At 37.3% G+C, this 72,089-nt stretch overlaps 1 protein-coding gene across 1 annotated transcript; it reads right to left on the bottom strand.

The window, feature by feature from the left end:
- Positions 1-43,826: 43,826 nt before the first annotated feature.
- On the bottom strand, positions 43,827-48,080 carry LOC308435015 (cathepsin Q-like; the record flags this gene model as incomplete). The annotated part of the gene is made up of 7 exons (XM_080935552.1): positions 43,827-43,926; positions 44,723-44,837; positions 45,529-45,691; positions 46,141-46,365; positions 47,289-47,456; positions 47,550-47,672; positions 47,955-48,080. 7 exons carry the CDS (start codon positions 48,078-48,080, stop codon positions 43,827-43,829), a joined length of 1,020 nt encoding a protein of 339 aa, XP_080791678.1.
- Positions 48,081-72,089: the final 24,009 nt, after the last annotated feature.

Below are 72,089 nucleotides of genomic sequence, written 5' to 3'. Positions count from 1 at the left end.
ACCAGACATAGTATCCCTCTTGTCAAGCATATTTGATATCCAATTAAAGAGCCATAAGTTACCACCAAGGTAAAGAATTATTACTGAAGACACTATGCACAAGAGCCCCAAAGACCCATGATCTGGAACTGATATGAATGCCTCCTCCCTGAGCAATAGTTCTTGGTTTTATGTTTGAAATATATTTTGATATTTATTTATTTAATATTTCTTCATGAAATCATATGGAGGTTTAAAAATAGGTCCTTATGATTATCGTAGATTTTATTCATATGTGCTGTAATGTCTCCTTTCTCTTTCTAATTTTATTAATTTAGGGTGTTTCTTATTCTTATTTAATTTGGCTAAAGGCTTACAATTTTGTTTATTTATTAAAAGAGCAAACTTTGGTTTCACTGATTTTTTTTTATAATTCACAGCTTTCTTTTCTTTTTTTTTTTGAAAAACAACTTTATTTTACAAAACAAAGATAAATGTACAGATTTTAAAAAATTTTTGCTTAAAATTATAGATTTTTGTCAGTACTTATTTTTCAGATTTTAACATAATTTTTACATAAAATTATATGAATATATATTTTTAGTCAGTACTTGATTTTTTAAAGGTTTGATATTATGCCTTGAAAATTAATAGTTACAATGAGCATAAAGTAAAACAAAATGTAACATGGAAATAGTTAAAGTTTTCTTGTTTTCTAAATATCTTTTTTTGTTTTGTTTTGTTATCTTTATTTCTTGTCCATCATACGGTCTGTGAGTTGTTTCTGGGGGAGTGCAAGCCTCTGGGGTTAGCATCCCACTATCAGTGACTGCATATTATGTCGGTTCTTTTGTGACTGGGTTATCTCACTCAGGATGATATTCTCTAGATGCAGCCATTTTCTTAAGAATTTGGTTAAGTCATTGTTTGTGGTGGCTGAGTAGTATTCCATTGTGTATATGTACCACAATTTTTGTATCCATTCAACTTCTGAAGGACATCTGGGTTCCTTCCAGCTTCTGGCTATTATAAACAGAGCCGCTATGAACATTGTGGTGCATATATCTTTGTTGTGTATTAAAGTGTCTCTGGGATATATGCCCAGAAGTGGAATAGCTGGGTCTTCAGGTAGTACTATGTCCAATTTTCTGAGGTATCGCCAGACTGATTTCCAGAGTGGTTGTATTAGCTTGCAACCCAACCAACAGCGGAGAATTGTTCCTCTTTCTCCGCAGCCTCGCCAGCATCTGCTGTCATCTGAGTTTTGGATCTTGGCCAATCTGACTGGTGTGAGGTGGAATCTCAGGGTTGTTTTGATTTGCATTTCCCTGATGGCTAAGGATGTTGAGCACTTCCTCAGATGTTTCTTGGCCATTCGGTGTTCCTCAACTGAAAACGTTTTGTTTAGCTCTGTACCCCATTTTTTAATAGGGTTATTTGATTCTCTGGTGTCTAGGTTTTTGAGTTATTTGTATACCTTGGATATTAGGCTGCTATCTGATGTGGTGTTGGTAAAGATCTTCTCCCACTCTGTTGGCTGAAGTTTTGTATTCATGATAGTGTTTTTAGCCTTACAGAAACTTTGCAATCTCATTAAGTCCTATTTGTTAATCTTTGACCTTAGAGCTTGAGACATTGGTGTTTTGTTCAGGAAATTTTCTCCTGTGCCTATGTGCCCTAAGGTTTTCCCTACTTTCTCAACTAATAGTTTCAGTGTATCTGGTTTACTGTGGAGATCTTTGATCCACTTATACTTGAGCTTAGTACTAGGAGATAAGAAAGGGTCTATTTTCATTCCTTTGCATGCTGAGTGCCAGTTGGACCAGCACCATTTGTTGAATTGCCTGTCCTTTTTCCATTGAATGTTTACTGCACCTTTGTCAAAAATCAGGTGACCATATACATGAGGGCTCATTTCTGGATCTTTTATTCTATTCCATTGATCCACATGCCTATTTCTGTACCAGTACCATGCAGTTTTCAACACAATTGCCTTGTAATATAGCGTGAAGTCAGGGATAGTGATTCCCGCAGATGTTTTCTTGTTGTTGAGGATGGATTTCGCTATTCTAGGTGTTTGTTATTCCATATGAAATTGCACATTGATCTTTCCAATTTCATGAAGAACTGGGTTGGAATTTTGATGGGGATTGCATTGAATCTGTAGATTGCTTTTGGTAGGATGGCCATTTTTAAGATGTTGATTTTTCCAATTCATGAGCATAAGAGGTCTTTCCATTTTCTGAGATCCTACTCAATTTCTTTCTTTAGAGGTTTGAAGTTCTTGTTGTACAGGTCCTTCACTTGCTTAGTTACAGTCACATCAAGGTATTTCATAGTTTTTGTGACGATTGTGAAGGGCACCTTTTCCCTAATTTCTTTCTCCACATGTTTGTCCTTTGAGTATAGGAAGGCTACTGATTTGTTTGAGTTAAGTTTGTATCCAGCCACTTTTCTTAACTTGTTTATCAGCTGTAAGTGTTCTCTGGTGGAATTTTTGGGGTCACTTATGTACACTATCATGTCATCGGCAAAGAGTGATGTTTTTATCTCTTCCTTTCCGATTTGTATCCTCTTGATCTCCTTTTGCTGTCTAATTGCTCCAGCCAGGACTTCCAGTACTATGTTGAATAGGTAGGGGGAGAGTGGGCAGCCTTGTCGAGTCCCTGATTTTAGTGGGTTGCTTCAAGATTCCAGCCATTAAGTTTAATGTTGGCTGTTTGTTTGCTGTATATTTCTTTTATTATGTTTAAGTATGGACCTTGGATTCCTGTTCTTTCCAGGACTTCTAACATGATGGGGTATTGGATTTTGTCAAATGCTTTCTCAGCATCTAGTGAGATGACCATTTGATTTTGATCTTTGAGTTAGTTTATATGGTGAATTACGTTGATGGATTTCCTTATGTTAAACCATCCCTGCATCCCAGGGATGAAGCCTCCTTGGTCATGATGAATGATCATTTCGATGTGTTCTTGGATTCGGTTTGCAAGGATTTTGTTGAGTATTTTTGCATCAATGTTCATAAGTGAGATGGTCTGAAGTTCTCTTTCCTTGTAGGGTCTTTGTGTGGTTTAGGTACGAGGGTTACTGTAGCCTCAAAAAATGAGTTAGGTAATATTCCATCTGATTCTATCTTTTGAAATAGTTAGGAGAGTATTGTTGTTATATCCCCAATAAAGGTCTGATAAATTTCTGCACTGAACCCGTCTGGAACTGGGCTTTTTTTGGTTGGGAGGCTTTTGGTGACTTCTATTTCTTTAGGTGTTGTAGGGTTATTTAGATGGTTTACTTGGTCCTGGTTTAACTTTGGGATCTTGTGTCTGTCTAGGAATTCGTCCATTTCCTCCAGATTTTCCAATTTTGTGGAGTATAATTTTTTGTAGTAGGATCTGATGATTTCTTGAATTTCCTCATTTTCAGTAGTTATGTAGCCACTTTCCTTTTTGATTTTGTTAATTTGGATACTCACTCATTGGCCTCTAGTTAGTCTGGCTAGGGGTTTATCAAACTTGTTGATTTTTTCAAAGAACCAACTCATGGTTTTGTTGATTTTTTCAATGGTTCTTTTTGTTTCTATTTGGTCCATTTCTGCCCTAATTTTGATTATTTCTTGCTGTCTAATCTTCTTCGGTATATCTGCTTCCTTTTGTTCTAGGGCTTTTAGCTGTGCTGTCAGGTTGCTGATGTAAGCTCTCTCCAGTTTCTTTATGGAAGCACTTAGGGCTATGTGTTTTCCTCTCAATACTGCTTTCATTGCATTCCATAGGTTTGGGTATGTTGTGTTTTTGTTTTCGTTGAATTCTAGAAAATCCTTAATTTCTTTCTTTATTTCTTCTTTGACCCTGCTATCGTTTAACAGAGCATTGTTTTATTTCCATGTGTATGTGGGATTTTTGTTGTCTTTGTTGTTGTTAAAGACCAGCCGTAGACCATGGTGATCTGAGAGGATGCATGGGAGTATTTCAATCTTCTTATATAGATTGAGGCTCGTTCTGTGTCCAATTATGTGGTCAATTTTCTAGAAGGTGCCATGGGGTGGTGAGAAGAATGTGTATTCTTTTACTTCAGGATAATATGTTTTGTATATATCTATTAATTCTAGTTTGTTCAAAGTCTCTGCTAGTTTTGCAGTGTCCTTGTTCAGTTTCTGTTTCCATGATCTGTCCATTGGTGAGAGTAAGGTATTAAAGTATCCCACTATTATTGTTTGGGGTGAAATGTATTTTTTGAACTTTAGTAGGGTTTCTTTTATGAATGTGTGTGCTTTTTTATTTGGAGCATATATGTTAAGGATTGAGAGTTCCTCCTGACAGATTTCCCCAGTAATGAGTAAAAAGTGTCCTTCCTTATCTTTTTTGATAACTTTTAGTTGGAAATTTACTTTATTTGATATTAGAATAGCCACACCATCTTGCTTTTTGTAGCTTTTTCTTGGAAGTTTTTTTCCCACCCTTTTTCTCTGAGATAGTGTCTGTCTCTGTCTCTGTGATGAGTTTCATGTATGCAGAAAAGGCTGGATTTTGTTTATGTATCCAGTCTGATAGTCTATGTCTCTTTATTGGGGAGTTGAGTCCATTTATATTAATAGATATCAAGGAATACTTGTTTCTCTTTCCTGCCATTATTTCTTTTTTGGGTTGAGTTATGTCTGTATTTTTTTCTTCTTTTAGTTTTCTTGTTAGGAGTTTTCTTGTTTTTACTAGGCTGTATTTTCCCTCATTGTATTGGGTTTTCCACGTATAATTCATTGTAGTGCTGGGTTTGTGTTCAGATATTGTGTAAATTTTGATTTGTCTTGAAATATCTTCATCTCTCCATCGATGGTGATTGAGAGTTTTGCTGGGTATAGCAGCTTGGGCTGGCACTTGTGCTCTCTTAGGGTGTGCATGATGTCTGTCCAGGCTCTTCTAGATTTCATAGTCTCTGTTGAGACATCGGGTGTGAGTCTGATTGGCCTGCCTTTATATGTTACCTGACCTTTTTCCCCTCCTTGATGCTTTTAGTATTCTTTCTTTGCTTTGGGCACTTGATGTTTTTACTATTATTTGTCAGGAGGTATTTCTTTTCTGGTCCAACCTATTTGGAGTTCTGAAGGCTTTTTTTATGCTCGTGGTCATCTCACTCTTGAGGGTAGGGAAGTTTTCTTCTACGATTTTGTTGAAGATATTTACTGTGCCTCTTAATTGATACTCTTCTCCCTCTTCTATTCCTATTATTCTTAGGTTCGGTCTTCTCATTGTGTCTTGGATTTCCTGGACATTTTGGGTTAGGAGCTTTTTGTTTTTTGTATCTTCTCTGGCTGTTTTGTCTATGTTTGCAATGGTTTCTTCTGCCCCCGAGATTCTCTCTTCGATCTTTTGTAATCTATTGGAAATGCTTGCTTCTGTGACTCCTGATTTCTTTTTTTGGTGTTCTGCCTCTAGGGTTATCTCTTTTAGCGTTTTCTTTCTTGTGTGAATTTCCGTTTTAATTTCCCTCTTTTATTCCTTGATTTCTTTGGTACTTTTTTTCTCTAGTTCTTTGAGTTCTTTGAGTGTTATTTTTTTTGTTTCCTCTTTAAAAGCTTCTGAATCTTTTTCTTTTCCTCCCTTTCTTGTTTAAGTATCTCTATTAGCATCTTAAAGTATGATTTCAGGTCTGTGTCTTCTTTTTTGGAGTGTTTGGAATTCTGATGTTTGCTTTTATGGGAGAGCTGTGTTCTTGTGTTGCTAGATTGTCTTGGTTTCCTTGGGATATACTCTTTTGCTTTTCTCTTGCCATTTGTTGTCAGTGATATGTTCCTGCCTTTCCATTGTATATGGTTTGTGTCCCTGGATCTCCACTGGTCCAGGTGTCAGATGGGCCGAGCCCTATCTATTTTTCAGAGTCGTCGGGTGGGAACAGAAGTTCAAACTTTCTGTTTCTGGTCGCTGGCTCAGGCAGGGCAGGGCAGGGCAAGGCAGGGGGTGCACTTTCCGTGTGCACTCCACAGAGATCTCTCTGCTCCCCGGCAGCCCAGGTCTCCCACCCACCAGTTGCTCAGCCTCTATAAGCCACCGTTCTGGGTGGCAGATGGGCCAGGCTCCTCTCTGCATCCTGAAGTCGCAGATGGGTGGAAACAAAAGTTCTAAATTTCTGTTCCTGGTGGCTGGATCAAGCAATGCAGGGCAGGGCAAGTCAGGGGGTGCACTTTCCGTGTGCACTCGTCAGAGATCTCTCTGCTCCCCGGCAGTCCAGGTCCTCCACTCACTAATTGCTCAGCCTCTACAAGCCGCCGTTCCGGGTGGCAGATGTGCCAGGCTCTGCTCTGTGTCCTCTTCACTGATTTTTTTATATTTTAGAAAAGAGTCTCTTTAATAGTCATTCATTCTTTCATTCATGTAGTATGCTTTGATCAAATTCACTCACTATACTTTCTTCTTAACTTCCTCCTTACCACCGTATTCTCCTTTTCCTCCAAACTACATATGTTATTCATTTATTCTTTTCTTTTTTATTGGATATTCTCCATATTTACATTCTGGGAAAGGGACCACCTTCATGGAAACAAGTGGAGGGGAAGATGGTTGGAAGCATAGGGAAAAGAGATAACATTTGAAATGCATCGGTTATCCTTAATGTTAAAATGTTTCTATTGCCAACTGTGTCCCCACATTGCATTTTGATTGTGGGTATACTACCAGAGTTCAGTTTTCTGAACAAATGTGATTTTCTTGTCCCCAGTAAACCATCAGTGTTCAATAGCTTCTCAGATAGGTTGAAGCTTCCTTTATGCCTCTCATATATATGATGGGAAATTTACTGGCTTGATTTTCTGTAAAATTTCTTTATACCATCCCAGACACTATGAAGACTCACTGAACGTAAAAACACCAAATGTATAAAAGCAGAGAATTAAAAAACAGCAGAATAATATTCACTGAAAAAATTGGAAAGGAAAAAAAGAAAAGATAAAGATAATGTAGACAATGTTTGGTCAATCCAATTGAGGGGAAATTACTCTATCCCCTGGACTGCTAAAGTCTAACACGAGAACAAGAAACTTCCAGATGTCTACAGAGGATCCATAGAAATTCTAATATTTGCACATATTTCACTGACTCTGTTTGTGCAAATGTGTGTGTGTGTGTGTGTTTGTGTGTGCATTTTTGCACATGTAAACTGGGTTAAAAATTTCTACATAAAGGAAAACAATTATGCCACAGTTAAATAAAGGCTTAAATAAAATTCACAGGCAAAGAAATGGATATTCCATGTATTCCATGTTCCCTTACACCTTTTAGTCAAGTTTTATTCCAATAAAGAAGTATGAAAGATACAAACAATGAGAAGTTGGAGTCAAATCTGTATAGGCCAATTGCACTACCCAGTTGGGATATAGGCTAAGAATAGCACTAAATGTTCAATCCAACATATATAAAGCTGTATATGAATATATGTGAATACATACATATGCATGTGCATACATACATACACACATACATACATACTATTTTTCATGACAGTGGCCTAATTTAGTTCATTAGGTAATATGTTCAAGGTTTCACAACAGTAACCAGTAATACCATAGGATATTGCCTACAAATAATTATATCAAAATGCTTCTTTTGTCTTTCATGTATGTTGAGGACATGAAGCTTCTGGAAGTCTCACCTGAACCACAGTACACATCCTACAAATATAGATAAAGACATACCTGGAAGAAGCTGGCTAGCTAGTCTAGACAATAAAATCCTAGACCAGCGAGACACACTGCCTCAATATTGAAGGCAGACAATGACTGAAAGGCAACTGATGTTAACATAATTTCTCAAATGTACATAGATGTTCATAGACATGCAAGAATGCATGTGTGTACACATGTACACATACCTCACTCACATAAGAAAAAAAGAACAGACTTTGTTCAGTTTAAGTAGAACATTGATTCCTAGACTGTATACTCTAACACTGATTTTAAGAAATAATCCATTTGTGAACCCTCTGAAAGAGCACTCAGTGCTCTTAATGAACCAACTCTTCAGCCCCTGGGATTTCTGGAACTGAGATTCAATTGTCATGTCTTTAATGGCACCTCACAGGCTTTCCTGCCCATAAGAAGATTTTATAGGGGGAAATCTTCATTAAATGTGGAAAGGTTTGTACATTCCCCATGTGAATGGAAATGGGGACAGCTATGTGGAAACTGTCACCTCAGAATTGTTCAGTGACTGATATGGCACACATTGTAATGAGAGCAACTGGCTATATATAAAGAATCTACCTTATAATGGGAGTTCAAAGGACAACAGATTATTTCTGGAAGTTTTTTCATGCTTAAGGGTAAGATATAACAACAAAATAGGAAGTCCACTTACTTTTTCTTTATATGGATAAGTTGCCTCAGCCTCAAGACCTTTATTTTTCAAAACATATTGGAATGCTTGGCTTGCAGTACCCCAAAGGCAGCCAGCCATTATTTCCTTCAGATTTAGAACAGTCCAGTAGATTCTGCACACTTAGAGGGGTGAGGTTACCAGTTTTTGAGAACATCTGACCTTTTATGGCACCGACTGCAGCAAAAGCCCAACAAGAGCCACATTGACCCTGAGTCAGGAAGAAATTATCATCATACATAAATTCCAATGCCAACAACAACATAGACATCACAATAAATTATAGAAATGAAACATTGGCAGTCACTAGATGCTGAGGAGAAGATGGTATTCCCATAGAGGTCATCACTGCTGATAGGTTGGTCGCACCCCAGTCTGTGGTCACACACAGGAACAGTTGAGCTGGACCAACTGGTTTTATTGGTGGTTAATAACAACAGAACCAATGAGAGAAATAAATTCCAGAGACAGATATGGTAGTCTATGATAGCTAGAGAGAGGGTGTGTGTGTGTCGGATTGCTAGGACAAATATCTATAGTACATATGTATGAAACTTTTACAGAGTAAAATAAAATTAGCTGCACAACTCTCCACACCTAACACCCACACAAAGACATCAAGTCATTTATTTTCAAAGTGGTTTAAGAAGAGGGGCTATGTGCCACTGTCTTACCTGATTCTGTACAGGAGTCACATAGCCTCCTTTCTGCAGTCTTTAATACTGGGTAAGCCAATAGACACGTGTCTGGGCACATGGGTCTGTCACGGCAGCCAGAATTAGAGTATTTCTAAATGATTTGCTGAATTCTTCACCGCTCTTCAAGGAAAATAACAATAAAGAAGCAAAGCAACCCCCCCCACACACACATACACACACACACACACACACACACACACACACACACACACACACACCCCACCACCACATACCAGATTCCATGTAAAGTGCTTAAGAGAACACAATGTGAGGCAATCCATGTCCCACTCACCATGTCAGCAAAGGCATTCATTTTCATGGTGAAGCTGTTCCTCCCCAGGCTGTTCTCCCTGTTGTGCAGTTGGATGATTTTCCGGGTTTTTTCCCATATGATCTCTTCAGTTCTTCTTCCTCCTGGAAATGAGCACAATGCATGGCATTTCTCTCTAAACTCCTGGAGAAGCTGACTATGTGTAGTTGCATCAGCAGGTGAAGAGACCAGGTAGTCTCAGAATACTCTAGCCATACATCTCACATACCTCGGAAAAGAGAATATGGTCACCCCTTGCTCACATGGTTGTGATTAGATAATCTTAATGTGAAGGTTGTGTGTGTTCTGTGGTCTCTAATGTACTTAGACACTTAAAACAGTAATGACAATTCACTCATACCTCTTTCTGCACACTTTACAGTTTACCAACCAGGCCGTATAATTTCGTATGCTTAAGCTTCCAGTCTTTCCATTCAGCATCCAAATTGGGATCATGTGCTGGGGCACCCGAGGCAACTCCAAAGCACAGGATCACCAGAGAGACAGCAGGAGTCATGTCTCAGGAGCCTGGAGGGGATGAGAGATGAAGACATGACTATACTGATATTGTTTAAATGAATTCTTATTCTTTCCTAAGAAAATAAGCAATCCAAGGTCAATAAACTCCCTTGAAATACTTTTCCAAAAACAGGCTTGGGATAAGTTTAAAATAAACTGACTACTGTAGTTATTAGATCTAAAGCAAAGTGAATATTGCACGTCCAGAATTCTATCAATGAAAACTTCAGGTGATTTCTATTTTATTATTTGAGAAAGATCTCTCTAAACACTGAAGACCATAAGTAAAAACAGAATAAAACCAATTATGAAACAAAAAACAAAAACAACACCCCCAAACAAAACAGAACCTCAAACCACAACACACAAAATTAAAAAAATTAAAACAAAACAAAACAATAAACAAAACCATCCAAACAAAAAACACATGACTTAGGATATCACCGACTCTTGGTTTATACCAAGTAAAAATCTTTGCTATATATGGTATTAGATCCAAATTTTATTGTGAGAGCAGAGTCTCACAATATGGCACAATAAATATCCTTTTCTAATATATCAGGTGGCGAGCTTATCTGGAAACCTTCCTTTGTGAATGAAAACTTTGTGAAATGTCTTCTATAATAAATGCTGTAAGAACCATGGGTACTATTCCTTCTGTATGCAGTTGAGACCATGTAACCAAACTCTCCATGGTGTCACATGGATAAGCCATAGAAAGCCTGATTCACAAGCAGAGGTAGCATACAAATGTAGACCTGGGGGTACAAGACACTCGAATCCTTCTTTTCCTTTTTTCACTCTCTCTCTCGCAAACAGAAGAGCTGCTGACCCTTAGAATATATTCTCCTTCATGGATATCTGCCCAGGTCTCCATGGAGTATCTCAAGTCTTCCCACCAAGACAGCTTCCCATTTTGCCTTGGCACAGGCAGGTCCTCACCTATGGTGGCTGATGTCACCTTCATCCACTCCACAGAATCAACTCTTCAGAGGATGCTGTGGTCTGGAAATCTGGCCAGGAACACCTCACTCAGACTTTAAATCCCACATATGTGAACAGATAAGACCACCACTTAGTCCTGCCTTTCTTTTGATTGGCTGTGTTGGTGACTGGATTAGTCCTCAAGGCACTGGGACTTCAGGCTCTTTCTGAGATATGATTTTATCCTGACGTGAGAAGGTTGAGCTTGACACTGGAAGGCTGACCCTGTTGACAGTGGGAAGCTAAATTTGTTTACCTTGTCAGAGAAATTTAGATAGCAATACTGTAAGCCTTGGATCACATTCTATCTGGCACTCTTCTAGCTGATTGTATTTACTGGAATAGCTGTGTGGTGTTGTATACTTGCAGTTTAGAATGGGAAATTTTAGTTACCATCTCTGATGTAGAGTAATATATTCTATTTTGTGTTTAGTCCTCAGCTATAGTTAGATCCTGTGAGAACACTGACCGTGGGATGTTCTTTTCTCCTGTGACAGTGAGTAACAGAGCTGATTCTCATGAGATTCTTTAGGAGACATTGACTCTCAAAGTGGAAATTGGTGTTTAAGGCTGAATTGTAATAGATAATTATGTAATTTTTATTGTTTTTTCTTTCTCCTCACCTCTTATAGATCCCTTTTCTCTACCTACCAATGTAATTTTATGGTCTTTTTTCTCACCTTGCATAAGGGGGATAAACTCACTAAAACATAGTGACTTATTTATGTTAGTCAACTATTTTTGAACATGCAGACTGCCTTTGACTGTCTGTGATATGCCTAGTGTCATACTATTGGAGAAATCTGATAGTCTTCCTCCAAGCAGCTATTATTTGTGAATTACTTCTAGACTAATGGTAGGGCTTTCTGCATATTTCCTTTCCTTCATCTTGGAATTTTCCTGATTTGGTGCTGCACCTCTCTGGCAATGCTGTGACAGTCATTGAGTACACCCTAGATACTAGGACTACCCTGAGTCCCAGTGAAGTCTGAAAATTGCAGTCACGGAGTTATTGTAAGATGACAGGAGTGTAAACTGACTAGAAAAAGAGAGGGAATCTCAGTGTTGCTAATTTTCTCTTCCCTTAAACACAAAGCAAGAGAGAAGGGACAATTTTCACAAATTCTTTGATTTTTATAACTGCTAGGTCCTCTTAAATGGAAATGACTTCCTCTTGATGCAACCCCATGACTGTACATATATACCCAGATCTCTTATTACAAATAACTTCATCTTGTTCTCCACTGACCATAATAACACTCCAAGAGTGATGTTCTTTAAGCATGATTTCAGGAAATAACAATCAATAAAGTAAGATACAGATTATGGAAATGGGCAAAGCACAACTGTGGGGAATAAATATGAGGTATATTTAGAATTAATGGAATACTGTACAACTAGGTATCATCAATGTATATCAAACATGTACTGGTTTTAAATGAAGGCCAGTTCTCTTTTCTGCATAGAGGGAAGACTTTGCCATTTTCATGGGTCTGAGGCATTGAGTTTCTTGACATGGCCATGTTCGTTTCAACAGCACATTTTCAATGAGAATTTTGTTCATTCTCTACAGAGTTTATTCTAGTAAATATGATTTGAATAGGCTTAGACCCACAGGTATTACTCCTATGTTTCATACAAATGTATTTAAAAGTCTACCTTATTTAGGGAGGTCTATGAGTCACTTATTTCTGATGAAGCATCAAGTACCGTGTCATCTTCATTGGGTTGTTCTGACAGCATTTATAAGGTGTAACTAACTCTAAAGATGATACTAATCACAAAGTTCAGTAAAGTAATTTTGTTGAGAGGACCAAAACACAAAAGTAGCGTAGTGTCTTTCTCAGTGAGATAATGGTTCCCCCTCATTGGGCACTTTCTCAGCAGGGCTTATCAAAATTTTACATTACAGTGCTAAGTGTATCACTGAACACAGACAGAGAGAAACCATTAATGCTCTACATTTATTATTTATGTAATAGACAGATCTTTTTTTTGGTACAAGTCCAAATATCACAGGTTCTGGGAATCAAAATGGGAAAAAATGGAGACCTCAGTGTGAGAAATTAAACACATAATTCCTTAAAAAATTATTCAACCTTTTTTATTACATTCTAGATTTTATTCCCATACCACACCACCCTCTGACTATTCCACATCACATACCTCTTCTTCAAATCCTTGTCTTCATAAAGATGTCCCCAACTTCCCAACTCCCTATTCCAGCAGATATCTCTACTCACTGGTACCTTTAGTCTATTGAGGGTTAGGTGCATCTTCTATGACTGGACCTAAATCTTGCAGTCCTCTCTTTGTATGTATTTGGAGCCTCATATAAGTTGGAATACACGGCCTTGTTGGTTACCCAGTGTCTGAGAAATCTCAGGGGTTCAGGTTAATTGAAGCTACTGGTCCTCCTACAGATTTGCCCTCCTCCTTACATTCCTCCAGCTTTTCCCTAATTAAACCACAGATTTCATAAGTTTCTGTTGTTTGGTTGGGTGCAAATATCTGCATCTGACTCTTTCAGCTGCTTGTTGGGTGCTGTGGAGAGCAGTCATGATATGTCCCCTTTTTGTGAGTACTCCATAGCCTCAGTAATAGTGTCAGGTCTTGGGAACTTCCTTTGAGCTGCATCCCACTTTGGGCTTGTCACTGGACCTTCTTTCCCTCAGAGCTATTCTTCATTTTTGTCCCAGTAGTTCTTTCATATGGGAACAATTATGGGTCAGAGTTTTGACTGTGCAAACCCATCCATCACTTTATGCCCTGCTTTTTTGCCAGAGGTGAGCTCTACAAGTGTCCTCTTCCCACTGTAGGGCATTTTATTTAAGATCCTTCCCTTTGAGTCCTTAGGGTCTCTTACTTTCCAGGTCTATGGTACATTCTGGAGGGTTCTCCTACCTCCTACCTCCCAATATTGCTGTACCCATCTTTTTTGCTGGCCTTCTTGGCTTCAGTCCTTTTCCACCATTCAATTCCATATATCATAATTTCTTAATATTAGAGTCTACAGCTCATTGATATTAGTTTTCTAACAAGATCAAAAGAGGATCATCTTAGAGAAATAAGAACACAAAATAGAAAAAAAGAAGGAAGTTGAATATGTAACCTTGCGTCTTAGAAGAAAAAACACAGTGATCTGACAGGATGCATGAGAGTATAGTCACAAACAATATAAAATACCTTGGTGTGACTCTAACTAAGCAAGTGAAGGACCTGTATGACAAGAACTTCAAACCTCTAAAGAAGAAAATCGAGGAAGATCTCAGAAAATGGAAAGATCTTCCAAGCTCATGGATTGGAATGATCAACATTGTAAAAATGGTCATCCTACCAAAAGCAATCTACAGATTCAATACAATCCCCATCAAAATACCAAAACATTTCTTCATAGAGTTGGAAAGAACAATCTGAAATTTCATCTGGAATAACAAAAGACCTAGAATAGGGAAATTCATCCTCAACAACAAGAAAACATTTGCGCGAATCACTATCCCTAACCTCAAGCTATATTATAAGGGAATTGTGCTGAAAACTACATGGTACTGTACAGAGATAGGTACATGGAACAATGGAATATACTTGAAGATCCAGAAATGAGCTCTCACATATATGATCACTTGATTTTTGACAAAGAAATTGTAAACATTAAATGGAAACAGGACAGCCTCTTAAACAAATGGTGTTGTTCCAACTGTCACTCAGTATACAGAATAATGAAAATAGACCCTTTTTTATCTCCTTGTTCAAAGCTCAAGTGCAAGTGGATAAAAGATCTCCACATTAAACCAGGTACACTAAAATTATTAGAAGAGAAAGTAGGGAAAACCTTAGAACACATAGGCATAGGAGAAAATTTCCTAAACAGAACACAAATGGCCCATGCTCTAAGGTCAAATATTGACAAATGTGACTTAATGAGATTGCAAATTTTCTGTAAGGCTAAGGACACTGTCCAAAAAAAAAAAAAAAAAAAAAGGCAGCCAACAGAGTGGGAAAAGGTCTTTACCAACTTTTTAATTAACCTTTGCACAGCAAGAAAACTTTGACTATTTCCAGGTTACATCCTGTTTTACATGTACTTTATGCTCATTGTAACTAGTAAGATTTTAATATATACTATCAAACCTTTAAAAAAATCAAGTCCTAACAAAACTGTTTTCACCTGCTTCTATACAAAAATACTTAAAATCTGTACATTTATCTTTGTTTTTTGAAATAAAGTTGTTAACTTAAAAATGTTATATAATGAAAATTAAGTCAAATAAAAGAAAATTAAAAAATATATATAAGAAAATTTCACTGCAATGGTTATCGTCATTAAAAATATTGTTACAGTATAAAGTACTTATTTAAATTCTTAATGTCAATATTTAATAACTTAATAATATAACAATTATTAATTACTAAGAAAGTAGATAAATATGTCTTCTCCAAGAGTGGGATACAGGTTCTGGACTTAAATTCAGGTTTCCCTGACCTTCAATTTTCCCCCTAGACATATTAGCAAAATAAGTATTGCCAGAAAACACTATTCAAAATATAACATATGTTTCCTCTTCTTCTTTTCTGGAAATTGGTGCAAAGGCCACGAAATAATCTTTGTCATGTGGCTGTCTCTTAATTATTCCTTAATTATACCTTGATAATATACTTGGATTTGCATCACATCTTTCTATAAGTTGTTTAATTCTTTTCAATCTTTTAATGTGATATTTTTCCTCATATGTTACCTAGAACCTAGAAACCCTGGATAGAAAGAATGCTCACCCTATTTTCTCAGGCTCTAAGACACCTCCAGTCTGTACCACCTTGAACAACATTGAGGGATTGGACCAAGGAGTTCCTCAGATATGGGTAAGACTCACATGTATATATCCTTTCTGTGGCCAAAGCAGCTTGTCACAACTCTGTAATATCAGATAGGCTAGTTAAATTCTATTATGACACCCAACATTTAAAAACACTTATGTAGAAATGAATTCACTGAGAAGGAGGAAATGACAGTAAATTCTTACTGCTCTTTACCTGTAGAAACTTTTCATGGTAAAGCACACAAGTCTCCAGTTAATCACAGAAGACCAAGGTTACACACTGTAGTGTTAACTAGCTTGAGGACCTCTAAAGACATCTGCTCTTCATTTCTCCCTTCTAAATGTATTGATCCATTCTTCAGTCTCTAACATATACCTCTAACATCCTCCTTTGGCACAATATATGATCTGTGAGAGAAAAATGGCCAGAATGCATAGAGATGCCTGATGATCTTGCATTAGACAATTACAGCCTTTATCTTGAGTGAACTTTAGCTTAAAAGATTTACAGGGAATCATCTATCACTCTGTGTCCCACTGACAAATGCCTCTGGAATTTGGGTCAGGTGCTCTCTGAGCAAAAAGAGGAAGACATAATCAACAGGAAAGAGCTAGTCAACAGGAATAGAAGCCTTGGGCCAAAACATTTCCCCTTTCCTACTTCACATCTACCTATGTAACCTCTGACAGACATAAGGCCCCATATCCTCTTTTTCTCACATATCTCTACCTCCCTCAGACTTCCAATTCTATATATTTCTTATTAAATTGGTATTTAGCTCTTTAAAACCAAGGAGAGAATAATAATTTAGTAGAGATATGCCCACCATATAATATTTGTTCATAATAAGGCATAAGGAACATGCCTTCTAAAACCTTGATAAGGCTTTGTGGATACCTCAAGGCCTTAGATGCCTCATTGTTGCTATGAATCCCTGCACACAAGAAGATGCTTCACCTGTAAGAGCCAATAAGTTGTTCATTGGCATCGGGAATGATCCTCAGGCATGAAAATTACACTATCCTTATTATGAAGTAATTTTCATGAAGTCTTATTATTCATAAGATTAAAGGTTGTGAGATACTAGAAAATTATCATGCCCACAAAAGATTTGTCTTTGGAATACATTCAGTACATTCACATAAACATTCCTTACAATATCATGCCAATAAAGTAGTGAAAAGACAAAAATATAGAGTTAAAAGTCATATCAGGAGGCGGAAAACAGCACTTGTGCAGAAAATGTTGCTGATGAGTTCTACTGGGCAATCTTCTCCAAGCAGAATGCCTTGGAAGTTTACAGGTTCTACCCACATCTACTCTGAAGTTCTTCATCTGTGACAGGCTGGATGGAGGCACTGATTGAGATTCATGAGGTCCTTGTGAGCTTAGCCTACATTTACGGCTGACAAGAAAGCCTGTGTGAGCCTAACTTCAATTCTGAAGGTCAGTGGTCACTGAGACAACAAACAGTCTTAATTCTCTTTCAAATACATATTAATACACAGACTAGTGGACTAGTGTCTTAGAAGGACAGAAATGTATAGACCATTATCATGGTTCTATTTTCTAATCCTTTCATTGAGTAGTATTTTTGCATTATGAGAACTTATTGCATGGGGCTGATTTCTTAGCACATTAATACCAGGTTGGGTTTATCTTATTATTATATGATAGGTATATCTTGGTCTAGGGTCATATATGAAGTGCCTGGTGGCATGTCTGGAGTTTGATTTGGATTCTTCATTCTTACCATAGTTCCTGGTGGCAAACTTTTGTCTCACATGTCATGTATTACATTCCAAATACACAGCACAGTTTATAAAGTAACTCAAGTGATTTTAAGTCACCATTCTTACATTTATGGAATGAGACTTGGCAGATGTGTGTAAGAAGATAATGTCTTTCTTTCTAGCCATGGCATTCACACTACTTCATCATCTTTTCCCTCATGGCTTCACACAGATAAAACCTAGAATTACAGTGGACAACATCTGTTCTTTTCTCTTGATTTCCCTATAATGTACAGAACATTCTGAGTAGCACATTAAGCTCTGAGCACACAAGAGCTTTTACATGACAAGCTTCTGAATGCCATCACAGTTCTTTTACACTACATAGTCAGGTCTATCATAGCAACGTCCCATTTATTGTAGAGCCTAGGCCAACCAGTTTAGTGATGATCTCACACTCAAGGGACTGAGCCCTCTATATCAAATAGCAGTCAAGAAAATGCCCTAAAACATGCCCAGGTCAATATTCTCTTTCTCAAATGAGTTTCCCTTTCTATTGTATGTTCAAGTAACAACCAAGATTGGCAATCATAGTTGGTTTCGCAGACATAACTCCATTAGCATGTTTCACAGAAAAAAATTTCTTGTTCCCTTTTCTTTCAGCTCTTTCAAATAATTCATCACCTCATATGAAGCACCAGTCCTAATGGGTCAAGGACCTCATCAAAAACCAGATATACTGAATGTAATAGATGAGAATATCAGAAATAGGCTTCAATGCATTGACACGAGAAGATTTTCTGAACAGAACATCAATTGCTCAGGCTCCAAGATCAATAAAGGATAAATAAGACCTTCTGAAACTGAAAACTTTCTGTAAGATGAAGGGCACTTTTTATAGGACAAAATGACAGTCTAGTGATGGAGAAAGGTTCTTCAATAACAATATTTCCCAAAGAGGTTTAATATCCAAAATATATAAGAAGTTAGATTCCAACAATCCAAATAACTCAATTAAAAACAAAAGAACAGAGTTAAACAAAGAATTCTCAACAGAGGAATCTTGAATAGCCAAGAAGCATTTAAAGAAGGACCTGTAGGACAAGAACTTCAAATCACTGAAGTAGGAAATTGAAGAAGATCTCAGAAGATGAAAAGATCTCCCATGCTCATGGATCAGAAGGATCAACATTGTAAAAATGGCCATCTCACCAAAAGCAATCTATAGATTCAATGCAATTCTCATTAAAATTTCAACTCAACTCTTCATAGTGTTGGAAAGAGAAATTGGTAGATTCATTTGGAATAACAAAAAAATCTATAATAGTAAAATCTATTCTCAAAAACAAGAAATCTTCTGTGCGACTCCCCATCCCTGATCTCAAGCCATATTACAAAACAGTTGTGTTAAAAACCACATGGTACTGGTACAGAGATAAGCAGGTAGATAAATGAAACAGAATAGGAGATAAAACACAAACACTCGAAGGCGCGGAGCAGAGACCAGTCCATCTGCCACGCAGACTGCCAGCTCCTAAGGTTGAGAAACTGGTGAGTGGGAGATCTGGGCAGAAGGGGAGCAGAGAGATCTCTGCTGAGGGCGCACGCGGGGCGCACCCTCCGACCTGCCTGATCCGGGGACCAGGAAAAGAACTTTGGAACCTCTGTTCCCACTTGGCGACCCTGAGGCATAGAACAGGGCTGGGCGCATCTGCCACCTGGACCAGTGGATATCCAGGGACACAGACCAGATACAAGGGAAAGGCGAGAACATATCACTGACAACAAAATGGCAAGAGGAAAGCGAAAGAGTATATCCTAAGGAAACCAAGACAACCTGGTAACACCAGAACCCAGCTCTCCCATAACAGCAAACATTGGAATTCCAAACAGAAAAGGAAGACGCAGACCTGAAATCATACCTCAAGATACTGATAGAGATACTTAAACAAGAACGGGAGGAAAAGCAAAAATATTCAGAAGCTTTTAAAGACGAAAGAAGAAAAACACTCAAAGAACTCAAAGAACTAGAGGAAAACAGAACCAAAGAAATTAAGGAATGGAAGAGGGAAATTAAAACGGAAATTGCCACAATAAAGAAAACAGTAAAAGAGATAACCCTAAAGGCAGAACACCAAAAAAAGAAATCAGGAGTCACAGAAGCAAACATTTCTAATAGTTTACAAGAGATCGAAGAGAGAATCTCAGGGGCAGAAGACAACATTGCAAACATAGACAAAACAGCCAGAGAAAATGCAAAAAACAAAAAGCTCCTAACCCAAAATGTCCAGGAAAGCCAAGAAACAATGAGAAGACTGAACTTAAGGATAATAGGAATAGAAGAGAGAGAAGAGTATCAACTAAGAGGCACAGTAAATATCTTCAACAAAATTGTAGAAATAAACTTCCCTATCCTGAAGAATGAGATGACCACAAAAATAAAAGAAGCCTTCAGAACTCCAAATAGGTTGTACCAGAAAAGAAATACGCCCCCCGACACAAAATAGTCAAAACACCAAGTGCACAAAGCAAAGAAAGAATACTAAAAGCAGTAAGGGAAAAAGGTCAGGTAACATATAAAGGCAGGCCAATCAGAATCGCACCTGATTTTTCAACAGAGACTATGAAAGCTAGAAGAGCCTGGACAGACATCATGCACACCCTAAGAGAGCACAAGTGCCAGCTCAAGCTTCTATACCCAGCAAAACTATCAATCACCATAGATGGAGAGATGAAGATATATCAAGACAAATCAAAATATACACAATATCTGACCACAAACCCAACACTACAATGAATTATAGGTAGAAAACCCAATAAAATAAGGGAAAATACAGCCTCATAAAAACAAGAAAACTCTGAAACAAGAAAATTAAAAGAAGAAAAAGAAACAGACAAAACTCAACCCTCAAAAGCAATAATGGCGGGAAACAGAAAGAACTATTCCTTGATATCTATTAATATAAATGGACTCAACTCCCCAATAAAGAGACATAGGCTATCAGACTGGATACATAAACAAAATCCAGCCTTTTGCTGCATACAAAAAACTCATCTCAGAGACAAAGACAGACACTATCTCAGAATAAAAGGGTGGGAAAAAAACTTCCAAGCAAACAGCCCCAAGAAGCAAGCTAGAGTCGCTATTCTTATATCGAATAAAGTAAATTTCCAACCAAAAGTTATCAAAAAATATAAGGAAGTACACTTTTTACTCATTACCGGGGAAATCTGTCAGGAGGAACTCTCAATTCTTAACATATATGCTACAAATAAAAAAGCACCCACATTCATAAAAGAAACCCTACTAAAGCTCAAAAAATACATTTCACCCCACACAATAATAGTGGGAGACTTTAATACACCACTCTCACCAATGGACAGGTCATGGAAACAGAAACTGAACAAGGACACTGCAAAACTAGCAGCGACCTTGAACCAACTAGATTTAATAGATATATACAGAACGTATCATCATAAAGTAAAAAAATACACCTCCTTCTCATCACCCCATTGCACCTTCTCGAAAATTGACCACATAATTGGACACAGAACAAGCCTCAATCGATATAAAAAGATTGAAATACTCCCATTCATCCTCTCAGATCACCATGGTCTACGGCTGGTCTTTAACAACAACAAAGACAACAAAAAGCCTACGTACACATGGAAACTAAACAACTCTCTGTTAAACGATAGCAGGATCAAAGAAGAAATAGAAAAAGGTATTACGGACTTTCTAGAATTCAACGAAAACGAAAACACAACATACCCAAACCTATGGGATGCAATGAAAGCAGTACTGAGAGGAAAACTCATAGCCCTAAGTGCCTCCAAAAAGAAACTGGAGAGAGCTTATATCATCAACGTGACAGCACAGCTAAAATTTCTAGAACAAAAGAAAGCAGATATACCGAAGAATATTAGACAGCAAGAAATAATCAAAATTAGGGCAGAAATAGACCAAATAGAAGCAAAAAGAACCATTGAAAAAATCAACAAAACCAGGAGTTGGTTCTTTGGGAAAATCAACAAGATTGATAAACCCCTAGCCACACTAACTAGAGGGCAAAGAGCGAGTATACTAATTAACAAAATTAGAAAGGAAAGTGGAGATAGAAAAACGGAAACTGAGGAAATTCAAGAAATCATCAGATCCAACTACAAAAACTTATATTCCACAAAATTGGAAAATCTGGAGGAAAGGATGAATTCCTAGACAGATACAAGATCCCAAAGTTAAACCAGGACGAAATGAACCATCTAAATAACCGTATAACACCTAAAGAAATAGAAGAAGTCATCAAAAGCCTCCCAACCAAAAAAAGCCCAGGTCCAGACGGGTTCAGTGCAGAATTTTATTAGATATTTATTGCGGATATAACACCAATACTCTCCATACTATTCCAAAAGATAGCATGAGATGGAATGCTATTTAACTCATTTTTTGAGGCTACAATAACCCTCGTACCTAAACTACACAGAAACCCTACAAGGAAAGAGAACTTAAGACCAATCTCACTTATGAGCATTGATGAAAAATACTCAACAAAATCCTTTCAAACCGAATCCAAGAACACATCAAAACGATCATTCACCATGATCAATTAGGATTCATCCCTGGGATGCAGGGATGGTTTAATATAAGGAAATACATCAATGTAATCCACCATATAAACAAACTCAAAGAACAAAATCACATGGTCATCTCACTAGATGCTGAGAAAGCATTTGACAAAATTCAACACCACTTCATGTTAAAAGTCCTTCAAAGAACAGAAATCCAAGGTCCATACCTAAACATAATAAAAGCAATATACAGCAAACCAAAAGCCAACATCAAACTTAACCCTGGAAAACTTGAAGCAATCCCACTAAAATCAGGGACTTGACAAGGCTGCCCAATCTCCCCCTACCTATTCAACATAGTACTGGAAGTCCTGGCTGGAGCAGTTAGACAGCAAAAGGAGATCAAGGGGATACAAATCAGAAAGGAAGAGATAAATACATCACTCTTTGCTGATGACATGATAGTGTACTTAAGTGACCCCAAAAACTCCACCAGAGAACTCCTACAGCTGATAAACATGTTCAGCAAAGTGGCTGGTTACAACATCAACTGAAACAAATTAGTAGCCTTCCTATACTCAAAGGACAAACATGTGAAGAAAGAAATTAGGGAAAAGGTACCCTTTACAATTGTCACAAAAACTATGACATACTTTGGTGTGACTCTAACTAAGCAAGTGAAGGACCTGTACAACAAGAACTTCAAACCTCTAAAGAAGGAAATTGAGAAGGATCTCAGCAAATGGAAAGATCTCCCAAGCTCATGGATTGGAAAGATCAACATTTTAAAAATGGCCATCCTACCAAAAGCAATCTACAGATTCAACGCAATCCCCATCAAAATTCCGAAACAGTTCTTCATGGAATTGGAAAGATCAATGTGCAATTTCATATGGAACAACAAAAGACCTAGAATAGCAAAATCCATCTTCAACAACAAGAAAACATCTGCGGGAATCACTATCCCTGACCTCAAGCTGTACTACAAGGCAATTGTACTGAAAACTGCATGGTACTGGTACAGAAATAGGTATGTGGATAAATGGAATAAAATAGAAGATCCAGAAATGAGTCCTCACATATATGCCCACCTGATTTTTGACAAGGAGCCGTAAACATTCAATGGAAAAAAGGACAGTCTATTCAACAAATGGTGCTGGTCCAACTGGCACTCAACATGCAAAAGAATGAAAATAGACCCTTTCTTATCTCTTTGTACAAAGCTCAAGTGTAAGTGGATCAAAGATCTCCACATTAAACCAGATACACTGAAACTATTAGATGAGAAAGTAGGGAAAACTTTAGAACATATTGGCACAGGTGAAAATTTTCTGAACAATACACCAATGGCTAATGCTCTAAGGTCAAAGATTAACAAATGGGACTTAATAAGATTGCAAAGCTTCTGTAAGGCTAAGGACATTGTCAAGAAAACAAAACGGCAGCCAACAGAATGGAAAAAGATTTTTCCCAACTCCACATAAGATAGAGGCCTAGTATCTATGGTACTCAAAGAACCCAAAAAGCTAGATACCAGAGAATCAAATAACCCTATTAAAAAATGGGGTCCAGAGCTAAACAAAATGTTCTCAGTTGAGGAATATCGAATGGCTAAGAAATATCTGAGGAAGTGCTCAATATCTTTAGCCATGAGGGAAATGCAAATCAAAACAACCCTGAGATTCCACCTCACACCAGTCAGATTGGCCAAGATCCAAATCTCAGATGACAACAGATGCTGGAGAGGTTGTGGAGAAAGAGGAACAGTTCTCCACTGTTGGTGGGGTTGCAAACTAATACAACCACTCTGGAAATCTGTCTGGCGATACCTCTGAAAATTGGACATAATACTACCTGAAGACCCAGCTATTCCACTTCTGGGCATATACCCCAGAGACACCTTAGCCCACAACAAAGTTATATGCACCACAATGTTCATAGCAGCTCTATTTATAATAGCAATAAGCTGGAACGAACCCAGATGTCCTTTAGAAGATGAATGGATACAAAAATTGTGGCATATTTACACAATGGAATACTACTCAGCCACCAGAAACAATGACTTGACCAAATTCTTAAAAAAATGGCTGCATCTAGAGAATATCATTCTGAGTGAGATAACCCAGTCACAAGAGAACAGACATAATATGCAGTCACTGATAATGGGATGCTAATCCCAGAGGCTTGGACTGCTCCAGAAACAACTCACAGACTGTATGAAGTCCAAGAAATAAAGAAAGCAAAACAAAACAAAACAAAAAAATGTCTATACAACAAGAAAACTTTGACTATTTCCATGTTACATTTTGTTTTACATGTACTTTATGTTCATTGTAACTATTAAGTTTTCAATGCATTCTATCAAACCTTTAAAAAAATCAAGCACTGACTAAAAAATATATTCATACAGGTTTATGTAAAAATTATTTTTAAATCTGAAAAAAAGTACTGACAAAAATGTATTGTATAATTTTATTCAAAAAATGCTTAAAATCTGTACATTTATCTTTGTTTTGTAAAATAAATTTGTTAAAAAAAACAAACTCTCACACAGATAGTCACTTGATTTTTGAAAAAGGAGCTAAAACATTCAATGGAAAAAGGACAGTCTCTTCAAGAACTGGTGTTGGCTCAACTGGCAGTCACCATGCAGAAGATAAAAATAGATCCATTATTATCTCCTTGTACAAAGCTCAAGTCCAAGTTGATCAAAGATCTCTGAATAAAACTAAGTACACTAAAACCATTACAAGAGAAAGTGGGGGAAAACCTTAGAACACATCGGCACAGGGAAAATTTTCTTTTACAGAACATCAATAGCTTGTGCTCTAAGATCAATAATCAATAAATGGGACATGAGATTGCAAAGTTTCTGTAAGTCGAAGGACACTGTTAAGAAAATGAAATGACAACCAACAAGTTGAAGAAAGATCTCTACCAATTCCACATCTGATACAGGTCTAAAATCCTATCAATATACAAAGAACTAAAGAAGTTAGACTCCAAAAAAATCAAACAATCCTATTCAAAGTTGTACTACAGTACTGAACAAAAAATTTACAATTGAGGAATATTGAATGGCTGAGAAGCACCTAAGGAAATAAATGTTCGACATCCCTAGTGATCAGGGAAATGCAAATCAAAACAACTCTGAGATTCCACCTCACACCAGTTAGAATGGCTAAGATCAAAATTCAGATGACAGCAGATGATGGCAAGGATGTGGAGAAAGAGAAACACTTCTCCACTGCTGGTAGGGGTGTAAGCTGGTACAAAAACTCTGGAAATCAGTCTGGCAGTTCCTTAGAAAATTGGACATAGTACTACTTGAAGATCTAGCTATTCCACTTCTGGGCATATACCCCAAAGTTGCTCCAACATACAATAAGGACACATGCTCCACCATGTTTATAGCAGCCTTATTTATAATAGACAAAAGCTGGAAAAAAATCCAGATGTCCTTCAATATATGAACGGATACAGAAATTTGGTATATTTACACAGTGGAATACTACACAGCTTTTAGAATCCATGACTTTATTAAAATCCTATGAAAATAGATATATCTAAAGAATATCATCCTGAGTGAGGTAATCTAGTCACAAAAGAACAGACACAATATGCAATCACTGATAACTGGATACTAGCGTCAGAAAGCTCTGAATACCCAAGAAAACAACTCACAGAGTATATGAAGCTCAAAAACGAATACTAAAATTCAAAACCTCAGTCCTTTAAAAAATAAGTGTATAGCATCTTCTCAGAGTGGGGTATACCTAGACCTTATTAACTCAAGAGCTAAGAAGATAGCCTTGTGTCAATTTTGGTAGTTTAAAATCTTTATGTTTAATCTTGACATACCAAAACTTTGACTATTTACATGTTACAATTTGTTTTACATATACTTTATAATCTCTGTAAGGAGTATGATTTTCATGCATATTATCAAACCTTTAAAAGATCAAGTACTGTGAAAAATATATCTACATATATTTATGCTAAAATGCTTTTAATAATATATATATGTATCTCTGCTTTTTAAAAATACAGTTAAAAAATATTCAACATACTCAATCAGCAGAGAAATGAAAATCAAAATGACACTGAGATTCTACCTTACACCAATCAGAATGGCTATGCTAAGGAACTCAACAGACAGTCCATATAAGTGAGGATGTGGAGAAAGTGGAACACTCCTCTATTGCTGGTGTAATTGCAAACTTGTACAACCAGTTTGAATATCTATATTTTTAAAATATATTGTGTAGTGGTTTAAATATAGGGTGTCTCTCCAGTTTCTCCCTCATTTACTGACACCCTGATGCACCTCCTTTCTATTTTTCGATTGAAAATAAACTGGCATCTAAAAGATAATAACAAAATAAAACAAAACAATATAGGATAAAACAAAAGTAAAAACAAATCAGAGAAAGACAAAGGAAACAGATAGAAGGAAATGAGGCTAAGAAATGGCACAAGAAATATATCTGGATACAGAGACACAATCCTTCATTCTACCTGTTGCTTGGTGATTTCATAATGATGTTTAGCATATATAATTTTTTCCTGAAGTTTCATTAGTATGAGGTTCCCACAGTACATTTTAAATGGCTCAGAAATTTAACTGTCTTTTCTTTTATTCTCTCTCTTGTCCCATCAGGTCTCCTCCTCCCCACTTAATAGTCCTGTTTTATAATGTTATTTTCTCTTGTTATCTATCACATTTTTCTCTCCTGGGAAGACTGATCACCACTTCCTCAAGTACATTACTTACACCTAACCTCCATGGTTTATGCACAGTAGCTTGCTTATCATTTACTTCACAGCTAAAACCCACAGAGAAGAGAAAACATACCATATTTGTCTTTTTGGGACTCGGATACCTCACTCAAGATCATTTGTTTCTATTTCCATGAATTTACCTTCAAAATTTTTTTTTAATTGAAAAACTTTATTTTTAAAAACAAAGTTAAATGTACAAAATTTAAGCATTTTTGCATAAAAGTATATGAATACATTTTTAAGGTTGTAATTAAGTATTTGTGCATTCATATACATACACATATGTATATATGTAACAATAATATAGGAAAAGAGACAATTAATTTGAGGGGATAGAAGAGAAACTGGGATGGGCATGAGGGATGGAAGGTGGATGTGATACTGTTCCATTTTAATTAAAATATATTCTTTTTTTCTTTCTTTCTTTTTTTCCCTTGAACTTCACACAGTCTCTGACTTGTTTCAGGGGTGTTCAGAGCTATCTGGGGTTAGTATCCTATTATCAGTGACTGCATATTATGTTTGTTCTTTTGTGACTGGGTTATCTCACTCAGAATGATATTGTCTAGATGCATCGATTTTCTTAAGAAGATTGTTAAGTCATTGTTTTTGATAGCTGAGTAGTAGGCCATTGTGGAAATGTACCAAAATTTTTGTATCCATTCATTTACTGAAGGACATCTGGGTTCTTTTCATCTTCTGGCTATTATAAAAAGAGTTGCAGTGAACATTGTGGTGCATGTATCCTTGTTGTATGTTGGAGAGTCTCTAGGGAAAATGCCCAGAGTGGCATAACTGGGTCTTCAGGTAGTACTATGTTCATTTTTCTGAAGAACCACCAGACTGATTTCCAGAGTGGTTGTATCTTATTAAAACCCCAACAACAATAGAGAAGAATTCTTCTTTCTCTACATCCTTGCCAGTATTCATTGTTATCTGAGTTTTGGATCTTGGACAATCTGACTGGTGTGAGGTGGAATCTCAGGGTTGTTTTGATTAGTTTTTTCCTGATGGCTAAAAATGTTAAGTACTTCCTTAGAAGTTTCTCAGCCATTCAATATTCCTCCATTGAGAACTTTTTATTTAACTCTGTACCCCATTGTTTAATAGGGATGTTATATTCTCTGGTGTATAGCTTTTGAGTTCTTTGTATACCTTGGATAGTAGGCCTCTATCTGATGTGGGGTTGGTAAAGATCTTTTCCCACTCTGTTGACTGCCATTTTGTTTTCTTGACAGTGTCCTTAGTCTTACAGAAACTTTGCAATCTCATTAAGTCTCATTTGTCAATCTATGACATTAGAGCTCGAGCCATTGTTGTTCTGTTCAGGAAAATTTCTCCTGTGCCTATGAATTCTAAGGTTTTCTCTATTTTCTCATCTAATAGTTTCAGGGTACCTGGTTTAATGTGGAGATCTTTGATCCACTTACACTTGAGCTTTGTTCAAGGAGATAAGAAAGGGTCTATTTTCATTCTTTTGCATGTTGAGTGCCAGTTGGACCAACACCATTTGTTGAAGAGGCTGTTCTTTTTCCATTGAATGTTTACAGCTTTTTTGTCAAAAATCAGGTGACCATATACGTGAGAGCTCAATTCTGGATCTTCTATTCTGTTTCATTGATCCACATGCTTATTTATGTACTAGCACCATGCAGTTCTCAGCACAATTGCATAGTAATATAGCTTTAGGTAAGGGATAGTGATTACCGCATATGTCTTCTGGTTGTTGAGAATGGATTTCGCTATTCTAGGTCTTTTGTTATTCTAGATGAAATTGCATTTTTCTCTTTCCAACTCAATGAAAAACTGGGCTAAAATTTTGATGGGGATTGTATTGAATCTGAAGATTGCTTCTGGTAAGATGGCCATTTTAAAAGTGTTGATCCTTCCAATCCATGAGCATGGCAGAGCTTTCCATTGTCTGAGATCTTCCTCAATTTCCTTTTTTAGAGCTTTTAAGTTCTTATCATACAGGTCCTGGACTTGCTTAGTGAGAGTCAAAAATGTATTTCATAGTTTTTGGGACTATTGTGAAGGTTATCTTTTTCCTAATATCTTTCTTCACATGTTTGTCTTTTGAATATAGGAAGGCTACTGATTTGTTTGAGTTAATTTTATATCCAGCCACTTTGCTGAACTTGTTTATCAGCTGTAAGAGTTCTCTGGTGGAATTTGTGGGGTCACTTAAGTACACTATCATGTCATCTGCAAATAGTGATGATTTTACTTCTCCCTTTCTCATTTGTATCCCTTTGATTTCCTTTTGCTGTCTAATTACTTCGGCCAGGACCTCCAATACTATTTTGAATAGGTAGGAGGAGAGTGGGAAGCCTTGTCGAGTCCCTGATTTTAGTGGGATTGCTTCAAGTTTCCAACTGTTAAGTTTGATGTTGGCTGTTGGTTTTCTGTATATTGCTTTTATTATATTTAGGTATGGACCTTGCATTCCTGTTCTTTCCAAGACTTTTTACATGAAGGGGTTTTGAATTTTGTCAAATGCTTTCTCAGCATCTAGTGAAATGACCATATGGTTTTTTTCTTTGAGTTATTTTATATGGTGGATTACATTGATGGACTTCCTTATATTAAACCATCCCTGCATCCCAGGGATGAAGCCTACTTGATCATGGTGAATGATCGTTTTGATGTGTGCTTAAATTTGGTTTGCAAGGATTTAGTTGAGTATTTTTGCATCAATGATCATAAGTGAGATTGGTCTGAAGTTCTTTTTCCTTGTAGGGTCTTTGTGTGGTTTAGGAACGAGGGTTATTGTAGCCTCAAAAAATGAGTTAGGTACTGTTCTATCGGATTCTATTCTAGGAATAATTTGGAGAGTATTGGTATTATGTCATCAATAAATGTCTGATAAAACTGTGCATAGACCCCATCTGGACCTGGGCGTTTTTTGGACAGGAGGCTTTTGATGAATGCTTCTATTTCTTTATGTGTTATAGGGTTATTTAGATGATTTACCTGGTCCTGTTTTTACTTTGGTATCTTGTATCTGTTTAGGAATACATCCATTTACTCCACATTTTCCAGCTTTGTTGAATATAGGCTTTTGTAGTAGGATCTGATAATGTCTTGAATTTTCTCAGTTTCAGTTGTTATTTCTCCACTTTCCTTTCTGATTTTACAAATTTGGATACTCTCTAATTAGTTTTTCTAAGGGTTTATCAATCTTGTTAATTTTCTTAAAGAAACAGCTCTTTGTTTTGTTGATTCTTTGAATGGTTCTTTTTGTTTCTATTTGGTCAATTTCTGCCCTAAGTTTTATTATTTTTTGCCATCTACTCCTCTTTGGTGTATCTACTTCCTTTTGTTCTAGAGTTTTCAACTGTGCTGTCACAATGCTAGTGTATGCTCTCTCCTGTTTTGTTTTGGAAGCACTCAGAGCTATGAACTTTCCTCTCAGTACTGCTTTCTTTGCATCCCATAAGTTTGGGTATGTCGTGTTTTCATTTTCATTGAATTCTAATAAATCCTTAATTTTTTCTTTATTTCTTCGTTGACCATGCTATCATTTAATAGAGCATTGTTTAGTTTCCATGTGTTTATGGGCTTTCTGTTGTCTTTGTTGTTATTAAAGACCAGTCTTAGACCATGTTGATAAAAAAGGATGCATGGGAAAATTTCAATCTTCTTATATTGATTGAGCCTCATTCTGTGTCCAATTATGTGGTCTGTTTTGGAGAAGGTGCCATGAGGTTCTGAGAAGAAGCTGTATTTTTTTGTTTTTGGATGATATGTTCTATAGATACCTCTTAATTCCAGTTGGTTCATAGTCTCTGCTAGTTTTACTGTGTCTTTGTTCAGTTTCTGTTTCCATGATCTTTTCTTTAGTGAGAATGGGGTTTTAAAGTCTCTCACTTTTATTGTGTGGTGTAAAGTATATTTTTTGAGCTTTAGTAGGGTTTCTTTTTTGAGTATGGGTGCTTTTTTAGTTGTAGCATATATGCTAAAAATTGAGAGTTCCTCCTGAGAAATTTCTTCTGTAATGAGTAAAAAATTTTCCTTCCTTATCTTTTTTGATAAATTTTGGTTGAAAAATCTACTTTATTCTATATTAGAATGGCCACTCCAGCTTGCTTGTTGGGGCCACTTGCTTGGAAGGTTTTTTCCCAACCTTTTACACTGAGATAGTGTCTGTCTTTGTCTCTGAGATGAGTTTTCTGTATGCAGCAAAATGCTGGGTTTTGTTTATATATCCAGTCTGATAGCCTACATCTTTTTATTGATGAGTTACCTCCATTTATGTTAATAGATATCAAGGAATAGTGGTTGCTGTTTCCTGCTATTATTGCTTTTGTATTTTGAGTTATGCCTGTATGTCTTTCTTCTTTTGGTTTTCTTGCTTAGGAGTTTTCTTGTTTTTACTATGAGGTGGTTCCCCTCATTGTATTGATTTTCCACCTATAATTTGTTGTAGTGCTGGTTTTGTCGTCAGATATTGTGTGAGTTTAGTTTTGTCTTGGAATTTCTTCATCTCGCCATCTATGTTGATTGATAGTTTTGCTTGATATATCAGCTTGGGCTGGCATTTGTGCTCTCTTAGGGTCTGCATGATGTCTGTCCAGGTTCTTCTAGCTTTCAGAGTCTCTGTTGAGAAATCAGGTGTGATTCTGATTGGTCTGCCTTTATATGTTACATGACCTTTTCCCCTTACTGCTTTTAGTATTCTTTCTTTGCTTTGGGTACTTGATGTTTTGACTATTATGTGTCAAGAGAAATTTCATTTCTGGTCTAACCTATTTGGAATTCCGTAGGCTTCTTTTATGCTTGAGGTCATCTCATTTTTAAGGGTAGGGAAATTTCTTCCAGGATTTTGTTGGAAGATATTTACTGTACCTCTTATTTGATATTCTTCGCCCTCTTCTATTCTTATTATCCTTGGGTTTGGTCTTCTTATTGTTTCCTGGATCTCTTGGACATTTGGGTTATGAGATTTTGGTTTTTGCATCTTCTCTGACTGTTTTGTCTATATCTTCAATGTTGTCTTTGTCCCGGAGATACTCTCTTCCATGTCTTGGAAATGCTTTTATCTTTGACTTCTGATTTTTTTTTTTTTTTAGGATTTCTACTTCTAGGGTTGTCTTTTTTACTGTTTTCTTTATTGTGTCCATTTCCATTTTAAATTCCCTCTTCCATTCCTTCATCACTTTTGTTCTGTTTTCTTCTAGTTCTTTGAGTTCCTTGATTTTTTCTTGTTTCTTCTTTAAAAGCTTCTAATTCTTTATGTTTTTCTTTCGTTCTTGTTTAAGGATCTCTATCATCATCTTGAGGTAGGGTTTCGGGTCTGAGTCTTCTGTTTTGCATTCTGCTGTTTGTTGTGATGAGAGAGCTGGGTTCTAGTGTTGACAGGTGGTCTTGGTTTCCCTTTGGTATGTTCTTTCACTTTCCTCTTGCCATCTTGTTGTCAGTGATTGGTTCTCGCCTTTCCCTTGTACCTGGCCTGTGTTCCTGGATCTCTGCTGTTCCTGGTGGTGGATTGTCTGAGTGCCTTTTGTGCACCCAAAAGCTGCTGTCTGCGAACAGAGGGCCCGATGCCGGGTTTCTTGGTCCCTGGATGAGGCCGGGCAGGTGCGCACTTTCAGCATGCACTGCTGAGATCTCTGCCCCCTGGGTAGTCGGAACCTGTTCTCACCCAGTTCTCACCAGGCCTGTGTCTCTTGGTCTCCGCTCTTCCTGGTGGCCGATGATCTGAGCCCATATTTAACTTTTAACACCCAAATAATACTTATTTTTTTCATCCTTTCTTTCACTGGCAGATTTCTCTGTCGTTTTAAATATCTGATATTGCGAATAGACCAGAAATGACCATGACTGATCAAGTGTCACTGTTTTAGGATGAATCATGCTTTGGTTATATGCACCATAGTGCTGAAGCTGAACCATGAGGCAGAATGATTCTCATCTTTCTGAGGTATCTTCATACAGACTTCCAAAGTCGCTGTATGGGTCTGCATTCCCATCAGCAATGTATGACTGTCTTCCTTAATCCACATTCCCACCAGCACAAATTATCACTTGTTTTACTTATCTTAGCCATACTGACAGATGTAAAGTGAAATCTCAAATTACCTTTCATTTGCAATTCGCTGAGGGCTAATGCTGTTGAACATCTCTTTAAGTGGTTTTTAGCCATTTGAGTTTGTTCTTTTGAGAAGTCTCTGTTTAGATGTGCACCCCATTCTAAAAGTGGCTTATTTGTTTTTTTTGATATGCAGGTTTTTAGTTCCTTAAATATTTTGGCTATTAGCCTACTACTAGATGGGTAGGAGGTAACCATCTTTTTCTTCCTTTTTACTTTTTTAGTTTGTTTGAGGCTGAGGCTTTGTCTGCCTAATGTGTCCACTGGCCATGGAGAAAGTCTTTCAATTTTATATGGTTTGGTTTGTACAACCTTCATTAATTAAATTATAAGTTGATTGCAGATCTGTTCCGGTCATTCCATTACCACCCACATTCTCCCTTCTCCCCATGCCCTCCTTCCTTCTCCTCGGAGAAGATGTGCCTCTACATGGGTAGCTCTCCACCTTGGCATATGAAGCAGCAGCTGGACTAAGCACATCCTGTTCTACTGAGGACAGACCCTGCTGTCTTCCTGTCTCCAATCCTAGCAGAGTATTATTAATGCTATTAGATATTGGCTCTCTTTGGTAGTATGGGTCTCAAGTTGGTCCAGTCATTGGTTGACCATTATCTCAATCTTTGCTCCATTTTTATCCCTGTACTTCCTGTAGGCAGAACAGATTTTGGGTTGGAGGTTTTGTAGGTCGGTTTCTGTCCTTCTTCTAGTGGAAGTCCCATCTGGCTATAGGCTCTTTATCTCCCACTGTTGAGAGTGTCAGGTAGGGTCACCTTCACTCCACCCCAAGGAACCTCCCCTGTCCCAGAGTTGACCTCACCAATTTCCATTCTCTCTTCCTGTACCCCCTGACTCTCCTCATATTAAATTCAACTCTGGTAGAGTTTAAAGCGACACTATCTAAATATCAGTATGTAACTTAAGCTGTAGTATTGTTTCATGATCTTTCCTTTTCCTGACTTTAAGGTTTGATGATTAGACATTGATAGTTGCAATGTCTCCTTGATGGACTTTTATTCCATTGATGAGTACTGTCTGTTTCTAGCTATTTTTTACATTTCATGAGACTTTAAATTATATCTTGTTAGAGATTAACTGGTTCCACTAGCTTGCTGTATAGGTCCATTTTTCTTGGAATATTATTCTATCCTTAGTTGATTATTTGGTGTTAAGGTGTGTGTGTTTGTGTGTGTGTGTGTGTGTGTGTGTGTGTGTGTGTGTGTGTGTGTATGTTTGGGGTTGTGGAAGGATGTATCCAATGTTTTCATTTATTCTCTTATTTGTGTGTTTTTATTGGGTGCCACCTCTTCCCTGGTCAGTCCACTGCTTGACCCTACCTGTCCTGGAGGGTTGGAGGTGAATTGGCAAGGAATTAACAGCACAGACTCCAGGAGCAGGTGAGAAAGCTCCAACAATATTTTATGAACCTTGCTCAAGATCGTTATTCTCCCTGGTCCTAAGAAACAGCAGTTTTAAACAGCACTTCCTGATTAGATGGCATTGTCTGCTTCAGCAAATCTTGGTTTCTCAGACCATCTTCAACTAGGCTTTCCTGCAGAAGTTGCCTTTCAGACTGCACAGCCCCTGTCATTTATGCAGCCATTCCTCCTACAGTTGGGGAACTGTGATCATTGATGTTGAGAGTAGGAAGACCAGCAGTTTTTGCTTCTGTTTAACAGGAGTAACCACTGAAAAAATCTAATGATGAATATTTTTGTACCAGTACAGCTAAATCCTGGAAAACTCACTGGGTTGACTCAGGAGTCAGAAACTGACAAAACAACAAACAAACCTACAAAAAAAAATCTATAATCTTGTAGGCTGTGCTCAACCTGCTGGAATGTACCTAGAAAATCTGCTTGGCCAATCAGCATGTTCTTCCATCTCTCCCCACTCACAATGATCTTTCAACACTGTATACTTTGCAGGGCTCCCAGTAGACCTGCCAGGACAACAGATAGGATAGGCACCCAAATAACCACAGCAGCTGTGAGCACCCCTCCAAGCCAGATGCTCAGGAAACACAGGATTCCTTCACCCTATGTGTGATCACCATCACTGTTCCAGTCTGTACCCATGTGTGAGAAGATCAGCCTATCTCCTACTCTTTCAATTCTGCACAGTTGCCAGGGATCTCAGGAGATTTGTTGCAGGAAGGGCCAGAAATTGAAGACCCAGAAATATACCTGCACACTTATTGGCATGTGATCTTCAACATAGAAACCAAAAACACACAATGGGAAAAAAAGAAAGCATCTTCAATAAATAGTTCTTCCTCAATGGGAAGTTTTACTGTAGAAAAATGAAAATAGATTAATATTTATCACCTTGCACAAAGCTCAAGTCTAAATGTATTAAGAACCTCAACATAAAACCAGATAAACTGAATCAAATAGAAAAAAAAGTGGGGAAGAGCCTCAAACTCATCAGCACAGAGGGAAACATTTCCTGAACAGACCCCTAATGGCTTGTGCTCTAAGGTCAAATATCAACAAATGGGACTTAATGAGATTGCAAAGAACCATCTTTAGCAGGTTATATAAGCTATGGGGACAAAGTGGCCAAAATGCATGCAGATGCTTGAGTGACCTTCTATCTTGCAAATAGTAATCCCTGGCTTGCTAAGATCTGCAGATGTTCATCTGCATTCATCATTCTGTTTCCTAGTGACCAATTATTCTTGACCTTATGTTAGTTACTCTTTGAGTCCAAAGAGATAGACAAAATCAGGAGGAAAGAGATGGTCAACAGGAAAAAAAGCCTTAGGCCAAAACAGTCCATCCCTCTTGAGTCACATTTACTCAAGTGCTCTCTGCTAGACATAAAGAGGACATATAACCCCTTTTTCTCACATTCCTCAACCTTCCCCACATACTTTATATATTTTTCTCATTGGAATGGTCTATATCTTTTAAAAAGCCAGCAACAAAAAATAACCAAGCATATTTATGCCCTGAATTTATTTCTTAATAAATAAGCCACGAGTAATATCCTTTTCTAAGAGCCAGGCAGGGGCTTATCGCACTGGCCTTCAGGGCTAAAATCTGAGCATCAGGCTGACTCTTGGCCCAAAAGAGTTCACAGGCCTGGGATTGGTTCTCCTGCCTCCCAGCCTGAAACCCAGTGGGCCAGGCAGAGCGCACCAGAAGGAGTCTTCCCAGGGACCTGCAGTGTGAGGATCTACTTTACACCAGCGGAGCAGAGTGGGACTCTTCCGACCCCCAGACCAATAAGTACAACAGATGCGTGCAGCTGTCTAGTTTCCACTATGATCTGTTCTTTTACATATAGATAATTTTTGTATATATATTGAAGTTTCTACAGTATAAGAATTTTACTCTACCACTCAAATAGACTGAGTTTAACTGTTTGTCTCTTTATTTTCTACCGCGTTCCTGTCATCTTTCCTTCCCACATGATCTGTCCATTCTAGTTCACTCACCCCCATAAATAATTAAATATTCTATTTTCCCAACCTGATGATATCTAGTCCCAAACTAGTACATTATACTACACTAACCTCTCTGTTTCTGTGAATTGTAGCTTGCATATCACATTTTAACAACTAAAATCTACAATAAATGTGTGCCTGCTATATTTGTCCTTTTCGTTTGGGGATATTTTACTCGGGGTGATGTTCTATTTTCATTTATCTTTAAATTTCATGATATAACTCTTTTACTCACTTTATTTCATTACATTGCCCCACCTTTTTGTCACCCCCACAATCCTTCCTCCATTCCCCTCCTCTTTACTTTGGGAGGGTATGGAGACCCAGGATATCCTCCATCTTGGCACACGATATGATTTTAATATTTGAGTAAAAATCTATTATGTAAATATACCATATTTTATTTTTCTTTTCATTCACTGATGAATATCTCTGTTGTTTCAAACTTCTTGCTATTTTGAATAAACCATATCAGTGAGTGTATACTCTGAGTGTTCTTTTGTGATTGCATTACTTTACTCAAGATAATATTTTCTAGTTTCTTCCATTTGCCTAGGATTTACATGAACTCATTATTTTTACTAGCTTAGTAGTACTCTATTGTGTAAATGTACATTTTCTGTATCCATTCCTCTGTTGAAGGACATCTGGATTCTTTCCAGCTTCTGTCTATTATAAATGAGGCTGCTATGAACATAGTAGAGCATGTGTCCTTGATATATGTTGGGGCATCTTTTGGGGATATGCCCAGGAGTGGTATAGCTGGATCTTCAGGTAGTACTATGTCCAATCTTCTGAGGAACCACCAAACTTATTTCCAGAGTGGTTGTACTAGCTTTCAGTCCCAACAGAGGAGGAGTGTTCCTCTTTCTCCACATCCTTGTCAGTCTCTGTTGTCACCTGAGTTTCTGATCTGAGCCATTCTGTTGTGAGGTGGAATCTCAGGGTTGTATTGATTTGCCTTTTCTTGATATTTAGTTTTTTAAAATCCTTTATATATTTTGAATTTTAGATCTCTATCACATGAGAAGCTGGACAAAACATTTTCTCAAACTCTTGGCTGCTGCATTGCCTTACAGAAGCTTTTCAAGTATGTGCAGGACCGAATTTAATTATTAACCTTAGTGCCTGTGATAACTGTGCTGTCTTCAGAAGGTTTCTCCTGTTCTAATGGGTTCAAAGATATTCCCCAACTTCTCTTCCATCAGGTTAAGTATGTCTGGTTTCATCTTGATGACTTGGATCCATTTGGAATTGCCTTTTTTTGTTTTTGTTTTTTTTTTGCAGAATGATGAGTATGAATCTATTTAAATTCTTCATACAACGAGTTCATGAAACTCCTAGGCAGACAGATGGAACTCAAAGTATCATCCTGAGTGAGGTAACTCAGTCACAAAAGAAAACTCGGTATGTAATCATTTATAAGCAGATACTAGCACCCCCCCCAAAAGAAGCTCGGGATACCCAAGAAACCATCCACAGAACCTATAAAGCTTGAAAAGAAGACCAGAATATGAATGCCTGAGTCCTTCTTAGAAGGGAGAACAAAGCAGAGGAGGAAATACAAGGTCAAATAGAGGAGCAGGGATTGAAAAAAAGATCTACAGAGACTGTATAGGGACTTGGAAAGCCTGTGGGCAGGGACCAAACACTCAAGCCCTTTGCCACCTAGAATAGCAGAGGTCCAGGAACACAGGCCTGGTAATACTGTATTGTGAGTGACAGGAACACAGAGAGGGCTGTGTGAAGATCTTGTAGTTGCCCCTGCTGCCAACAGTAGGGGCAGACTTCATCAGAATAACTTGGGATCCACCTGGAAAGCCCAGTCTCACAGACTAGACACATAAGCCCACAGTAAGGCACAGGCCCTTGTCATTGGGATCCTTCCTGGAAAAAGCAGTGTTTGAAGATCAAGTCTACAGGCCCTTTTACACCTGAACAAGAAGGGAGTCTGGCACTTGTGCCCAGGAAAACAACACCTGGAGTTCTCTGAGAGCAGAAAGTACAGTGCTATCTAGAAAAGGCTCCAGTTTGGCCTAGAGAAAGAGCCAGGTCCCTGCCAGTAGTACTCAGGCCAATAGGCACAGGGCTGAGCTACCAGAACAGCCTCACAAGAGTTCCCATACCTCAGTCCACAAAGTCAGAGCTGAGTCACTGATACCAGAACTCACTGCTTGCCCACTAAAAGCCAAACATTCAGAATCTGTTTTCTTCCTGAGTCCTTTTGCGCTCAGGTCCACAGGAGAGACAGGGGCCAATCACTGACAACAGGACCACATATAATCACAAATAAAAGATGGCAAGAGGAAAATGAAAGAACTTAAGCAATGGAAACCAAGACAACGTGGTAACAACAGAACCCAGCTCTCCCACCACAGCAAGCAGTAGATTGCCAAACATACCAGAAAAAGAAAACTCAGACCTGAAATTCTCCCTCAAGATGATAATGGAGATCATTGAGAAGAGCATGAAAAACTCCCTTAAACAAGCACAGGAGGACAACCATAAACAAATAGAAGCTTTTGAAGAGGTACACAGGCCCCACCCGACTGGATCAGAGGAGCAGAAACTCAGCCGTTGGGTCTCGGCTTCTTACTGGCAGGACCGTGCATGCAGAACTGGCGTTCAGGCCATCTGCCACAAGGAAAAGCTGAGATCCAGGGACACAGGCCTGGTGAGACTGCACTGTGAGTAGCCAGGGCAGCAGAGGTCTGGACTGAGTGCCAGGAATGTGTGCCCCCCCCCCGACTGGTTCAGGGTAGCAGGAACTCTGACAAAAGGTCTTGGTTTCCAACTGGCAGGCCTGTGCTTGCAGAACAAATGCTCAGACCATCTGCCACAGGGAACAGCAGAAATCCAGGGTCACAGGTCAGGTACATGGGAGAGAAGGGAAACAATAACTGACAACAAGACCACGTACAATAACAGAAAACAAGATGGCAAGAGGAAAGCAAAAACATGTACACCAGGGAAACCAAGACAACCTGGGGACACCCGAACCCAGCTCTCCCATCACAGCAAAATGTGGAATGTCAAACAATTCAGAAAAAGAAGACAGAGACCCAATATCATACCTCAAGATGATGACAGAGATCCTTAAACAAGAACGGGAGGAAAAGCATAAAGAAATAGAGGCTTTTAAAGAGGAAACATGAAAAACACTCAAAGAAATGAAAAGAACTAGAGAAAAACAGAATCAAAGAGATGAATGAATTGAAAATGAAAATATAAACATTAAATAAACACTAAAAGAGACAACCCTGAAGATAGAAATCCTAAAAAAGAAATCAGGAGTCACAGATGCAAGCATCTCCAACAGAGTACAAGAGATGGAAGAGAGAATCTCAGGGGCTGAAGACAACATTGAAAACATAGACAAATCAGTTAGAAAAGATGGAAAAGCCAAAAAGCTCCTAACACAAAATATCCAGGAGATCCAAGACACAATGAGAATAACAAACCTAAGGATAAGAGGAATATAAGAGGGCAATAAGAATATCAGCTAAGAGGCACAGTAAATATCTTCAACAAAATCGTAGAAGAAAACTTTGCTACCCTTAAGAATGAGAGGACCAGGAGCAAAAATGATGCCTACAGAATTCCAAATAGTGTAGACCAGAAAAGAAATTCCTCCCAACACATAATTATATTGTATCATCTGCAAATATAGATACTTTGCCTTTTTAATCTTTCAATTCTGATTCAGTTGATCTCATTAGTTGTTTTATTGTTCTAGCTTAGACTTCAAGTGATATTTTAAATAGGTATGGAAAGAGTGGACAACCTTGTCTTGTTTCTGCTTTTAGTAATCTTTCTTTTTAAGTGATGATGGCAATGGGTTTGCTGTGTACTGCACTTTTGTGTTGAAATCATAAATTTTAAAATATATATTGTATCTTTGTATTCCTAGCCTACCAGTACATTCTTCCTCATCCATTTCTTTCTCTTCCTCTTCCCCCTTCTTCTTCTTCTTCTTCTTCTTCTTCTTCTTCTTCTTCTTCTTCTTCTTCTTCTTCTTCTTCTTCTTCTTCTTCTTCTTCTTACTTCTCATCCTTCTCCATCTATTCCTCCTCTTCTCTTCCTCATCCTCCTCCTCCTCTTTCTACTAATTCAACTTAAAAAGTATTGTGTTATTGTCAAAACTCTTTTTTTTAATTGAACAATTTTATTTTTAAAAAACAAAAATAAATGTACAGATGTCAAAGCTCTTTTCTGCATTTAATAGTCACATGGGTTGTGCCTTTCAGTTTATTTATATAGTGGATCACATTTATTGATTTACGTATACTGAAACAGCCATGCATCTCATTCTTGGATTTTGTTTGCAAGTGTTTTGCCTCTAGGTTCATAAAAGAAATTGTTGTGTCATTTTTTTTCTTTCTCATTTTTATATGTGGTTTATCTTTCAGGATAATTATGTCCTCATTAAATAAAATGAAAATAATCTTTCCGTTTCTATTTTGTAGTATAGTTTTGGGGAGTGCTGGCATTACTTCTTGCTTTAAAATCTTGAGTAATTTTCTATAGAAACATTTGTCTCTGTTTGCCCTTCAGTTTTTAGAGCTGCTATGAATGCTTCTATTTCAGAAAGGGCTATAGGTCTGCTTAAATTGTAACCTGATCGTCATAACCTAATGAATAACAACATGTCAATAAAATTATTCACTTTATAGATTTGTCATTTTAGTGAAGTACTAGCTTTAAACTGTGTCCTTATGATTATCTGGATTTTTAAGATGTTCATTGATAAGTTCTGTATTTTGAGTAATTTTAATTTTGATTCCCTCTCTCTACTATGTATCTAATCTGACTAAAGTTTTGCCCATCTTCTTTGATGTTATTCAACATAAAACTTTGTTTGATTGTTTTAATTTTGTTTTTTTATTGTTTCTAATTTATTGCTTTCACTCTTCAGCTGGATTATTTCTTCACATTTATTCTTTTTTTGGGTGTGAGTTTCTCTTTTTATTGTAATGCTTTCACTTAGATTATGAATTTATTAGTAAGAAGTTGCTCCAATTTCTTTGTGAAAGCATTTGTTGGGATGAACATTTTTATTAGAACGTCCTTTCAATTTTCACATAAGCTTTTATGTCTTATGTTACTTTTTATTTAATTCAAGAAAGTCTTTAATACCATTTTACATTTCTGTCTTTACCCATTTTTTATTCAGTAGTCACTAATTCAGTTTCCAAGAAGGACACAGCTACTCCAATATGGCCACGCCTCCTAATAGTGCCACTACTTGGGCTGAGCAAAAACAAATAGCTACAGGGAGATACAAGAGGGATGAAGAGGGATGCTCAGAGGACCAGGAACTGGTGGTCAGGTGGTAGATGAAAGACTCTAGACAGTCCCAGACATGTGGGATGTGAAAGGTTACCAGGACTCAGTAGTGATGACAATAGCTGAAATGCACGACATTGGGGAGATGGAGCCAAAGAGACCACCTACAGTAGTTATGGCTCCAATTTGAGGCAGGGACCACCCACCCATCTTGAAAAATTTTAAGACAGGATTGTTCCTATATAAAGGAAATGCAGGGACAGAAATTGATCAGAGACTGAAAGGCAGGCCAACCAGTGACTAACCCAAGTTAAGATCTATCTCATGTACACATAACAAATCCTGACACTATTACTGAGCCCTTATTGTGCATACAGACAGGAACCTAGCATTACTATATCTGAAAGTCTCTGACTCACTGAGATAAATGCAGATAGTTTCAGTCAAAGATTGGTTGAGGTCAGGGACCAAAATGGAAGAGTTAGAGGAAAGATTGAAAGAACTGAAGGGGGTTGCAATCCCACAGGAATAACAACAGTGTCAACTAACTCTGACCCCCAATAGCTCTCAGAGATTAAGCCAAAATTCAAGGAGCATATGTGGAGTGATCTGGGGCCTGGGCACATGTGTAGCAGAGGACGGCTTTGCATGGCCTCATTGGAAGAGGAGACTTTTAAAGCTGTGAAAACTTGATGCTCCAGGAAAGACAGATGCTGGTGGAGGTGAGTTAGAGTTGGGGTTAGGAGGAGTATCTTCTAAGAGGCAGGGTAATGGAGAATAGGGCAAAGAATTCAGGAAGCAAAGAATGGAAAGGTGTGTGTGTGTGTGTGTGTGTGTGTGTGTGTGTGTGTGTGTGTGTGTTTGTGTGTGTGTGCATGTGTGTTAACTTTGGAATGTAAGCAAATAAAGTAATTTAATAAAAATATTTTCCTTCCCTCCTTAATTTTTTATTGGTGAGATTTCCTTTGAGGTTTATGTTTGTACTGGCTGGTTTTATGTCATCTTGACACAAGCTGGAGTTATCACAGAGAATGGAGCCTCATTTGAGGAAATGCCTCCATGAGATCCATTTGTAAGGCATTTTCTCAAGTAGTGATCAAGGAGGGAGGGCCCGGCCCATTGTGGGTGGTGCCATACCTGAGCTGATAGACATGGGTTCTATAAGAAAGCAGGCTGAGCAAGCTAAGGGAAGCAAGCCAGTAAGTGAAATTTCTCTCTGGCCTCTTCATCACTCCTGCTTCCTGACTGCTTGAGTTCCAGTACTGACTTCCCCTGGTGATGAACAGCAATATGTAAATGTAAGCTGAATAAACCCTTTTCTCCTTAACTTGCTTCTTGGTCATGATGTTTGTGGAGGAATAGAAACCCTGACTAAGACATTATTCAAATACCTCAAGTTCTCATTTCCAGGATTTCTGTAGTTTGAGATTTCTTTATTGATTCTATTTCTACTCTTATTTGTTGAACTAATTTATTCATTTCCTTTGCTTTTTCTGTCTTCATTAATTTCTTCATTTTTCCTATAAGCAGCTCTAGAACATGTATAGAAGCTATTTTAAATTCATTGTCTATGCTTCTGCTCTGATGAATTTAGCAGAGACTACTTTAGTAGGTTTGCTGACTTATTGCAACCTAATACATGGTTAAAGTCATGAACAATGGAGATCCACAGCCCAATACAAAACAGAAGCACATGATGATCTCTCATTGTACAGAAACATCATGAGCTTTAGGGTGAATTTGTGTTAGTTGAAAATGTCCAATTCAAAAATTATCACATGGTCTTTCAGAGAAGGGTATCTGGTGGACATATAGAACTTTGTATTTAAACAACAGCCAATGAAGGATAACATCAATCATAAAGGATCAACTCAACTTCTCTCCCGAAAACTGGGACAACACTCAATTCCCAACGTCAAGATGAATTGCATTTCTTACTATGAAAAGTAACTGCACAAAAAGTTATAAAAGCTAGAATTTATAAGTGAATTTGCTTTTTTAAAGGATTTTATTTGCATATGAATCAACACTAAAAATAAAGTTGCTTTAGGAAACATGAGTATTCATTAGTGAAAGGAAAAGTTACAGTGCTCATGTGAAATATTTGAAAGCTCACAGAATTCACATCACAATGTGGATTTTGTGGGACATAAGAGTTCAACATACTCATCAAAGGCCATTCATTGAAGTGTAAGATACCCATCTGGAAATGCAGTCTCATGCCACATGCTTCCTTGTGACCATCAGGCTGCTCACACAATAGGGTATTGAGCAAATGTAGCAATTCCACAGTGGTTGTTCATGTCTTTGGCAAGCTTCATATAGCCCCTCAGTCCCCATCGTGTACCCCAGCTGAAAGAAATCATATTTTCCATTTAGTAGAAATAATAACACATGACAGACATACTACAGTAACTGAGAAGAGTAAAACATAACAGAATTATTAGACTAATCAAAATGTCTACTCTTGAGTATCAAGAGGTACCTCAAACAAGATGTGAAAACTACAGCAGAGAGTGGGAATTTCTACCCATGTGTGAATCATAAATAAAAACATGTTTTACTCATGACACAAGTAATGGCACTGACATGACACATGCTAGAAATCAGAGTAAAAATAGAAATTTCACAATAGTATATTCCTGTTATATTCTTAGAGTTATAAGGCCTCTCAGAGTTTAATAAGTGGATATGAACTTCGAGGACCATTTAAAATCCATATTGACCTTGTAGTGTGCCTGTAATAAACAATTTTCAGGATGTGGACACAGAGTATACATCTAGCAAGTTGGCTAGCTAGAGTAAATTATAAATTTATAGATTAGCCAGAAACAATGCCTCAATATGGAAGTTGCATAATGATTGAGAAACAACTGATGTTAAAATCAGACCTCTACACAAGTGAACTTGCACACTCACATATGTGCATACTGACATGCATATGGACAAACAGAGTACTCACATGTACATGGAAAAACAAGAAAAAATTTTCATCTTAAATGGGTCAAAAATTTCTAGGCTTTGTATTAAAATACTGACTGCAACATTCAATATCTTCATGAATCTCCTATTAGAGCATTTAGACTCTTACCCACTAAGCCACTTCTCTAGCCCCTGGAATTTAAATACATTTTTTGTGAGTTCATACCTGTTTTTGATCAGCCAGTAGTTATTGCTGTCTGTTTCATTTCCCTCAAATCCATAGCCAACCACCAAAACTGCATGATTCACCAAATTGTTGCACATTGACTCATGATAAATTCCTGAGAGATAAAATGGAAGCTGACATGATATGGAAAGAATACATAACAGTGAGCGCTGCCACCAACCATAAGGAGACATTTTCAAAGATCCTTAAAACTACAGTGAGCTTTATAAATTGATTGCATCTATACTGATATATGTATATAAATATACATATAAGTGTGTGCATGCATGTATATAATACATATGTACATACACAAATATATGAATATGTATGTAATGTATATGTGCATATTTTATATACATACACACACATATATGGTTTCATAGAAAATTGAAGTAATTCAAAGTAGTGAGATTTGTTGATAATGATGGTCTACAAGCATATGAGATGAGTTCCTGATCTTGTATATTTTTATTACTAGAATCACATGCCAAGTTAAACGTACAGGACATAAAGTACTTAATTAGAAACTCTCATAATCAGATTTCAGAACATGTCCCTGTAAATGTATAAAATTTCCAACAAAGTGAAAAGAACTGAAAATCTAGGTAGCCAATAAATTTAATTATGTAGATGTTCATGTCAGGTGAAATTCGGTACTCAAAACTATTTATTGTAGATCAGTAAAATTCAGAAACTCAAACATTCACATCATATATTTTACATAGCCGGAGATCTGTAAACTTGTCATGGTGTAGTGATGTTACAAGTTTTTTCCCTTCATATCAAGAAGGACATATACTAACCTTTCTTGTAGAACCTTAAAGAACTCTGGACAACATGAATTCCAGCAGCAATGGGCCCTTTAGTTGCTACAGCATCCATTAGGACATCTTCATTTTCTGGGAGAGCCACAAACCTTGTGATTTTAGCGGATGAATTCTCAGAATTGTACCTGCATAGTCCTTCCTTTAAAAAATAAAGAAGTAGAAACTCAGATACTTCCCCCAACAGCCAGAATCAAGAGTCAGAACTACAGCACTTTGCACTTTGCAAATGAGCACACTCAAGTAAGTAGTTTTAAATACAATCCCGGGCATTAAAATACTACCACATGTTTAGGAACTAAAAATAAGTTGCTTTATCTCTGAATACAATCAATAGATCATCCTATTCATAAAAAGTTTGGTTCTGCAAAGTTCTGAATTATGTGTACAACTGTCTCTATATTCTCCATGTACATGAAAGGAAAAGGGCTATATCGATATCAACACACCAAAAATTATGCAAACAACACATAACAAAATCATTGATGGTGTCTAAAGAGATTCTACCATGTAATCTGAGCTTTGAAGATAGAGTATTATTTCTACAATTGTCATCTACTACAAACTGAGAGGAAATGGAAGTCAACTTACTTTTTCTTCATAAGGATAGGTTGCCTCAGCTTCCAAACCTCCATTTTGCAAAACATACTGGAATGCTTTGTATGTATTACCTCCATGACAGCCTTTATTGCCTTGAGGTTGAGAACAGTCCACTAAGTTCTGTACACTCAGTGGGATCAGTTTGCCTGTCTTTTTGAACATTTGTCCTTCTATGGAACCAGCCACAGGAAAAGCCCAACAACAATTGCATCTTCCCTAAGCAGAGGAAAAAAAATATGGTCATCCACAAACATATACTAACTAAAAAAAAAACATAGACAACCTAATAACCAATAAAAATGAAGAACTGGCAGTTGGTAAAACCTTAGGAAAGAGTAATCAGTTTCCTAAGAGGACTTGGATGCTGTCAGTATGCACATACTCCAACACACACACACACACACACACACACACACACACACACACGCACGCGCGCGCGCACACAGAATCTTAGCAGGAGTCATTGTTTTTTGGTATATTAATGACAATTGAAGGAGGCATAGATTTTACACATGAGAGAAGAAACTAATAGTTGGAGTATACATATGGCAGAATGCTAAGATCAATGTACAGTGTAAAATGTATAAAGATTTCAAAACAGAAAAATAGTATTTAAAATATCAACTGCAAATTTTTAACATTTAATTTGAATGTATTATTAGACATGGTTTGTTTTGACATTCATTTGGTTTAAAAAGATATGCATAGCCTGGCATGGTTGTCCATGTCTTTAATCCCAGCACTTGAGAGGCAGAGGCAGGTAGATCTCTGTGGATTCTAGCCAAGCCTGTTGTCCAAATGAGCTTCATGGCCACTGGGGTCTTTAAACTAGAAAACCTGCCTCAAAAAAGCAAGCATACAAACCAAGAAAAGCAAAAAAAGAGCATCTGGAGCAGCTGGAAAAGAAAAAGAAAAAGGAAGCTAAGGAGGTGGAGAGGAAGGAGAAGAAGAAAGACTAGGAGGAGGAGGAGGAGGAGGAGGAGGAGGAGGAGTAGGAGGAGAAGCCTAAGGAGAAAAAAAGAGAAGGAGAAGAAGAAGAAGATGAAGAGGAAGAGGAAGAGGATGAGAAGGAGGAGGAGGAGCAGGTGGTGGTGGAGGAGCAGGAGGAGGAAAAAGAAGGGCATGTGACAAAGTCATACCTGGCTCCTCACAGGAGTCACATAGCCTTCATTTCTCCAATCAACAGATTTGGGCAAAGCATCTCGCCAATATGAGAATTTAGGAAAAGGATGAGCAAGTGAACGTTTTACCGTGTTGTGAACTGGCAATGTAAATACAGTCATCATGACCTTAAATTCTTCATCAGTCTTCAAGAAAAAAATTATAAATGGTTATTTTAAAAAGACCCCATGTAAAGCTGCCAAGAAAACACTATTTGAAGCAGTTCATGTCACACTAACCATGTCAGCAAAGTTATTTAATTCCATGATGTAGGTATTCTTCCCCAAGGAATTTTCTCTGTTGTGCTGTTCAATCTTTTTTGCGTTTTCTTCCCATACTGCTCTCTTCAGGATCTCTTCATCCTGGATGAGAATATAATGAGAGGGAACTCTTTCTATTTAAACACCTGAAAAAGATGGCCTTATGCATTTTCTGTTGCAGAGCCCAAGGATAAGATCTGAGAATATTATGGTTTCACATTCATATATCGAAAATAGGAGAGACTTAAAATCCTGTGCTCCCAATTATTTTTCTTATGTTAATTTCTCAGTGGTTGTGGTGGCTGTGGTGGGGCACATATGACCCCTCATATACCTAGACACTTTTACTCTGTAATCCCCTGAACAAATTTCTTGGATACCAACCGGACTGTATAATTTTTGATAGTCCTTTTTCCAGTCTTCCCATTTTTCATTCAAACTGGGATCAAATGCTGAAGCACCTGACACAACCCCCAAGCACAGGATGAGGAGGAAGACAGCAGGAGCCATATCTCAACCTATATATGGAAGAGAAATGAAGACATGACTACAGAGTGTTTTAAAAATGTCTTCTCTTTCCTTCCTGAGAAATTAAGCCATCCATGGTTAATAAAATAATTACCTTATTTCTCCAAATTCATTTCAAGGTTATAGAAAATGCCAAGGATGTATTCAACTGAATCACACAATGAGGGTTATTAGATCCATTGCAAAAGGAAATCCATGTACCCAGAATTATAGCCCTTAAGCTTTTGGTGCAATCTATTTTGCTTCACAAAGGTCTCCATGCACAGTTAGGAACCATTGTCCTGGAAATCACTTATAATTTCTATCAAGCATAACTTCTATGATGCGGTATTGGATTTTTATCTCAAGGTGAACTCAAGAATTGGGGTCACATGTCATCATATGGCTTTATAATATATAACAAGTGGTGGGCTTTCTTTAACCCTCTGTTCTTTAGAGAAACTCCGTGTAATATCTATAGAGAATGTGGAAAAATTCATTTACTATTCTTTCCATCTAACCTGTAGGATTATAAACCCGATTTCCCTCTTGTTACTTATGCAAGAATCATATCACATAAACATATGAAGCCAATGTTACAAGAAAAAAAGCAGTAAAATAGCAATTCAGTAATGGGACTATATATTCTGTATTTGTTGGATTTCTAAAGCATCATCCCCACAGGGATTGATAGGGACATTTCACCTGCTATTGCATCTACTCATTTAAATTGTATACAGATACACCTATGAGTTAGTTAGTGCAAGAGATGTCTTCAACAAACCAGCTGCAATTCTGTGGATGGAGCAAGACTTTCAGTTAATAGGACTCTATACAAACATACACCCAGAAAAAACTTGTTTTTCTCTTTACCGTCTCAACCCATCCCAAAATACCTACACAGAGTGCTGGTGATGCATAGGATATATATTTCTTCATTGGAGTTTGCTTGATTCTCCATGGAGTCTCCCAAAACCTCCCTCCAAGCCCACTTTCTGTTCTGCCACTCACAGGCAGGACCTTACCTTTCTGTGATGACCACCTCTGCCCCAGATCGCTCCGCAAATTGAACTTGTTGGAGGATGGTCAGGTTCGGGGATTTGGCCCAGTTATAAATCCTAAGTCTATAGGGTTTGACCTGCCTCTCAATCAGGCCCTACCGTTGATTGGCTGTGTTTGGTGACTACACTAAGCCTCTGGGCAGTGGGACTTCAGGCGTCTTTTCAGATATAATCTGTTTGTTCCTTTGACCTGGCTTTAGGCTACCTGTACAGTAGGAAACTAAGTTTGTGAACCTTGTCAAAAAACGTAAATGGCTATCCTGTAGGCTGTGAATCACAGTATAATGGATATTTTTGCTTTCCTGACTGTGTTTCCTGTAAAAAGATGTCTGTTGTTGTACCCTTTACATTTAGAATGGCATGGTTTAGTTACCATCCCTGGCATGTGTCTAGTTATTATATTCTTTTTCATGTTTAATCTGTAACTACGGTTAGATACAGAGAGAACTCAGAGCCCATGATGCTCTTTTTCTGGTGTCTTGGTGTAACATGGATGGATCTCATGGGAATCATTAGGAGATAGTGACACCCAAGTATAAAATGATATTCAAGGCTGAGCCATAAGATAGGGAATATAAAGAATGAGTAATTCTTTTTTTCCCTTCCACTTACCTTTCCTTTCACCATTTTTTCTTGTCAGCGTAGATACTTTGGATACTGCCTTTGTTTTGTGCTTTTACTTTCAAGAGACCTGCTCTAACATAGTTTCCTTTGCATCAGTCTTTCAAAGTGATACTATTAAGAAATACATTATTTCACAATACTGACAGAGATGCAGGGGGCAATTTGGGTGGGAAAGAGGTGGGAGTGGGAGAAAGGGGAAATTAATCAGGTATGAGGGAGGGGCAGAAGAGAAAGTCAGAGGGCTAAGAGAATTAATGGAAATATGCAGCTTCTATAGTAGGAGTTAAGGTGGGTGGACAATATAGGAATTATCAGAGGCTTGGGACATGAGAGACTCTCTGGACTCAAAGGGGGCAATGTTAGCCAAAATTCCCAATGGTGTGGAGAGGGAACTTGAAGTGTCTGCCTCCAGAGGATAGACAGGACCTTAAGTGAAGAGAAGGGGTTACAAACCCACAATAAAATTTTTTGACCCATAAATTGTTCCTGCCTAAAAGAACTGCAGTGTCAAAAATGGAGAAGAGACTTGGGGAATATCCAGTGGCTTCTTGGTGCCATACTTGGGATCCATCTTACTGTGGGACACCAAGGCCTGTTTCTATTACTGTGCTATGATGTGCTTACAGGCAGGAGCCTAGCATAGCTGTCCTCAGAGAAGCCTGGACAGCAGATGATTAGACAAAGGCAGATAGCTAAACTCAACCACTCAACTGACCCTATGATTGAATTAGGGGAAGGAGTGAAGAAGCTTAAGGGAAGGTCAACTCCATAGGAAGATCAGCAGTGTCAACTAATCCAGACACCTGGGAGCTCCCAGAGGCTGAGCCACCAACCAAGCAGCATACATGGGCTAGTGCAAGGCTCCTTACACATATGTAGCAGAGAATTGAGTGGCCTCAGTGGGAGAAGTGTTACCTAATCTTTGGGAGACCTGAGGTCCCAGGGAAGGAGGATGGGGAGCACCCTCTCAGAGGCAAGGCAGCAGAGGAGAAATGTGATGACGGACTGTGAGATGGGGGAACAAGAGGGAGGGCAATGACTATAAAGTACATAAAGAAAATAATTTTTACAAAGAAAATGATAAATGAAAAACTGAAGACTTTGAGAAAGAAGGAATAACAGGAACTTTCCTCTTCTGTGATTAAAAACTCATATACCATATATGTGACCAAAAATAGAAGGCTGAAGTCACAATGTAATCTGAATTTCCTTTCTGATCTTTAGAGGCATCTGCCTTTTGTTTAATCTCCATTCCAAATGTATAGACCCATTCTTCAAACTCTAACATATACTACAAAGATGCTGCATTACTAGTATAATTTGGTTCTAGGTGGAAAATGGTCAGCATTCACCAAAGACACCTGAGTAATTTTGAATCTGCAAATTTCAGTGAACTCTAGCTTGGAACATATAACAGATGAACTATCACTCTGTGTCCCACAGACCAATGATTCTGGACTTTGGGTCAGGTACTCTCTGAGCACCATGAGATAGACACAATCAGCAGAAAAGAGCTTGTCAACAGGAGAAGCCTTAGGCCAAAATATTCTAATCTTCCTGAGCCACATCTACCCAAGTGCCTTCACGTACACATAAGTAGGACATAGTTCCTTTCTCTTCCGAGTCTCTATGTCTATTATACACTTTTAGTTTTATATCTTTCTTACTGGAATATTTTGCCGGTTCAAATGCAAGCACAGAAAAATTACACAGAAGAGATATACTTACAATCTGATATTTATTTGTGAATATGTCATAAGTAATTACCTCCACTTTCTAATATCTAGACCAGTAGTCATGGGCAATTATGTCACTGGATGCTTTGCTGCTGCTCTGACTTTCTGAACAAAAGCAGCTACTTTTCATGAAAGGACAAATAAGCTATCTTTGCCATCAAGGGGATGCCCTTGTACCAAAATGACCCCATGTTTATTTCAGAGTGCTTGCAAATATAGACTGAAAACTGTTAGGCGATTAGCATGGCCACACTAGATTTATCCTTAAAGTATACATACTTTATTCACACTAACATTAAAAACAGTATCATACTAATAAAAATGTTAAACCTCACCAAGAGGGAACAACTGAACAGAAATGCTCATGGATAGTTGCTCATGGCAAGCCTAATCTTCATCTGCCATGAAAGTCCTTTTTTTATGGCAGGTGAAAAGGATGTTACTGATGGAATTCTAGTTGATCTCATTGCTGCCAGGCTGGCTGTGTGGTCCCAGCAAAAGTGCTGTAAGTTCCGTGGTCACACAGTGGATTCCATTCCTTTGGCAGATGTGTATCATTATACAGGGTAGAAAATTCATGCATGATAGGGGCACAGCAGCGTACCTCCATTTTGTTGTTGTTACTATTGATAGCTTAAACTTTTATTGGTTTGTCATTTTTCATTGAATGTTTTCAGCTCCTTGGTAAAAAAATCAAGTGACCATATGTGTGAGGGTTCATTTCTTGATCTTTTATTTCATTTATCAACCTGCCAATCTTTGTACCAGTAGCATGCGGTTTTTAACACAATTGCCTTGTAAGATAGCTTGAGGTAAGTGATGGTGATCCCTAGAGATGTTTTCTTGTTGTTGAAAAGGGATTTTTATATTCTAGGTTTTTTTTTCATTCCATATGAATTTGAAAATTGCTCTTTCCAACTATATAAAGAGTTGAATTGGAATTTTGATGGGGATTGCATTGAATCTGTAGATTTTATTTTGGTAAGATAGCCATTTTTACAAAGTTGATCCTTCAAACTTATGAGGATGGGAGATCTTTTTATCTTCTGAACTTCATTTTCCTTCTTTAGATATTTGATGTTCTTGTCATACAGGACCTTCAGTTGTTTAGTTAGAGTCACACCAAGGTAGTTCATATTGTTTGTGACTATTTTGAAGGTATCTTTTTCCCAATTTATTTCTCTGCATGTTTGTTCTTTGAGTAGAGAAGGCTACTGATTTGTTTGAGTTAATTTTATATTTAGCCACTTTGCTGAAGTTGTTTATCAGCTGTAAAAGTTCTCTGCTGGAATTTTTGAGTTCACTTACATATACTATAATGTCATCTGCGAATAGTGATATTTTTACTTCTTACTTTTCTATTTATAGCCCTTTGGTTTTCTTTTGCTGTCTAATTGCACTGACCAGGACTTCTAGTACTATGTTGAATAGGTAAGGGGAAAGTGGACAGCCTTGTCTAGTCCCCGCTTTTAGTGGGACTGCTTCAAGTATCTTACAGTTAATTTTGACGTTGGCTATTTGTTTGCTGTATATTGCTTTTTATTATGTTTAGGTATGGACCTTGGATTCCTGTTCTTTCCAAGACTTTTAACATGAAGATTTGTTGAGTGTTCTCAAATATTTTCCCTGCAACTAGTGAGATGACCGTGTAGTATTTTTTTTCTTTGAGTTTTAAAATATGGTGGATTATATTGATTGACTTCTATATATTAAACCATCTCTGCATCCCAGCAATGAAGCCTACTTGATCATGGTGTTTGAGCATCTTGACGTCTTCTTGAATTAGGTTTGAAAGGATTTTTTTAAAGTTTTTGCTTCAATGTTCATAAGGGAGATTGGTCAGAAGTCTCTTTCCTTTTGGGGTCTTTGTGTGGCTTATGAATGAGGGTTATTGTGTCCTTGAAAAATGAGTTGGGTAGTGTTCCATCTGACTCTATTTTGTGGAATAGTTTGGAGAATATTGTTATTAGGTCGTTATGTTTGATAGAATTCTGCACTGAATCTATCCGAACCTGGGCTTTTGATTTTTGGTTGGGAGGCTTTTGATTCCTGCTTCTATTTCTTTAGGTGTTATGGGATTATTTAGATGGTTTACCTGGTCCTGGATTAACTTTAGTATATGGTATATATCTAGGAATTCATCCATTTCCTCCAGATTTTCCAGCTTTGTTGAGTATAGGCTTTTTTAGTAGGATCTGATGATTTCTTGAATTTTCTTAGTTTCCGTAATTATGTCTTCACTTTCTTTTCTGATTTTGTAAATTTGTATACTCTCTCTTTGCCCTGTAGTTAGTTTGGCTAAGGGTTTATCAATCTTGTTAATTGTCTCAAAGATTCAATATTAGATTTGTTGATTCTTTGAATGTTTCTTTTTGTTTCTATTTGTTCAATTCCTGCTCTCAGTTTGATTAATTCTTTTCATTTACTCCTGTTGGTTGTATCTGCTTACCTTTGTTCTAGAGCTCTCAGCTGTGCTGTGAAGTTGCTAGTGTATGCACTCTCCAGCTTCTTTTTGGAAGCACTCAGAGCTATGAGTTTTCCTATCAGTACTGCTTTCATTGTATCCCATAGGTTTGGGTTGTTGTGTTTTCATTTTCATTAAGCTTTACAAAATCCTTAATTTGCTTCTGTATTTCTTCTTTGAACATGATATGGTTTAGTAGAGCATTGTTCAGCTTCCATGTGTATATGGGCTTTTTGTTATCTTTGTTGTTATTAAAGACCACCCTTAGTCCATCGTGATCTGCTATGATGCATGGGAGTATTTCAATTTTCTTATATCTATTGAGGCTTGTTTTGTGACTGACTATTGAGTCTATTTTGAAGAACGTACCTTGAGGTGCTGAGAAAAAGGTGCATTTTTTTTTTTTTTGTTTTTGGGTGAAATGTTCTGTAGATGTCTATTAATTCCAAGTGGTTCATAACCTCTGCTAAATTCACTGCATTCTTGTTCATTTTCTGCTTTAATGATCTGTCCATTTATGAGAGTGGGATATTGAAGTCTCCCACTATTATTGTGTATGGTACAATGTATTTTTGAGCTTTAGTATGATTTCTTTTATGAATATGTGTACTCTTGTTTTTGGAACATATATGTTAAAGATTGAGAGTTCCTTCTGATAAATTTTTTCTGTAATGTGTTAAAAGTGTCTTTCCTTATCTTTTTAAATAACATCTGGTTGGAATTTTACTTTATTTGATATTAGAATGGCTACTCCTGCTTGTTTCTTGGGGTCCTGTGCTTGGAAGTTTTTGTCCCAATTTTGTACTCTGAAATAGTGGATCTCTTTGTCTCTGAGATGAGTTTCCTGTATTCAGCCAAAAGCTGGATTCTGTTTCTGTATCCAATCTGATAACATATATCTTTTTATTGGGGAATTTAGTCCATTTATGTTAAGAGATATTAAGGAATAGATGTTGCTGTTTCATGCTATTTTTGCTTTTAGAGGTAGAATTATGCCTGCGTGTCATTCTTCTTTTGCTTTTATTGCTTAGGTATTTTTTTGTTTTTTATAGGATGTAGTCTCCCTCCTTGTGTTGGGATTTCCATCTATTATTATTTGGAGGGTTGGATTTGTGGTTAGATATTGTGTAAATTTAGTTTTGTCCTGGAATATATTGGTCTCTCCTTCTATGGTGATTGAGAGTTTTGCTGGGTATAGTATCCTGTGCTAACATTTGTGTTCTTGTAGGGTCTGCATGATGTTTGTTCAGGATCTTCTAGCTTTCATATTCTCTGTATAGAAGTCAGGTGCAATTCTGATTGGTGCCTTTATATATTACATGACATTTTTCCCTTACTGCCTTTAGTATTCTTTCTTTCTTTTGGACACTTGTTGTTTTGACTATTATGTGTTGGGATGAATTTCTTTTCTGGTCCAATCTATTTGGAGTTCTGTAGGCTTCTTTTATGCTCATGGTTATCTTATTGTTAAAAATAGGGAAGTTTTCTTCTATGGTGTTGTTGAATATATTTACTGTGCCACTTAGTTGATATTCTTTGCCCTGTTCTATTCCTATTATCCTTAGTTTTGGTCTTTTCATTGTGTCTTGGATCTCCTGGACATTTTGGGTTAGGAGATTTTTGTTTTTTTTTGTCTTTTCTAAATATTTTGTTTATGTTTTCTATGTTGTCTACGGCCTCTGAGGTTCTCTCTTCCATCTTTTGTAGTCTGTTGTAGATGCTTGCATCTGTGACTGCTGATTTTTTTTTTTAGGTTTTCCATTTCTAGCATGGTATCTTTTTGTATTTTCTTTATTGTTTCTATTTTTATTTTTATTTCTTTAATCTCTTTCATTCTGTTTTCCTGTAGTTCTTTGACTTCTTTGAGTGATTTTCTTGTTTCCTTTATAAAAGCTTCTATTTGTTTATGGTTGTGCTCCCATACTTGTTTAAGGGAGTTATTCATGGTCTTAAAGATCCCCATCATCATCTAGAGTTATGATTTCATGTCATAGTGTTCTTTTTCTGGAGTGTTTGGCAATCAACTGCTTGCTGTGGTGGGAGAGAGCTGGGTTCTGATGTTGCCAGATTGTCTTGGTTTCAATTTCTTAATTTATTTCATTTTCCTTTTGCCACCTTGTTGTCTGTGATTATACCTGGTCTTGGTGTCAGTGATTGGTACCTTTCTCGCCCATGAACCTGAGGGCCTGTGGTTTCAGGAAGAAAAACTGCTTCTGAGTGTTCCGTCTGTAATGGGCAATGAGAGAGTACTCGTAGCAGTGACTCCGCTCTATCTTTGTGGGCTCAGATATGATAGCTCTTGTGAGGCTGTTCTTGTAGCTCATTTCTTTGCCTACAGGTCCTGAGTACTACTGGCAAGGATCTGGCTCTTTCTCTATGCCACAATGGACCCCTTTCAAGATAGCACAGTACATTCTGCTCTCTAAGGACTCCCGATGTGCTCTTTCTGGGCCCATTTGTCAGTCTCCCCTCTGGTCCAGGTTTAAGAGGGTCTGTAGAGTTGAACTTCAGGCACTGACTTTCCCAGACAAACTCGGTCTCCCACTGAGAAGGTACTGTGCCTTACTATGGGCCTGTGTGTCTAGACTTTAAGTCAGTGTTTTTTGTGCAGATTCCTGTTGCCTTTACTAGCGGTCTGGCCTCATATGCTCAAACCATAATCATATTTTGGAGTTACCTCACTGTCTCTGATGAATCCCTTCTACCCTAAAATCCTGTTCATAAGGAGAAATTTCAACTATAAGGGCTAACAAGTTGCATCTTGGCATCAAGTATGATGCTCACGTATCAAAATGAAGCTATCTTTTTTACATAATGCATGGGATTATGGGCTCAAAGGCAGTAGATAATTAGATGTCAACAAAAGATTTGTCTTTTAAATATACTTGGTTTATTCACAAAAAAACCATCATTTATAATATCATGTGAATAATAATGTTAAACAGAAAGTTTCTGAAGCATGGAAAAACACTTGTACAAAACTGTTGCTGATGTTTTCCACTTGGCATTCTTATGAAGTGATGATGCTTTCAAAGCTTGCAGACTTGACTAATGGGTGCTTTGAAGTTCTTCTTCTTTGGCAGGTTTAATAATGTTATAGATTTTTCCTTTATATAAGATGTTATTATGCAATGATTAAAACTGAAAATAAGTTTTTGTAGGAATCATAAAATAATCTGAAACAGAGTGGCAGCTTCATTGCTCATAATGTCAAAAAAGTTTAAATGTCCTAAATTTACATAGTAATATGTGGCTCTTCAGTTATACACTTATTTAACACACCCAACAAAATCTGGTCAACAGCAGTGGATGGAACATTTCTGAAAATCTTGTCTCCTGCCAATTTTTTTTTGTTTATCAGAGTGTTCACACTATAGGGCATTGTCATATGAAGCAATTAAATAGTGGGTGTTCTGGTCCTTAAAGATCTTTATGTAGACCCCTCTATCACATATTTTGCCCTCACTGAAAGGTATTATGTTTTCCAATTAATATAAAAATCATTTTGCATGGTCAATTAGTTATAAAAATTAACAAGAGATAACCTTAACTGAAGGATCAGAAAAGGCACAGGGTTTACTCCTGAATGAAGAAGGCACCTCACACAGGATTACAACAAAATAGAGAATAGCAGAATTTCTATTTACCTAAATGGTTCATAAATAAGGAATGTGTCAGATTTTAGAAAAACAGCAACACAAAGATAATATTAACTCACAAGAAGACAGTGGCAGAATTAGAATGTTATGATCATAGGTTGACTCACCATTTATACCAAGTAAAACTTCTATTATTTGGCATCAAGTCCTAATTTATCTGTGAACCCAAGTGTGTGAGCAAATCACATTTCTCTTTCTTGAATGAAAGTTGTAAAATGTCTTCTGTATTTAATGTGGTTAGAATCAGTTCCTATTCTTTATATTTCACAGTGGAGTCCATGTGACCAATCTCCCCAACTACTACATAAGTTATGGTTTCACATAGAAACACCATAGGTAGACAGCTCTACAAGTAAAGGTAATTACAGTATTAAAATGTTCATAGGTTTTCATGGTCTTCAAAAACTGACCTTCTAAAGCAACACTCACCAGAGTAAAATGGTTCTCAACCTGTCTGTCACATCTCATACATCCTGCATATTAGATAATAGCAGTATGATTCATAGATGTATCAAAATTACAGTCATGAAGAGCAATGAAATGATTGTGATTTGAGAGTCACTGAAAATTGAGTATCTTTATCAAAGTGTTTCAGCATTAGGATAGATTAGAATCACTGCCCTAGTACCTAGGTAAGAACATGCCACCAGCTACCATATCAGCATATATCAACTGAAATGATGTGTAGCTAGGGGTTATGTCCAAGGGATGATTTATACTTGACTAGTATGTGACAATGATTACTAAAGGTATGGAAGATACCAGAGTTAAATTATAGTGAACAGACACAGACTAGCATGTAATGAAACTCTATACAACATTGAATATAAGGGGACTGCTTTATTCTCTGCCTTCTCTACTCCTCAGTTCTGTGTCCACATAACATGCTTGCTGATCCTTAGAACAGATTTTCTAGAAGGAAAATATACTTCATTCTCAATGGAGTCTCTTAGGTCTCCCATCCAGAACCACTTTGCATCTGCTTTGGCACAGGCAAGGCTTCACCTGAGGTGATTTCTGCTGCTTGAGTGAACTCCACAGCATTTCAGAGGTTGCTGAGGTCCCAGAATCTGGCCTAGCTCTACCTCATGTAGGCTATAAATCCCATGTCTTAGTCAAAACATTTCTCCAGTTTTCATAAAGCATCCCCAACACATCTCACAGGGACAAACAGATCATAGGTAAAAAGGGAATGAAATCCCAGTGCCTGAAGGCCTAACATAACCACCCAAACAGTCAATGAGCAGAAGATTAAAGGGTAAGTCCATGTATTTTCATATATAAGGCAGTTTATTATCTACAAAATTATTCTTTCCTACAAGGTCATTAGTGATTGTATTTTTGTGAACAAATAGAAAAACCCATTTCTTAAATAAATCTCACAACTATTAAATCATTCCCCGAGGCTATTCTATATGGAAAATGTAGATTGCTCAGGACCCAAAATTAGTTCTAGTATGTATTTCCTAGTGTTCTAGAATCATAATTATGAACTTTAAAATGACAGAATATGTATTTGTAAAATTCTCAGAACAGGACTTAGCAGCTCACTGCTATTCATCTATAATTAGCCTTTCAGGGAAAACAAGTTCAGAATAATAATCAATATTAATGTGTTGATTTCAGTGACTTCCAGGTTCTCAGAAACACATTGACTTCCATTTGGAGAAGTTCAATTATAGTGCATAGTACATATTTACATTTGATTAAAACGTGTTCATTCAATTTCACAGATCATAAAAAACTTTAAGATTTTTTTTTCTAAGCACAGGCTTTAGAACACACAAATGTATAAAGCATGAATTGAAAGAGTATCTTTTGGAGAATCTCTTGGTAGTCCAGAGACCTGAGAACAGCAGGCTTCCAGGAATCAAAGTCGGTGACCTAAGCTGTGATGCCTAAGAATGGGAACACGGACCTGGAAGAGGCCACCTCCTGTAGCTTGACAGGAACCCCAATATAGGCATAAAAGCAACAGCCCACACACAAATATTTGATCCAAAAATGTGTCCTGATTAATATGAACACACCAACAAAGATGAAGCAGACTGGGAGTCCATAGTCCAGATATTTCCAAGCATTTAGATACAATTTGTTTCATAATTGATAATATACAGCTATATTGTATAACTGGAAACACCTCATACTACCCTTCAATATCATCCTGAGTGAGGGATGGAAATGGGCCTGACACCATTATTGAAGCAATGAAGCACTCACACAAAGGGACCTATCATGACTGCTCTGTGAAAGACTCAACAAGCAGCTGAAACTATCAGATGCAGATATTTGCACCCAACTAACACATAGACTCTGCTGACTCCTGTGGTCGAATTAGAGGAAAATTGGGGGAGGCAGAAGAGGAGGAGGGTGACCCTGTAAGAGGTCCAGCATTCTCAACTAATCTGATTCACTGAGATCTCTCAGACACTGAATCACCAACAAGGCAGCATTCACAAGCTGATATGAGTCCCCCAATACATATACAGCATGTCTGGGTTCAGTCAAAAAAGATGCACTTAACCCTCAAGAGACTGGAGGCCCAGGGTGTTTAGAGGTCTGGTGGGGTAGGTGGGGTGGGGACATCATCCTAGAGACAGGTAACACAGGAAAAAGGTGCTTTATGTGAAAAAGTAGGAGGGAAGACTGGGAGAGGAATAAAATCTTGTGTGCTAAAATAAATGAAAAATTAAAAATCATCAAATGGGACTTCATAATATTGAAGTGTTTGTAAGGACAAAAGGACACTATTAATAGGACAAAATGGCAACCAGCAGATTGGGAAAATATCTTTACCAATCTTAAATCAAATAGAGCACTATTTCTGTAGTGGAGTACTCTCAGGCTTTAAATATCAGGACAGACAGAAGGGAGATGTGGTTGATAATTCTTGCAGGTATACAGGTTTTACATATAGGTTAATCATGGATTACCATCAATTCTTAGAACGGGGTAAGGCTGGCCATATATGTTTTCTATGTGGACTGAAGGGTTTTTGTTTGTTTGTTTGTTTGTTTAGCATTTCTAAAGGTCTGAGTCATTGGGAAATTTAACATGACAATATCTGTTAACACAGTTTCAATTTCGTCTGGATTTCTTGCACTCTCAAATGTATTGGTCAGTTTATATTGGTAAGTGTGACTTGATTCTGTTTCTTACTTGTATTAAAGTTTGTATGCTGTCCTGTATAAAGTACAGTGCCACCTTTATGGATGTACTCTGATACTTATTAGTAGTACACATGAGAATGATGCTGTCCAATGAGCCCAGAGCACAAAGAAAACTTTTTCGAACAGACCAGGTTAAATATTAATGTAGTTCTTCTTTCTCAAAATTGAAAATATTTTCAACAAGATAAAGTTTAACAAGGATTTTCTCCTCATTGGTTCTTGTCAGCATTTCCTCTTAAAGCCATTATAATTTCTCAGAATGCAGACATAAAGAAAATATTTACACTGTATACTAATTCTTTGGGTGATACACTGGGGTTTTATATTAGTTACAGGTCCCAGTAAAGCTGAATAAAATACCGCTATTGGGCAATGAAACATTTTAAAACTGTTAAGTTGGAATCCTAAATATAACTATGTACTCCAGTAATTCCTTAGTAGAAGAGCATTCAACTCAAAGATAGTAGAACTGAACTGAGAAACAAGAGGATGTAAATGGGAAGAACAGAGACTGCAGGTACAGCAAGAAGAGGAATGTATGAAACTGTAACTCATCAAGTACATGTTCTACAAGACTAGGTTTCAAAGCATTTTCTCTAAGCTGGCATTGAAGCAAAAGTTGCTCCTGACATTCTAGCCTTTGTCATAAATTGGTAAAATGAATATTCCTTACCAAAAATTACTATTCAAAATATAACCTGGGTTTTTCCTCTTTCTGTCTTGGAATTAGGGATAAAGCACAACAAATAAACACTATAGTGTTGGCAATCACTTTAGTACTTTCAACTCTCATTGTGATTGGTATTTGGTTCTTCAGTACTGCTTCTTGTACTTATTTCAATAAAGTTTCTTAATTCTTTAATATGGATTGTTCTTATTTTGAGTCTAGAACCTGCAAATACTAAGAAAGATGGTTTCCCTTTTCTCTCCATGTCTGACACAACCAGACTCTCTTATCTATAATACTATTGAGAATCAGTCCAGGAAGTTCAGAAAGAATGGATGAGAAACTTCAATGTACAAGTTGATGTTTTATGAGGCTATGAGGCCATAACCACCTTGGAACAACTCTGAAAAATCATACAAACTACCAGGTCCTTTAAAAACCTTTACCATTCATGAGTAGAACTGAGGTCTTTGCATATAAAATAAAGAGAAACTCCTTCATGTTTTTCACTGCCAGAAGTTTTTCATAATAAATCTCATACACCATCAATGTATCCAAAGAGAAAATTGGGCTCATGCTTTACTCTGAATGTATTTGCTGATTGATAGAATCGACTCTGGTTTATTTTGCTCCCAACCCAGTTTACCGATCCATTCTACAAACTCTAATGTATCACTAAGACCATCCTTTGGAAGAATATGTAAGTGTTGGGGAATTACTCAGTATAAACTCAGACACTTGAATGATTTTTCATCAGGCATTTATAATAAACTCTAGCTTAAAATATCTACTGATGAGCTTCCACCATCCTATGTCCCAGTGACAAATGATTCTGGACCTTGGGTCATGTACTCTTTGAGCACTAAGATATATACAATCAGCAGAAAAGAGCTCATCAACAGGAATAGAAAGAAGCCTAGGGCCAAAACAGACAGGCTGTTCTGTGTGAAATCTACCTACCTGAATTCTGAAATACATGAAGACCTACATCCTCTTTCTCTGTCACGTTTATACCTTCCTTCATGAACCTCTTTTAATTCTATAACTTCCTTATTGAAATGGCATTTGATCAGTTTAAAAAGAATGTCAAAAACTTACTAAAAAACACAATATTTGTTAATGAATACGACACAAGGTATGTCTTCCACATTCTAAACCTGTAAAAACTAACCTGGCTCCATGGGCACCTGAGAGCCTTGGATGCATCACTGCTACTCTGAATTACTAGGCACACATGGGTCCTTCACTTGTAAGGGAAACAGGCTATATGTATGTATCAAAGCTGAGGAAGAAAATTGACCCCACCCTTGTTGTGGAGTGCACAGTGCTAGGCATTAGTGAGCTAGACAATATAGATATCTACTCAAGATTCATATCAAATGTAATCCATTCATTCACACAAACATTCCTTATAGTGCCATGAAAATATACATGTTACGTAGAAATATCACCTAGTGGTGAGGTTTGTTCTGCAACAATGTTGTTGTAGCGTTTTACTGGGAAATATACTCCAGTGGTAGCACTTTAGAAGTTTGCAGGCTCGACCAATGTCTTCTATGAAGTACTTCCTTGGTGGAAGATTGTGAAGATGGCAGTAATGGAGATATAGGAGGTTCTTCTGATATTAGGCATATAGCATAGCCTGACTAGTTGCCCTATCTTGACCTACTAATGCTGATGTAAGTTTCATTGTCACTCAGTCTGGGGCCATGCATAGTCCTATGTCCTCTTGCAGATGGATCTCAACACAGAATATTCTTGTCTTGGAAACATGGCAGTGTTATTCTCCAAGATCTTCCCTTAGTTTCTGACCATTTAAGTAGGACATAATTTTGCACTATCAGAACTTGCAGTTAGGTACTTGTTCACTAGCATATAAACACAACCTTGGATTTAGCTCATTAGAAATTCATAAATAGATTCCTGTCTAGGTTCACATATGAGCCACCTGAAATCCTTTCTGTAGCTCTTTTTTGATCCCTAGTTCTTACCTGGTCTTGCTGGTGGCAAACTTCTGTCTCATATGCACTACATTATTTTTATTCACATAGAATGGTTTCTAAATTTACCAAAAAAGTTTTTTAACTTATGGGCTTTTAAAGAATATTTTTACTTTCAAGATTTTATTTCTCTCCTGGTCCACCCTCCCACTATTCCACATACAATACATCCTTCCCATTCCCCAAATTTCCAGGATTTTTACACAAACCCACTCCACCAGACCTCTAAACTCCCTCGCGTCTCCAGTCTCTTGAGGGTTAAGTGCATCTTTGCTGCCTGAACCCAGACCTGAGATTCCTCTGCTGTATATTTTTTAGGGACTCATGCATGGCATTTACTCACTAATATGTGACTATTAGCCAAAAATGTACAAAATACCCAAGATACATTTTACAGAACTCACAAAAAATGTTTGCTGCCTATTTAGTGATCCAGTGTCTGAGAGATCTCAGGGATTCAGATTAGTTGAGATTGCTGAACTAATTACAGGGTCACTCTCCTCCTCCTCAGCTTCCTCCAGCTTTTCCCTAATTCAACCACATGAGTCAGCGGATTCTGTTGGATGGCTGAGTGCAAATATCTGCATCTGATACTTTCAGCTGTTTGTTGGGTCTTTCACAGAGTAGTCATGACATCTTCCTTTGGGTGAGTGCTCCATTGTCTCGATAATGGTGTCAGGCCTTAATGCACAACCTACTCAGCATTTGCTATTGTTTGAGTCTTTAATATTATTGAGCCTAATGGGATTAAGATGCAATCATAGGGATGCTTTAATTTACATTTCTCCAATACTTTTAACATAAAGAGGTATTGTGAACAAATGCTCAGGCCATCTGTGAAGATCTAGGGACACAGGCCTGGTGAGACTGCACACAAGTAGGTGGGGAACAGAGAGGTCTGGGCCAAGAACCCAGAAAGGGTGCCCCCCAATTTATTCAGGGGAGGAGGAACTCTGCCATAGGGATTTGGTTTCCACCCGGAGGGCCCGTGCATGCAGAACAGGCTCTTTGGCCATTGCCACTAGGAACGACTGAGTTCCAGAAACACAGGCCTGATAAGACTGTGCTGCGAGTAGCTGGGGCACAGAGAGGTCTGGGTCGAGCTCCTGGAAAGCGTGCATCCCCAATTGTTTCTGGGGAGTAAAAACTCTGCCATGGGTATTTGGTTTATACCCCAAGGGACCTTGCATGTAAAACAAAAACTCAGGCCATCTGCCACCAGGAAGAGTGGAGATCCAGGGACACAGGCCTGATAAAAATGTGCTGCGAGTATCCAAAGCAGAGAGAGGTCTGGGCGGGTTACCCGGAAAGCATGCTCCCCCCCAGTTGGTTCAGGGCAGCAGTAACTATGCTGTGGGGATTTTGTTTTCTCCCAGAGGGCCTTTGTGTGCAGAACAAAGGCTCAGGCAATCTACCACTGGGAAAAGTGGAAATCCAAGGACACAACACATGTACATAGGAGAGAAAGCAAACAAATACTGACCAAAAGTCCACGTATAATCACAGACAACAAGATGGCAAGAGAAAAGTGAAAGAGCTTACCAAATGGAAACCAAGGCAACCAGGAAACACCAGAACACAGCTCTCCTATCACAGCAAACTGCAGAATGCCAAGAACTCTAGAAAAAGAAGACTCAGACCCGAAAACATAACTCAAGATGATAATAGAGATCCTTAAACAAGAATGGGAGGAAAAAAATAAAGAAATAGAAGCTTTTAAAAAGAAAACAAGAAAAACACTCAAAGAAATCAAATAACTAGAGCAAAATAGATCCAAAGAGATGAAGGGATTGAAGAAGGAATTTAAAATGGAAATGAAAACAATAAAGCAAACACTAAAGGAGACAACACTGGAGGTAGAAAACCTAAAAAAAAAATCAGTAGTCACAGATGCAAGCATGTCCAATGGACTAAAAGAGATGGAAAGAGAATCTAAGGCGCCAAAGATGACTGGGAAAACAGATAAAACAGTCGAAGAAGATGCAAGCCAAAAAGCTCTAAACCCAAAATATCCAGGAGATCCAGGACATAATGAGAAGACCAAACCTAAGGATAATAGGAATAGAACAGGGTGAAGAATATCAACTAAGAAGCACAGTAAATATCTTCAACAAAATTGTAGAAGAAAACTTCCCTACTCTTAAGAATGAGATGACCATGAGCATAAAAGAATTCTACAGAATTCCAAATATATTGGACCAGAAAAAAAATTCCTCCCAACACAAAATACTCAAAAAGGCCAAGTGCCCAAAGCAAAGAAAGAATACTAAAAGCAGTAATGGAAAAAGGTCATGTAATATATACAGGTAGAGCAATCAGAATCACACCCAACTTCTCAACAGAGATGATGAAAGCTAGAAGATTCTGGACAAACATCATGCAGACCATAAGAGAAAACAAGTGTCAGCCCATGCTGCTATATCCAGCAAAACTCAATCACCACACATGGAGAGATCAAGATATTTCAGGAAAAAAAACGAAATTTACACAATATCTGACCACAAACCAAGCACTAAAACAAATTATAAGTGGGAAACCCAATACAAAGAGGGAAATACACCCCAGTAAAAACAAGAAAATACCTAAGCAATAAAGCCAAAAGAAGAAAGACATACAGGCACAATTCTACCTCTAGAGGAAAAATAGAAAGAAAGAGCAACCAGTACTCCTTAATATCTGTTTACATAAATGGACTCAATTACCCAATGAAAAGATATAGGCTTTCAGACTGGATACATAAACAGAATCCAGCATTTTGCTGCATGCAGGAAACTCATCTCAGAGACAAAGACAGACACTATCTCAGATTAAAAGGTTGGGAAAAAAACTTCCAAACAAATGGCCCCAAGAAGCAAGCTAGAGTGGCCATTCTAATATCCAATAAAGTAGATTTTCAACCACAAGTTATCAACCAGATAAGAAAGGACACTTTTTACTCATTTCCGAGTAATTTTCTGAGGATAAACTCTCAATCCTTAACATATATGCTCCAAAAACAAGTAGTATAGATATTCAAAAAAGGAACCCTACTAAAGCTAAAAAATATATTGCATTCCATACAATAATATTGGGAGACCTCGACAACCCACTCTCATCAATATACTGATCATTAAAAGAGAACCTAAACAAGGACACAGTGAAACTAGCAGAGGTTATGAACCAATTGGAATTAAATGACACATACAGAATATATCATCCTAAAACAAAAGAATACACCTCCTTCTCAGCACCCCATGGAACCTTCTTCAAAATTGACCATATAATCAGTCACAAAAAAGCCTCAGTAGATTTAAGAAGATTGAAATACTCCCATGCATTCTATCAGATCACTATGGTCTAAGGCTGGTCTTCAGTAACAACAAAGACAAAAAAGGCCCATGTACACATGGAAACTAAACAATGCTCTATTACACAGTAGCATGTTCAGAAAAGAAATAAAGAAAAATATTAGGGACTTTCTAGAATTTAATAAAAATGAAAACACAACATACACAAACCTATGGGATTCAATGAAAGCAATACTGAAGGGAAACCCATAGCTCTGAGTGCTTACAAAAAGAAACTAGAGAGAGCATACACTAGCAACTTGACAGGACAGTTGAAAGCGCTAGAATAAAAGGAAGCAGGTACACCCAAGAGGGGTAGATGGCAATAAATAATCAAACTCAGAGCAGAAATTGACCAAATAGAAACAAAAAGAACTATTCAAAGAATTAACAAAACCAAGAGTTGGTTCTTTGACAAAATTAACAAGATTGATAAACCCTTAGCCAGATTAACTAGAGGGCAAAGAGAGAATATTCAAATTAACAAAGACAAAAAGGAAACTGGTGGAATAACAACTGAAACTGAGGAAATGCAAGAAATCATCAGATCCTACTACAAAAGCCTATACTCAACAAAGCTGGTACATCTGGATGAAATGGATGAATTCCTAGACAGATACCAGATACGAAAGTTAAACCAGGACCAGGTAAACAATTTAAATAATCCTGTAACACCTAAAGAAATATAATCAGTTATCAAAAGCCTAACAATAAAAAAAGTAGAGGTCCAGATGTGTTCAGTGCAGAATTCTATCAGACATTTATTAACGACTTGATACCAATACTCTCTAAACTAGTCCACAATATAGAGTCAGATGGAACACTACCTAAATCATTTTTCAAGGCCACAATAACATTCATTCTGAAACCACACAAAGACCATACAATGAAAGAGAACTTCAGACCAACCTCACTTATGAACATAGATGTAAAAATACTCAACAAAATCCTTGCAAAACTAATCCAAGAACACATCAAAATGATCATTCAACATGAACAAGTAAGTGTGATCCCTGGGATGCAGGGATAGTTTAAGGTACGGAAATACATCAACACAATCCACCATATAAACAAACTCAAAGAATAAAAAACCACATGGTCATCCCCGCAGATACTGAGAAATTATTTGACAAAATTCAACAGCCCTTCATGTTAAAAGGCTTGGAAAAAACAAGAATCCATGTTCCATACCTAAACATAATAAAATCAATATACAGCAAACCAACAGCCAACATCAAACTTAACAGTGAGAAAATTGAAGCAATCCCACTAAAATAAGGGACTCGACAAGGCTGCCCACTTTCTCCTTCCTATTCAATATAGTACTGGAAGTCCTGGCTGGAGCTATTAGACAGCAAAAGGAAATCAAAGGGATACAAATTGGAAAGGAAGAAGTAAAAATATTACTTTTTGCAGATGGCATGATAGTGTACTTAAGTGACTACAAAAATTCCACCAGCGACCTTCTACAACTGATAAACATGTTCAGCAAAGTGGTTGGATATATAATTAACTCAAATAAATCAGTAGCCTTCCTTTACTCAAAGGATAAACTTGGAGAGAAAGAAATTAGGAAAAAGATACCCTTCACTATAGTCAAAAACCATATGAAATACCTTGGTGTGACTCTAACTAAGCAAGTGAAGGAACAGTACAACAAGAACTTCAAACCTCTAAAAAAGGAAATCAAGGAAGATCTCAGAAGATTAAAAGATCTCCTACGCTCATAGATTGGAAGGATCAACATTGTAGAAATGGCCATCTTACCAAAAGCAATCTACAGATTCAATGTAATTCCCATCAAAATTTCAACCCAATTTTTCATAGAGTTGGAAAGAGCAATGTGCAATTTCATCTAGAATAACAAAAGGCCTAGAATACCTAAATCAATCCTCAACAACAAGAAAACCTCTGCAGGAATCACCATCCCTGACCTCAAGCTATATTACAAGGCAATTGTGCTAAAAACTGCTGGTACTGCTACACAGATAGGCTGGTGGATCAAAGGAATAGAATGAAATATCAGAAATGAGCTCTTACATATATGGTCACTTGATTTTTGACAAAGGAATTGTAAACATCCAATGTAAAAAGGACGGTCTCTTCAACAAAATGTGTTTGCCCAACTGACACTCAGAATGCAGAAGAATGAAAACAGACTCTTTCTTACCTCCTTGTACAAAGCTCAAGTGCAAGTGGATAAAAGATCTCCACATTAAACCAGATACACTGAAACTATGAGAATAGAAATTAGGAAAAAACCTTAGAACACATTGGCAGAGGAGAAATTTTCCTGAAAAGAACATATATGGCTCTTACTCTAAGGTCAAATATCAACAAATGGGACTTAGTGAGATTGCACAATTTCTGTAAGGCTAAGGACATTGTCAAGAAAATAAAACAGTAGCCTGCAGAATGGGAAAAGATGTTTACCAACCCCACATCTGATAAAGGCCTAATATCCAAAGTATATAAAGAACTCAAGAAGCTAGACACTAGAGAATCAAAGAACCCTATCAAAAATGGTGTACAGAGCTAAACAAAAAGTACTCAATTGAGGAATATCGAATGACTGAGGAGCATCTGAAAAAGTGCTTGATCCTTAGCCATCGGGAAATGCAAATCAAAACAACACAGATTTCACCTCACACCAGTCAGAATGGCTAAGATCAAAAATTCAGATGACAGCTGATGCTGGAAAGAATGCAGAGAAAGAGGAACACTTCATTACTATTGGTGGGGTTGTAACCTGGTACAACCACTGTGGAAATTTGTCTGGTGATTCCTCAGATAATTGGACATAGTACTACCTGAAGACCCAGTTATTCAACTTCTGGGCATATACCCCAGAGGAGCTCCAACATTCAGCAAAGACACATACACAACAATGTTCATTAACACCCCTATTTATAATAGCCAGAAGCTGGAAAGAACACAGATGTCCTTAAGTAGATGAAAGGATACAGAAATCGTGGTAAATTTACACAGTGAAGTATCACTCAGCTATCAGAAACAATGAGCATATGAAATTCATAAGAAAATGGATGCATCTAGAGAATATCACCCTGAGTGAGTTAACCCAGTCACAAAAGAACAGACATAATATGCAGTCACTGATAATTGGATACTCACCCCAGAAAGCTCTGAACACCCCAGAAACAACTCACAGACTATATGAAGTTTAAGAAAAACAATGGCCAAAGAATAAAAAAAGAAAAAAAAAACCATTATTCTTAATTTTTACACAAAAAGAAAACTTTTACTATTTCCAGGTTACATCTTGTTTTACATGTACTTTTTGCTCATTTCAACTAGTAAGATTTTAATGCACACTAGAAAACCTTTAAAAATATCAAGTACTGATAAAAATGTATTCATATACTTTTACAGAAAAATGCTTAAAATCTGTACATTTATCTTTTTTAAATATAAAGTTGTTCAATGCAAAATAATGAGGAATTGTATTTCGTCAGATGGTTTTTTAGCTTCTAATGAGATGATCAAATAATTTTTCTATGAATTTTTATTTTGTTTTATTTTAATATAATGTTAAACTATATGTTAATAGTGTTTGTTTATTGAACAAATCTTGAAAATCTAGGATGATGCATATTCTTCCATGGTGCATGTTGGTTTTTATGTGTTCTTGGATATGTTTTGAGAGAATTTTGTTGAATATTTTTTGCACTAATATTCAATAGTAAAATTGGTCTGAAGTTTCCTTTTGTGTTGTTACTTTGTGTTAAGTTGCTACTGTAGGACCTCTCCAATCTTTTAACAGGCTACTTAGTGCTAATACTTTTCCTCTTAGCACTGCTTTCATCATGTCTCATAAATTTGGATATGCTGTATCATCATTTTTATTGAATTTCAGAAAGTCTCTTTTTTTCTCCCAACTTGATTTTAAAAAGGAAAGAGTTACACATACAGATTATAAAAGCATTTTGGCATAACACTATATGAATATATTTTGTCAGTACTTGATTTTTTAAAGGTTTGATAATATGCACTGAAATCTTACTAGTTACCATAAGCATAACGTATATGTAAAACAAAACATAACATGGAAATAGTCAAAGATTTCTTGTTGTGTATAGATTAAACATGATGATTTTTAAATACCAAAAATTGCCACAAGGCTATCTTCTTAGCTCTTGAGTTATTAATGATTTAATGTTTAGGTGTACCACACTCTGAGTGAGTGCTATACACTTGTTGTTGTTGTTTTTCTACAAAGGACTGAGGCATCTACTTTTTTTGCCTTTCTTTTTTTGAGCTTCATTTGATTTGGGAGTTGTTTTTTGGGTATTCAGAGCTTTCTGGTGTTATTTTCCAATTATCATTGCCTACATATTATGTCTGTTCTTTTGTGATTGAGTTACCTCACTCAGGATGATATTCTCTAGATACATCCATTTTCCTCAGAATTTCATAAAGTCATTATTTCTAATAGTTGAGTATTTACTCCATTGTGTAAATGTACCACAATTTTTGTATCGCTTCATCTACTGAAGGATATCTGGGTTCTCCAAATTTGGTTGTTATAAATAAGGCTATTCAGATATTGTATAAATTTAAATTTGTCCTGGAATATCTTGGTCTCTCTGTCTACGGTGATCGAGAGTTTTGTTGGATATATAACCTGGGCTGACATTGGTGTTCTCTTAATGTCTGTAAGATGTCTCTCCAGGATGTTCTAGCTTTCATAGTCTCTGTTGAGAAGACAGGTATAATTATGATTGGTCTGCCTTTATATGTTACATGTCCTTTTTCCCTTACTGCTTTTAGTATTCTTTATTTGTTTTGAACACCTGGTGTTTCATTTATTGTGTGTCAGGAACAGTTTTTTTTCTGGTCCAATCTATTTGGGGTTCTGTAGGCTTCTTTTGTGCTCTTGATCATCTCCTTATTAAGGGTAGGGAAGTTTTCTTCTACAATTTTGTTGAAGATATTTACTGTGCATCTTAGCTGATATTCTTCACCCTGTTTTATTCCTATTATCCTTATGTTTGACCTTCTCATTGTGTCCTAGATCTCCTGTACATTTTGGGTTAGAAGACTTTTGGTTTTTGCATCTTCTCTGCCTGTTTGTCTAAGTTTTCTATGTTGTCTTTGGCCCCTGAGATTCTCTCTTCTATCTCTTGAAGTCTGTTGTTGATGCTTGCATCTTTGACTCCTGATTTCTTTTTTAAGTTTTCCACCTCCAGGGTTATCTCTTCTTTGTTTTCTTAATTGTTTTTATTTCCATTTTCAATTCCTTCATCTATTTAGTTGTGTTTTTCTGTTGTTTTTTGAGTGATTTTTG

The sequence above is a fragment of the Micromys minutus genome (assembly GCF_963924665.1).
Source record: "Micromys minutus genome assembly, chromosome: 1".
In the NCBI taxonomy this organism is placed as follows: Eukaryota; Metazoa; Chordata; class Mammalia; order Rodentia; family Muridae; genus Micromys; species Micromys minutus.
This window is presented reverse-complemented; position numbering and strand designations above follow the sequence as displayed.